This window comes from Erigeron canadensis, chromosome 2, assembly GCF_010389155.1.
Source record: "Erigeron canadensis isolate Cc75 chromosome 2, C_canadensis_v1, whole genome shotgun sequence".
Classification (NCBI taxonomy): domain Eukaryota; kingdom Viridiplantae; phylum Streptophyta; class Magnoliopsida; order Asterales; family Asteraceae; genus Erigeron; species Erigeron canadensis.
The window spans coordinates 44440727-44498417 of NC_057762.1; the positions used below are offsets into that span (position 1 = coordinate 44440727).

General features: G+C 32.2%; 5 protein-coding genes, 1 long non-coding RNA gene and 4 other non-coding genes across 11 annotated transcripts; 4 read left to right on the forward strand and 6 right to left on the reverse strand.

Annotated features, from left to right (window-relative positions):
- Positions 1-2170: 2170 nt before the first annotated feature.
- Positions 2171-2334, reverse strand: LOC122590346. The gene has a single exon (XR_006322483.1). It is a non-coding gene; the product is annotated as a U1 spliceosomal RNA (small nuclear RNA).
- A 602-nt stretch (positions 2335-2936) lies between these two features.
- Positions 2937-3133, reverse strand: LOC122590326. The gene has a single exon (XR_006322466.1). It is a non-coding gene; the product is annotated as a U2 spliceosomal RNA (small nuclear RNA).
- Positions 3134-8459: 5326 nt separating this feature from the next.
- Positions 8460-12317, forward strand: LOC122586917 (COBW domain-containing protein 1). Its single transcript, XM_043758944.1, has 10 exons — positions 8460-8905; positions 9029-9094; positions 9610-9790; positions 9893-10089; positions 10770-10820; positions 10915-11006; positions 11271-11401; positions 11490-11566; positions 11684-11788; positions 12054-12317. The coding sequence occupies exons 1-10, from the start codon at positions 8591-8593 to the stop codon at positions 12189-12191; spliced, it is 1353 nt and encodes a 450-aa protein (XP_043614879.1). The 5' UTR covers positions 8460-8590; the 3' UTR covers positions 12192-12317.
- Positions 12318-13870: 1553 nt separating this feature from the next.
- LOC122590335 lies at positions 13871-14035 on the forward strand. Its single transcript, XR_006322474.1, has one exon. It is a non-coding gene; the product is annotated as a U1 spliceosomal RNA (small nuclear RNA).
- A 1053-nt stretch (positions 14036-15088) lies between these two features.
- LOC122586538 lies at positions 15089-15601 on the forward strand. The gene is made up of 2 exons (XR_006322025.1): positions 15089-15205; positions 15305-15601. It is a non-coding gene; the product is annotated as an uncharacterized LOC122586538 (long non-coding RNA).
- A 2314-nt stretch (positions 15602-17915) lies between these two features.
- LOC122590328 lies at positions 17916-18112 on the reverse strand. Its single transcript, XR_006322468.1, has one exon. It is a non-coding gene; the product is annotated as a U2 spliceosomal RNA (small nuclear RNA).
- A 1033-nt stretch (positions 18113-19145) lies between these two features.
- On the reverse strand, positions 19146-20811 carry LOC122588869 (calcineurin subunit B-like). Its single transcript, XM_043761085.1, has 6 exons — positions 20428-20811; positions 20193-20317; positions 20006-20102; positions 19640-19749; positions 19479-19553; positions 19146-19391 (listed from the first exon to the last, which is right to left on the reverse strand). The coding sequence occupies exons 1-6, from the start codon at positions 20495-20497 to the stop codon at positions 19341-19343; spliced, it is 528 nt and encodes a 175-aa protein (XP_043617020.1). The 5' UTR covers positions 20498-20811; the 3' UTR covers positions 19146-19340.
- A 3438-nt stretch (positions 20812-24249) lies between these two features.
- Positions 24250-28672, reverse strand: LOC122587009 (pyrophosphate-energized vacuolar membrane proton pump 1). The gene is made up of 8 exons (XM_043759066.1): positions 28375-28672; positions 26872-27446; positions 26349-26728; positions 26152-26238; positions 25739-26069; positions 25242-25652; positions 25101-25160; positions 24250-24670 (listed from the first exon to the last, which is right to left on the reverse strand). The coding sequence occupies exons 1-8, from the start codon at positions 28619-28621 to the stop codon at positions 24464-24466; spliced, it is 2298 nt and encodes a 765-aa protein (XP_043615001.1). The 5' UTR covers positions 28622-28672; the 3' UTR covers positions 24250-24463.
- Positions 28673-31844: 3172 nt separating this feature from the next.
- On the forward strand, positions 31845-32416 carry LOC122586370 (VQ motif-containing protein 11-like). Its single transcript, XM_043758364.1, has one exon. It carries the CDS (start codon positions 31881-31883, stop codon positions 32376-32378), a length of 498 nt encoding a protein of 165 aa, XP_043614299.1. The 5' UTR covers positions 31845-31880; the 3' UTR covers positions 32379-32416.
- Positions 32417-33324: 908 nt separating this feature from the next.
- On the reverse strand, positions 33325-46839 carry LOC122587297 (protein TSS). Of its 2 annotated transcripts, XM_043759424.1 has the most exons (24): positions 46800-46839; positions 46536-46676; positions 46351-46412; positions 46108-46200; positions 45096-45168; positions 40755-41066; positions 40563-40627; positions 39693-39824; positions 39514-39555; positions 38731-39252; positions 38409-38563; positions 37718-38201; positions 37566-37628; positions 37376-37477; positions 36965-37282; positions 36801-36893; positions 36577-36678; positions 36391-36495; positions 36118-36251; positions 35831-36014; positions 35528-35659; positions 35324-35436; positions 35157-35235; positions 33325-35068 (listed from the first exon to the last, which is right to left on the reverse strand). In XM_043759424.1, the coding sequence occupies exons 2-24, from the start codon at positions 46606-46608 to the stop codon at positions 33509-33511; spliced, it is 4998 nt and encodes a 1665-aa protein (XP_043615359.1). In that variant the 5' UTR covers positions 46609-46676; positions 46800-46839; the 3' UTR covers positions 33325-33508. The 2 variants fall into 2 exon arrangements, with proteins under 2 accessions (XP_043615359.1, XP_043615358.1); XM_043759423.1 differs by lacking the exon at positions 46800-46839 and having other exon boundaries at positions 46536-46719.
- Positions 46840-57691: the final 10852 nt, after the last annotated feature.

Below are 57691 nucleotides of genomic sequence, written 5' to 3' on the forward strand. Positions count from 1 at the left end.
TAACATTATTATCCTTTTATACTAACTATAAGCTGCAATCGTGAGTGCCACGCTGCAAGAATATACTTGAAAATGATATAAAGAGTATTTTAGTGTGATGCGGGATGATTATCAAAAGGTTCAAAATCTAATTATCGAATCTTTTATTAATTAGTGTTTTAGCTTTTATTTATATTGTTTCTTATTTTAGTGGTTGTAGGATCTATTTATAGGGGTTTTGTTTATTGTAAAAAAACAGTTGATTATTTTGAGTTTATAAGAAAATTGACTTTTGTCAAGAAAAACCGGCAAGGTTTATTGTCATTGATCACTTATGTGTTCTTGAGCCATTGATTGCACGCGTAACTGCATCAGTTGGTATTAGAGTTCAGGTTGATTCAAATGGCTCAACATGAAGAGAAGAACATCTTTTTTCGCAGATTCGCCGATAGAGGCAGTGACAAGAGTGTTTTCTATTCATGTGCTCGTGAAGATCGTTTCTACCGAAACCGTAGATCCGCCGACCGAGGCAATGGGATGGTGGACCGTGACCCACGGGATATCATTGAGATCAAACGACTTCGGAGACGAGTCCGAGATCTAGAAATACAACACGAGATTAGGCAGATCTGGAAAAGGATCCGAGAGATCGAGTTGCAACAGGAGACGAGGAAGAAAACCGATTCGAGGTACGTTGTCCGGGACGATGTGTATGAGGAGGATCATCATTCTGATCATCCTACTGATCATTTTCCACCTCGGTTCCATGTACCGATCTATGAAGATAAAGCTGATGTTGTGTTTTTACATAATGAAGAACCCCGATATGATGACGACGGGGTTGCTCCAGATGAAGAAGAGTGCTTATTGGTACGAGAAGCTCTTGGCGATAAACTGCCCGTGCTAGAAAACGTTGATTTACTTTGGCTTGGGTATAATAGGAATGATGCTGATGAAACTATTGGCCTTAATCAAAGGTCGTTGAACAAGGAGTCATGGAACTTTTTTAGAGATTTGAAAGCTAATCTTCAGGTTATCTTAGAGTCCGCCGTCGATGATCACCGAATAGATGCAAATTGGAAGTGGTTAACGACAATTATGGATATATCATCTTTAGAAAAAGAATCAATAGACCCAATTAGCAATGGTAACTATGTTCCGGATTCTCAGGGGATTCTCTTTGAAAATCAATCACGTCCTAAAACTTTGCCTATGAATGCATTGGAAATATTAAGGGCAGCCGAAATTATTGGGATTGTGAATAGTTCGGTGAGTTTGTTTAACAATAAAGGTGGGGTTCAATTTCAAAAAAGGAATACAAGATTCATGAATAATATTCTACATTTAAATGAAGTGGGCGAAATACCAACTTCACAAATTGGAGCTCGGTTTATCCTCGATAATATTAATGAGTGTAAAATGGTTCTATTTGATCCCGGTGGTTTATTAGGAGGCAAAACTCGAGGACGAGTTTTTTTCGAAGAGAGGGAGAATGATGCGGGATGATTATCAAAAGATTTGAATAAATCTAATTATCGAATCTTTTATTAATTAGTGTTTAGCTTTTATTTATTTTGTTTCCTATTTTAGTGGTTGTAGGATCTATTTATAGGGGTTTTGTTTATTGTAAAAAAGCAGTTGATTATTTTGAGTTTATAAGAAAATTGACTTTTGTCAAGAAAAACCGGCAAGGTTTATTGTCATTGATCACTTATGTGTTCTTGAGCAATTTGATCGCACGCGTATCTGCATCATAGTGTATGTTTACTGAGAAGAGTTCTTAATTATTATGTAACTCAATAAAATATATACAACAGATAAAGGTTCAATGGCTGAAGAGCGTCAATACGATTTTGGGACATATTATTGTTTTAGTATGTTGGCTACTTGGAAAGAGGGTCGGGATCTCTCTTCACGACAACATATCACCGGAGTAACCCTTCTCAAAATAGCATAACTATTGTGTGTTAAAATATATCCACATCATTGTTCATTGGTTTGCACTATAGGGTAGACGAGCAAAGACCAACTACTGAATGTAACATTTCAAGAAGTACCAACGAAGAAGTAAACTAATGTTCCATTGATCAAGTTTCACATGTTACTGTAATTTTAAAAGAGTACTAAAACCTCTATACGCACAGCTAATCAGTTTAGTATAAAAATGAAAAGATTTGATACTATAAAATGGGCAGGGGCTGCGCGAACGCAAGCCCCCACTGCAACAAATTATGATGTAGGTTCGACCAACTTGGGCCGACCTTAGACAGGCACCTCTCCGATATGTGCAATGGAGATCACCAATCTAGGCCATGGACCTTCTTGATCGTCCATAGACCCCATCCAGGTAAGTGATTTCCTCAACGGCTTCCCTCAACTTTTATACCATCAGCTTCCCCATACTTTCTTTTTTCCAACCAATGTGGGATCAGATTCAGAATTCAGAACTTCGCAGAAACTGAACTCTTCTATCCATTACTGAAACTATCAAGGGTACAGAATAGTAAGTGAACCTTTTTACCAAACATTGCAAGGCTCTTTATTAAATGAAACAATGTTAAGTCATTGCTAAAACCTATACAAAAAGACATGTTACGACTCTCCCATTCCTTGTAAGAATTTCTGTCCCCAAAATCCAGTTCATCAATGAAACCCTGACACATGGTTAAGTTTACTGATCTTGCATATAAAAGTGTACTTGTAAGGTGGTATACCACATTACAAGTGAATGCTTTGAAGTTTGAACCAATATCAAATCAAATATATTATTACAATTAGCAGGTGCAACCAGGTTCCTATTTAACCCACTATAACATAATCAAAATCTACCAGACCTTTTGGTAGCTTTAAAGACGAAGTTAGGCAGTGGCTAGGAAGAACACCCCGCTATCATTAATTATGACATAGTCCCATTGTTTTGGATGCACCGTTGCAGTAAACTTTTTACTAGAATATTGGAGGGGTGTGCCAGGCCTTGGTGGTAGTGTAAGACCAAGGCGACACATGAAGAACCCCACTAGCAAGCTAGCGTGATGGGCCTTCCCCCATAAAAAATAAGATTAATATCGAGTGAGCCGATGGCTCACATATCAGATATTAAACTGATAAGAACAGATACTACACTTGATCTTAGCCAAAAGGCCGAGAAAGGTATGCTTTTTCTTCCCTTGGGCCTGGGTTTTTATGGACAGTCTCCTATGTATAGATTTATTTTGTTAGGCGATGTGGGATACTTTTGACGTAAGGTTTAATTTGCCAACTCATTCCTTTCTGTGCAGACTTGATGGAAATGCTTGGCTGGGGTTTTCCTTCCGTAATCAAGATCTTCCATTAAGAGCTACACATATAAAATTTAATCTGCATAACAAATAGAGATTAAATTCATTCACATATCACATATCAGCTTTATTAAGAGACTTCAAACACAAAAACATGACGTGTTGATTTTTAATATCAAACCTTAATTTGTTTTTCAACATGTCTTATGAGTTTCAAGCGGAACTCTATCAGCTCCCATTTTTCCTTAAAGTAGAGTAGAATTGTAGAAAGTAACCACTAGAAGATTGTAAAAGCAAGGATTTCGGTTTACTTGACCAAGATTTGTTCTAGATACCTTAATTTATATATATATATATATATGCTAGGGTGAAAAGTGAAAACTGAAAAAATGTTCAACATCTTAACCTTTGGCCACTTTGAATCCATAAAATGTGTTCCATATACATGAGGTGAGGTTCTATTAGAGCTAGTTTGAGTAATGGATACGAAGCATAATAAGTCCCAAATACTCGTGTGGTGTAGTCGGATACTAACTTATCTCAAACACCCTCACAATTTCACATATTTGTGGCACGAAGTTGTACGTTTCCCTAGTCTTTATTATCTTGATGAAACAGAGTATTAATTACAATGAATATGGCCTAAACTGCGTATCCATATATTTGTACTGTAGTCCGATATTAATTTGCTTCTAGGAATGTTACATACTTACATTTGTGGCATGAAGTAGTACACCTCCTTTGTTGTATTATCTTAAGTCTTAACAGAGGTGGCTCAACAGTAGTACGAGACTAGGCGATCGCTTTAGGCCCTCAAATTTTCAAGGCCTCAATATTCTGTATATTAGACTTAATGTTTGGATTTAGGACTAAGTATCATTATACAATTTACATTGCAGTAACGTCTTTTTAGTTTTTAAATAACAACTAATTTTTATTACTAGTTGTTGAATAACAAAAGTCGAGCTAATTTTTTTTATTACTTTAATTTATATCGTAATGGATTAGGCCTCCAAAATTGATTTTGTTTGAGGCCTCTACAAACTTTGAGCCGCCACTGAGTCTTAACAATAAATAAAACAAGTATTACAATGATAAAAGGTCTAAAGTGTGTATACAACTCTCCATGAAATTGTAAAGTGTAAACGTTTGTTAGACTACTAATTCATATAAAAGGTTCCTCGGTTTGGCTTTATAAGAGTTCAGGGCAATGAAGATGGTTTCTAGTAGAATGAAACTACTTGGCCAACCATAATGTCCATCACAACATATGGTTTTATTTTAAATCCAATAATCCAACTGGTGATTAAGACAGTAACTTGTTAGTTTATATGTTCAAAATACTTTCCTAAGTCCCAAACAAATCAATTGGTGATTAAGAGAGTAACTTGTTTAGATTATAGGTTGAAAATAATTTCCAAGTCCCTCATAACCTAGAGCCCCACTTTGTAAGGCCCCCAAGTTTATATGTTAGGTTTGTTATATGGGCTTATGGTTAAAATAGCATAAGGAAGCCAATAAAATTAGTGATTTCATGCACCCCCCAACCCCCAATCCCAAAGAAATAGAGCGGTCCCCTTGATGTCATGTTATATACACGGTCCCCTTCATGTCATGTTATATACGAGTAGTACAAAGAGAAAATAAAAAGGTTATGACAAGATAGTGACCGGTCCCTACTTTGATGTCATGTTATAAAGTATAAAATGAAAATAAAGAGGCTAAGGCAAAATACTGACAAGATAAAATGGACAACATAAATATGACATATGGAAAACAAGATAAACTGAACCACTTAAGAAAGTTGTTTCTGTCATGTTTATAAAATTAAATGAGGACAAAACTTAAGGATAGTGACATATACATCTCTATTTCTATTGTTACATTAATGAAACAATCTTTTAAAACATTACTTATAACTTTGTCAGATCATTAATTCTAAAACATTACTTCAAAGTTAATGAAAATGACAAGAAGAATACAGGGAAAATTAAAAAATAAAATAAATAAGAAAAACGTTGCCATTTGCAAAACAAAATCCGTATAAAACAAAAAAACAATGAATCAGTAGGTGGTCCAATATCTATATATCATTTGTAAGAGGGGTGCGACTAATAGCCGCCTAAAATTATACTGGAAGACAGTCTGGAAGTCTGGAACACAACAAGAGCGGCTTTAATTGATTCAATGTTATCTTTCTTTATCTATATTTATACGAGTAGGGTGACTATTAAATGAGAATAAAATAAAATGATAACAAATGAGAATACTTAAAAACTATATTTTAATGCATTAAAAGTCCATAAAAGTGACATATCGCATAACTAATTATCATTATTTAAGTGTTTAACAACACATTGACCCGTCAAAATCGACAAAATCACGTTTTTTGTTGGATGCATCATTTTGATGAATATGCATCCAAGATGGATGCACATAAAAAAAACGTGATATTTTCGATTTTGACGAATCAATGTGTTGTTAAACACTTATAATGATAATTAGTTACGCACTATGTTAGTTTTATGGACTTTTAATGCATCAAACTGATGTTTTTAAGTGTTTTCACCGTTCTTATTTTAAAACTTAAAACTCGCAGAATACGGCACTGAGCAGTTTCTTTCTTTTCTTAATTTAATTAATCTCTTTATTTTTAATGTGGATCGTTTACGGCTAATGTGGTTAAGTCTTTGAATATCAATTAATTTTTTACTTATATGTCATATTTATTTTCTCATTTTAATATTTTATGATATATTATTTAAAGTAACCATTTAGTTAAATTTATTATTTAAAGTTTATACAATGAATAAAAACTTTGAGTTCTTACATTTAGTCTTGTACTTATCTAAGTTATTATCTAAAATAACAATTACATATCGATTCTATCGAACTATTTTCGCATTGAATTAGATAATAATACATTGAATTTTTTTTTCCCTTTCACCCTTTTTTTTAAAAAAGATTTTATTTTACCTTTTAGTTACTAAATAAAAGTTTAATCTTTTACTCATGTTTAGTAAATTATTTATTTCTTGAAATTTAACCCTTTCAGTTTATGTTTTATTCATTGAATTAATTATTATTTATGAAATATATTTTATATATTATATTCCTTGATTTCATTTGTTGTTACATGCTATATAATTTATAAATTATTAGAAACACAACTCCATTGATTACTATTAAAATATATTCATTTATAAAATAAATGGCTTTAATAAGTAAATTTATATTTGAATAGTTGCTACAATATTGTAGTCTTATAAATTAAATTTAGAAGATGCATTATTTATTTTAATAGACTTTTACGACAATAATTTCACCATACAATGCATGAGTTTAATCTAGTAAACTTATAATCAATTAAAAGTTATTTAAGTGGTCAAGTTTTAATGTATATAGTTTTATTTTAGACACCTACAAAAAGTTATACCAATTTAATTATAAAAAAATTACCACCCAACTTTTTAGGTAAGAAAGAAAACTACTAATCAAAACATAATCAAAACATAACAAGTGTTCATGATGGATCCTACAACTATTACTTATATACTTAATATATATTATAATATACTATTAAATACTTAAGCTTTTTTTTATAATTTATATGGGTTTCTTCTTAAAGATATTAAGTATATGATTGTGTTGCAGTCATTGTTTATAAAAGAAGGCATTGCGATAAGTGATCCGAATTGTATTTTAAAAAGAAAAAGTATATACTGGATGAATTTATGGGTTAAGTGCGTCGGAATGCAGTTAACTAATCCCAAAAAGTTATTGTGTGCACGACCTATATGTTTGTTTTATTGTATTCATAAAACTTGTTCAAGAGTCCCATAGTAAACAAAAGTTACCGGATAAGAATTTAGTCGGTCACCACTTTCACGTTGACCCGTTGGCTACTTACGTGACATGCACACAATAACTTTTTGGGATTAGTATAAACTAATCCCAAAAAGTTATAGTTATGCACACAATAAAAATAATGATTTACATACAATGTTTGTGTATATGAAAAAACTGTACCGACAAACAGATTCAACCACAAATTACAAACAGATTCAACCTTCCCATCGGAAAACCCGTCGGGTTTTTTTGTATTTATTTATTTAAATAAAGGCATATTCACTACATACAATGGTATACATATACATTTATCCCGTATACAGCATATTCAACCTTCCCGTATCGATTAAGTGAGTTTTGGTTGTGTTTCGTTTTTTCTGGCCAAGGATTCCGACGAGATTTGTTCCAACCACTTGCAAATCCAATCATCTTCGGCGTTGCTTTTTATCATCTTCAACAAAAACCAATACGTACGGGGATCATAAATCATACTGGTTTATCTAACAACATCTCAAAATTAGTTATTTGGATTTGATGATCGAGAAATAGCAATAGCAGCAGATGGCGGTGGTAGTTGGATATTGATTTATGATGATCGAGAGTAGTTGGTTCCTAGTTTATCGCAATAGCAGCAGATGGCGGTGCTAATTGATTGTCCCTGTTATCGCTCCTCCGCCGCCGCCACCTCTCATCACCACCACCACTTCCAGCCCCCCTATCCTTAGATGAACAACATCATCAATTTATCATCATCGTCCATGTCTAGACTTTAGACCCACCATCGTCTTGATCATTTTTATTTGGTAAATATACATCAAAACACATACCCACTAATCATAAGCAGGAAACCGGTTCCATGTTTACTATAACCATCTTTTCAAGTTTCTTGAATATAATAAAACAAACTTAGAATTCGTGCACACAATAATTTTATGGGATTAGTTAACTGCATTCTGGCGCACTTAACCCTAAATTTATTTACAAAATTAGTACGTACCTATGAGTTATTAATATAAACTTTTTGTTAGTAATAGATTTTTTTTTTTCCAATTTATATGGGTTTCCTCCTAAAGATGTTAGACATATATGATCGCGTTGTTGACACTAATTATAAAAGGTGGCGTTGCGGTTAGTTATAAGCTTTTGTAATATACGTTTATGTTTATATGTATCATACGCGTCATGAATTTTTCTTATAGTAATTTTTTTGCACAACATCCAGATTAAAAACTAGTTACTTGTGATAAACTTTCCAAACAATTGGAAAACAAAATTATTTTATCAAATTACATTTTCCACAACAATAATCCATTGTGCATCCACACGACACGAGTGTTGAAGAGTACACACAACAAACAAACAAACAAACAAACCGGATAAGCTCCGGTTTTGCCCTATCAATCAATCCATCTCCCCCAAAACCCCTCCCCACTTTCATAAACCCCCCAAAATTCATCTTCAATCCAACTTTCATCCCGGCGACCATGACATCAGCATCAATTAACCTAACTACTACTTTTATCGGATTCACTACTAAGCTTCATAAAACCTCACTTTCCGGCAATCATTTCCGTCGTCTCTATACAAACATCACTTTCCGTCATCTAAATCTCACAACAAATTCACCTTTCTCCCGTCCGCCCCTCACCGCCGTTAGTGACCGCTTCTCACGCAACTTCTCTGCTTCCGAAACCGCTACGCCACCTCAGCAGGACGAAGATTCCGATATCCTGACGAAGATTCCGCCGGACGATCGTATTCCGGCGACGATCATTACTGGTTTCTTAGGTTCCGGCAAGGTTATATCATTTCTGATTGTATTTATAGATTATTTTGAATTTTGAGTGAAGTTAGGGCCAAGGAAATTGAATAGAATAGTTTTAGCTAATCATGATTTTTAATCGTGATTTGTATTTGAACAGACTACATTGTTGAACCATATACTGACAGCTGATCACGGTAAACGGATCGCAGTTATCGAAAATGAGGTAATTTTATCATACTTCACTGTTTCATAATACAGTAAACTTGCTTTTGTATGTATTGAACTTTCACATGTATCCGCCTTTTATAGCATGTAAATTGGTGATATGTTGCTGGTTTTGTTGAAGTCACAACTTGTATGCCTGCTACTTTATCAACATAACTTTCTAATCTTATTGTTCGATGTAACTAACCTTTTATAGATTCTAAAACAGTACTGTTTTGGTATTGTCACAACTTATATGGCTATCATTACAAGCAGTATTTCAACAAATATCGAAATTTATTGGTTACCTTATGAAAAAAGCTCTCCAGATATATAAATAAAAATATACTTAAAAGCTTGGTAACACACATAACAAGGTTTGTAAGTATGATATAAACAATATAGCAAACGGTGGTAGTTTGGTGTACTTAGCATTTGGATTATTGTTTGGAAGTTTATGATGTATGCGGTCATGTTGATAGCTTAAATGCATTTGCGTTGGGATGTGGTTTATTTTTTGTGTTATATTTTCAGTATGGAGAGGTAGATATTGATGGATCCTTAGTTGCTGCAAAAGCTGCTGGAGTGGAGGACATTATCATGCTTAACAATGGTTGTTTGTGCTGTACAGTCAGGGGTGATCTAGTTAGAATGATAGGAGAGTTGGTGAGTAAAAAGAAAGGGAAATTTGACCATATTGTCATAGAGACTACAGGTAGGAAACTGTGGTTGCTGTAAACTTGATTTATATGTTTAAATTCTAGCACGATATCTGATAGGCTTGAACTATGTACTTATTATTCTGTGAAATTTGCAGGGCTAGCAAATCCAGCACCAATTATTCAGACATTTTATGCTGAAGATCAGATTTTTAATGATGTTAAGCTGGATGGTGTAGTCACCTTGGTAGATGCAAAGCATGCGAATATTCATTTGAATGATGTTAAGCCGAAAGGAGTTGTCAACGAGGCAGTAGAGCAAATTGCTTATGCTGACCGTATAATAGTCAACAAGGTATCTGCAACTATCACCTTTTATTTTTTTCCATTGTTGTGTGGTTGACGTGCATTTAATACAAGACCTTGTCTTATATTTGAAGTTTTCAATTTATACAATTTTTTTGGCAGAATAATGCCTTTTTAATAGTTATCTTGTATGTCACTTGTTTTGTTTTCTGATGAGTTTCAAAGTTTATACTGCCATACGATGATGATGATATGAATATGAACTTATAAATGCTGCTAGTGTATGAAACGTGGAGTTGAGTCTCTATAGGTGTCATGTTGTTTCTTTCCTTTCTGTTTGTCCACCAAGCGCCTTTTTAATCAATATAGTTTGGGCCATAGAAAATTAAAGCTTTTTGGTACCTAAGTGTCTTTCTCTTGACCAGTAAACATCTTAACGTGAGTATTCCTTATTTATAATATTGTTAATCACTAGGGTGGTTGTCCATTGTCAAAAAAATGTACCTTTCGATGTAGAGGTCATAAGTTCTATCCTTGGCATAAACCCCCTAGTGACCATGGAGGTTCACACGCTATGACTCCGGGCTTGCGAGTTACCTTGGGGGATTAGTGTGCTCACAAAGCGAGTGGGATCACCCAAGCTCGTAAGAGGCCAAAAAAAAAAATAAAAATTAGTTGGCATCTATTATTGGATAGTAGAATTGATGGCTTTTAATTTTGCTTGTTTAGACTGATCTTGTTGGAAATGGGGAAGTGGCTGCTTTGGTTCAGCGGATAAAGGTACATGGTCACTTATCTAGTTGGTAAAATCTGTTCTTTTGTATTGATTTTTTATTGCTTGTTAATCAATTAACTTAATGACACTGGAATACAGGGCATTAATCGCATGGCCGAATTAAAGCGTACTGAGTTCGGAAAAGTGGATTTGGATTACGTTCTTGGGATTGGAGGTTTTGATTTAGAAAGGTTATTCTCTCTTCATGTCTTCAGCTTGGAAATATCTGCTTTTACAGATAGAAGTGTTTATGCACTTCTCATTTGGATCTGCAAGAATTTCATCAATGAGATGATTGATGGTGTTGATATGAACATATCTTTCTGCATTTTCCTTGAATGCTGGCCAAATAATATATTGTATAAGAATTGTTGTAGTTGATGTCCCATGCTACATGATTGTATCATGATTAACTCACGGGCTTGTACTTAGCAAAATTTTTATTGCTTTGCTAGAATTGATGCTGCTATTGAGGAGGAAGCAAAGGTTGATGAGCACCATCATGACCACGAGCATGAACATGATCATGACCATGATAATTGTCATGATCATGATCATCACCATCATGACCATGACCATAAACATGGTAATTTGAACTTAATTTATGCTATTCCCTAATGTGCTGCCCATATACTTGTTTCCGGTCTGATCCCTTTTTTTTTGGCATTTTTCAGAACATCACGATCACACTCATGACCCTGGTGTCTCTTCGGTCAGCATAGTTTGTGAAGGGACCTTAGATCTTGAAAAGGTTGGCTGTGTGAGGCTTTCACATAAATTTTGCTACTGCTATCGTGTAACAGTGTCCATTTTTCTGTCAGTAACTAGTTCTATGCATGGATTGACTGACAAGTGCTATGTTATGCAGGCTAACTTCTGGCTTGGCACATTATTAATGGATAGAAGTGAGGATATATATCGCATGAAGGGACTTCTATCTATCGATGGGATGGATGAGAGATTTGTCTTCCAGGTAATTATTTATAAACTATATATTTTTCTTTGGGAGGCCGCTGCAACTCTTGGCCAAACACAAGTGCAAGTGTGTAAAGTACTGCACACAGGGTGTTCCATATAGTCGTGTATGGCAAAAGAGTTGTGTACATAGCATCTTCCTTTTTGTCTAGCTCACGTCTGTGTTCTAGAATGATTAATTATATCTGCTAGCTTACACTTTAAAGCATTAAGTTCAAAGCATGCATTTCCATTGGATTAAAATTTTTTGCCATGTTGAACAGGGAGTACATGACATATTTCAAGGATCACCAGATCGGCCGTGGAACCCGGATGAGCAAAGGGTAAACAAGATTGTGTTCATAGGGAAGAATTTAGATGCCCAGGAGTTGGAGAAGGGCTTTAAGACATGTTTAATGTGAGCTAATAACTAAATGGTATATTATGATTTGAGAGGAAATCTTTGAACTTGATATGGATAGCCTTACCATGTTGGTGATTTTTGTTGTATGATAAACAAGAGTTAATGAACAGTGCATACTTCCTTACTCCCACTTGATATAATATAGATGGAGGCTTGTGATCCTATTCTAATGGCTCAAATTAATTATTTATCAGTTTTTTGTACCATATAGTTAGATCATTAGTTTTTACTTGTTCTCAAAATAGTAATTTATCATGTTCCATGTCCCTCGGATTTTTCTCTGTTTGGTAGATGCTTATTATTCTTGTTTTGTGACCTTTCTTTGTTGATGACTTGCTCAAGTTCCGGCGGTGAAAAAAAAAAAAGAAAAAAGAAAAAAAAGGTTTTATGTAACCTTGGTTTTTATTTTTATAGCATGGTTGGGTTACTTGTTAAATACCCTGTAGCATTTTAGCATGGGCCGAGTTTGTTTGGTTATGCAAGGACTTGTCGTTAGAGTTGTTAAACGAAACAATACAGTTCGCGAGCTACCTGAATTCGACTCGTAAATTAATCGAAATCGACGCGGTTTTAGTCGAGTCGAGCTACTCGAGTAGACTTTAGAGTCGAGCTCGAGCCTCAATATAGCCTACTCGAAAAGCACGCGACCTTAACCGAGCTTGTACTTATTTACAATATAACCCTTGAATATTATATATTTTTACACAATTTATATTCTACCAGCTTAATCGAGTCGAGCTTGTGAATTGTCGAGCTTATAAGACTCATTTGATTTAAAACTTATTTTTAATTCTTAATCGAGTCAAGCCGAGCTCGAAAGTGTCGATTCATAAAACGAGCTCGGGCCTGATATTGAAAATCTAAGCTCTCATGATGAAATATCATTTAGTTGAGTTATGAACACAAACAGTAATATGGTTACCTCAAGAGGTAGCTAATGAACTTACGATATGCTTTTGCTTTATGAATATTGTCATTCTCATCTTTTAGTCCTAAAGCAAACATATATGCCTCAAAAGCTTGAACTTAAGTATGTATCACACCTTACTTTAATCAAAGTCACATCTTTGTGTTGGATTTGTGGAACTCAGCATTTGAGTCAATATTGCCTTGAGATGTGTACACATCCCTATGTGCTGCTCAGATGTGTGTTTCCGTGTTTCGTCTTTATGCTCAAAATTTAATCTTTGGACCCGCCTCTTCTGGAGGAATGCACACAAAGTTTGCTTCAATTTCTGCTGCCCTTTTGAGTCATCAAGTCTTGATATTGTCTTAGGGTTTGATATGAATGACGTCGCCTATTCAGTTTCCCATTTATGTAAGCATGTAGTCGAAACAAACAAAAGTGGATCTTGCTAACTTCTAAGGCACCTTTTTAACTTTCTGTTATAAGAAACCATCTGTCAATTATGAAATTATGATCTTACAAACAGCCACAAGGGTCGTAACATATGTCTTTTTGTATTGGTTTTTGCAATGACTTACAATGTTTCATTTATTAAAGGACCTTGCAATGTTGGTAAAAAGGTCCAGTTACACCCTTTATAGTTTCAGTAATGGATAAAAGAGTTCCGTTTCTGCCATGTTCTAAATTGTGAATCAAATCCCACATTGGTTGGAAAAAGAAAAGTATGGAGAAGCTGATAGTATAAAAGCTGAGGGAAGCCATTGATCAAAGCACTTACCTGGACGGGGTCTATGGACGATCAAGAAGGTCCATGGCCTAGATTGGTGATCTCCATTGCACATATTGGAGAGGTGCCTGTCTAAGGTCGGCCCAAGTTGGTCGAACCTACGTCATAATTTGTTGCAGTGGGGGCTTTGCGTTCGCGCAGCCCCTCCCCATTTTATAGTTTTAAATCTCTTTTCTTTTTTTTTGTTTTTATATAATCATTGATGATGATTAGCTTTTATTAATAGTTTTACAGTTAAAAGGTGGATGCATTATGATCACATTTTCGTTGGTACTTTGCTCTTGAAGTATTACATTTAGTCAATTAATAATGTAAATATTTAACTAAAAACAAAAACAGTTAGCATGGTTGTACTTTAACGGAACTTTATATAATTACTATAAAAAATCTAAGCTCTCAAGATGAAATATAATTGACTGATACGTTTTTATGGTGTTGTGATGTGTTAAGAACACAAACAATAATATGGTAGCTAATGAACTTAAGATACGTTTTTATGATATGCTTTTGCTTTATGAATTATGTCAATCTCATCTTTTAGTCCTAAAACAAACATATATGCGATATGCCTCAAAAGATTGAACTTAAGTATGTATCACACTTTACTTTCGTCAAAGTAAGATCTTTATGTTGGATTTGTGGAACTCGGCATTTGAGTCAATATTGTGTTGTGATGTGTACACATCCCTATGTGCTGCTCAGATGTGTGTTTACGTGTTTCGTCTTTATGCTCAAAGTTTAACCTTTGGATCCACCACTTCTGGGAGAATTGAGACAAAGTTTGCTTCAATTTCTGCTGCCTTTTGGAGTTATCAAGTCTTAACTTTGTCTTAGTGTTTGAAATGAATGACGGCGCCTATTGCTTCTGCCAATCCATGTGAATGAGAATGAACTCCCCTGACAACTTCCTCATCACTGCTCTTTTTGTTTCTACCTGGCCCATATATGTAAGCATGTAGTAGAAGCAAACAAAAGTGGATTTTGCTAACTTCTATGGCAACTTTTCAAGTTTCTGATATAAGAAACCATCTATCAATTAATGAAATTATGATTTTACAAACAGCCACAACAGGGGACGTATAGAGTGAAGACATCTTAAGTCGAAGGAAGCAAGTTCCCAGATCAAAAAGCAATGATCAGTACCAAAGAGTTAAAACGACAACTTAAGAAGAGGCTAAAATATCTCGAAGAAGAAAAAAAAAGGATGAAGTTAGAAATATTACAAAACACTGCAGAAAGAAAGACCTTGCTGAAGGACTTGCATCGGCAATTGAAACTCATACAACTCTCTCTTCACCCAGAAAACAATTTATGTAAGGTACAGTTATTTACGTACGTAGAATTTATGGACTACAAATTGTGTAAGCTTTTCTGTTTAAGGTTCATCCTTTGATGCTTTCTTTAAACTTCTTGGCAGAAACCGAGAGGGTGGTCAGATGGATTGTCTCAAGTTTTATATGAAGATTTGAATCCCTCTGTTGTCACCAGAGGTGGTTCAGGGACTAATTTAGTAGCAGCCCAAGGTCCTGCTGATAAGTCAAGCGTCTTATGCATAGAGGACAAAAACTGAAAGCACCATCATTGAAATTTCGCAACATTTTTATCACTTAATGTGTAGCAGAACGCATTCATTGGTCTCTTATGTATGGTTGTGACTTTGTTTTAGATTTTTACTAAAATGTTAGTTAAGTTTATTACATGGTTTTTGTTGTCATTTCACTTTGTACCATTGTAAGTGATTCGCGGCTGCGCCCGACAAGTTTATGAACATAATAACCTACACTATCAGCCCCAATATGATTAAACAGAAAGGAAAAAAAAGTGAATAATGTTCAACATTACAAATTATCATAAAGCCCTACAATAAATATAAAAACAACATAATTTACGACTTAACGTTAGAGAGGGGTTACGCAAACCCCAGTACCATTTATTACATAGGTTCAACCAACTTTGGGCCGACTTTAAACAGGCACCACTCCAGAAACTGAGCTCTCGTTTATCCTTCACCAGTTGTAATTTGGTGTGCCTCTTCCTCAGAGCTCATTGTCTTTACAGTTTTTGGTGATGGAAAATAAAATAAAATATTACTATTATGTGAGACTTCCCAGTTTCAAGCAATATAATAGATATACAATTAGAGGCACTCTTAGGAAAACTGGAAGTACTCATAGATATAGTAAGCCTTTTTTATTGATATTACAGTGTACGTTTTCACTGCAAGTACTTGATAATTTTAGAAGGTATTATCTTGAAACATTTAGGTCATTTAAAGGCCGCTAATAAAAGGCAATATCAAAGTGAAATTAGTGTAGGCCTGTATGGTGGACATTATATTATAATATATATTAAAAATAAAGTCTCGTAACCCGTGTAAAAAAAATAACTTTTTTATTTCTTTTTTATTTTCATCACATAAGTTTCAATCTTTACATTTTTAATATTAAACTATAATACTTTTTAGTAAACTTTTTATTTTATTTATTTTCACCACAAAACTTTCAATCTTTACACTTTTAGCACTAAACTATAATATTTTTTAGTAATAGTATACTTTTATTCTTTTTACTTTCATCTCAGAAGTTTCAATCTTTACACTTTTAACACTAAACTATAATACTTTTATTAAACTTTTTAGCGTGTAAAGAATAGTATATTTTTTATTTTTTTTATTTTCACCACATAAGTTTCCATCTTTACATTTTTAGCACTAAACTATAATACTTTTTAGTAAACTTTTTGTTCAATTTATTTTAACCACAAAACTTTCAATCTTTACACTTTTAGTACTAAACTATAATATTATTTAGTAATAGTATACTTTTTATTCTTTTTACTTTCACCACAGAAGTTTCAATCAATACACTTTTAGCACTAAATTATAATACTTTTTAACGTATAAAGAATAGTATATTTTTTATTTCTTTTATTTTCACCACATAAGTTTCAATCTTTACATTTTTAACACTAAACTATAATTTTTAGTAAAATTTTTGTTCTATTTATTTTCACCACAAAACTTTCAATCTTTACACTTTTAGCACTAAACTATAATATTTTTTAATAACAGTATACTTTTTATTCTTTTTACTTTCACCACAGAAGTTTCAATCTTTACACTTTTAGCACTAAAATATAATACTTTTTAGTAAACTTTGTATTCTTTTTATTTTCACTACAATATTTTAACTCTTTACACTTTTAGCATTAAACTTTCATAGTTTTTAATTTTCTTTTATTTTAAGGTACGGGAAAACGTGTATAGAATAATATACTTTTTATTTTATTTTTTATTTTCATCACAATAGTTTCACTCTTTACACTTTTAGAATAAAACTTTGATAATTCTTAGTAAACTTTTTAATCTTTTTATTTTTACCATAATATCTTAACCCCTTACACTTTTAACACTAAATTTTTCTACTTTTTGATAATTTTTTATTTTAACTACAACATTTTAACCTCTTACACTTTACCAACAAACTTTTTAACATATATTAAAAAGAAATGTACGGAAAAACTTGTAAAGAATAATAAACTTTCTATTCATTTTATTTTCACCACAACATTTTAACCCCTTATACTTTTAGCACCAAATTTTTATACTTTTTGATTTTCTTTTATTTTCACCACAACATTTACGTCTATTACACTTTTAGCACTAAACTTTTATGTGAACGACTTTCACTTTCACACAAAACTTTTACATTTCATTTTTTAATTGACAAATGTCAGTTTTTAATAATTTGAATAATACGTGTTTTTTTCAAAAAGTTTATGGCACATTATCTCTTGAATAATATTTTTTTATTAAATCGTTAACGAATGTAATGTCTCCCGGGACAACGCCCGAGTGACATATCTCGTTAAAGAATAAAGAGTGAAGTTGTGTAAGTTATTAAGTAATTATTACTTACCTCTTATCATCACCAAGTTCTTGTAGAGCAACAAAGTTATTTCTTTTCCTTTTTTATCAAGTTATATACTTATTGTTATTACTAAGTTGTTAAGGAATTAAACTATGATTAGAGGGGTGTGCCAGGCCTTGGTGGTAGTGTAAGACCAAGGCGACACACGAAGAACCCCACTAGCAAGCTAGCGTGATGGGCCTTCCCCCATAAAAAATAAGATTAATATCGAGTGAGCCGATGGCTCACATATCAGATATTAAACTGATAAGAACAGATACTACACTTGATCTTAGCCAAAAGGCCGAGAAAGGTATGCTTTTTCTTCCCTCGGGCCTTGATTTTTATAGCCAAACAGTAGTTTTCTGTTTCTTTCTTTCAAGCGATGTGGGAGGCATCTGAATGAAAAACTTATGCTTTATGCTTATCACTTACCATTAACTTAATACTACAGCTATACTTACGTATTACTTGCAACTATCTATGAACATAAAAACATATTTCAATTTTCCTGTGTTTCTTATCCTGATTACGTAGTCTTTCCATGGAATTGATGCTTTGGTTTAACTAAATTGGTGGCTAGATCTTTAATGAAGTATATACAACATGTCAGATTATTTGTTACCATTGGTTAAGAAAAATAAAACTTTGGGTACTTCACTTGGGTTAGGAATTCTTGTTTTGTTAATTCAAGGGTGAAAAGGAAAGAAGAAGAGAGGAAAAAATTATAAAATGCATTCTTAAAATCTTTTTTTAAGTGTCAAAAAGGAAGGAGTGGAGAGGATTAAAGGGGGAAGTACTGTTGTTTTTTGTTTAAAAAGTTTTCCCCTCATTTTTGAGGTGATTCGGAAGGAAAACTTCTCTTCCCTCTCCTCTCCTTTCCACCCTTAAGTTAATCTAAACAATACAATGTAGATGTGGAAGACACATAGATTATGTATCATCTATTCAAAATCCGATATAAAAGATGTTTCTGCACTCACGCACACTTCTAACTTTAATTCAGTTTCTGACGAGAAATGGTTTCTTTGTATAAGTGATTTTTCCAACCTGACTACACTATTATAAGTTTTAATTAGGGCAACTGAGTTTAATTAGAAACTGTGCTTCTATATTAGATCGATATAGAAGAGTATACAAGAAATTTAATGACATATGTTTTTCATCTAGATTGCTTAAGATGCTTTAATGCCTTCGAAATGCAAGAACATGGTGATATTCTTGCCAGTTTGTAATACTAAAACAAGCATGCATCAGCTGGAATTAGAAACAATTTGGTTATGGTCTTAGTTTTTGGATACATTCAGATGAAACAGAGAAACTCGCATCAATATAGGGAACATGAGAATGTAGACAAACCATAAAACTTCCGATTTCATTATCACCAATTTACATATAAACTGGAGTTTTATGCACATTCTGATCTTATTTATGCACATAGCTTTTCCTTATTGACAACTGTAGCTGCTTCAGGGGTGCTGAATATAGTTGTGGAGGTGCGTATACAATGGTGAAATGGTCAGTTTTTATGCTTTTAAATTCGGCTTAGTCAACTGGGATCTCAACATCCATCTTCAATCCAGGATGGTCAAGAATCTGAAACAAATTCAAACAAATGATCCATCACTTGCTTACCAAATTCCTTGTAATATCAGAAAACAAAAAATGTAGTAAATAGAACACCTTAACAAAGTCACCCAACAACAGAGAAGAATCTTTATTGTAGCCAGCTTCCTGCATAACTTTGATCAATACTTCCTGCAAACTTAAAAACAGAATTTATCAGAACAAGTTGCAGAACACAACCCCAAATTGTCCCAAGGAAAATTGTTAATAAACCATGCCTCTCGTTGCTTGTCTGACATGAATGAGCCACTTAAATCCCGCAACACCTCCATTATGTCATTGAAAGTCACCTTCCCGTTATAATCCGAATCATATACTTTGAAGATAACTGACATTATACATCTACAAGCGTTTTAGTCTTTACTCAATAGGTACCAGAAAAAATGATCAAATTATAGTCTTTTTTTAACAAGATACGTTTTCTTAGTTGCGTTCAACTTACAAAAAATCGACAAAATGAACTAACTATGTAATCTTCCATTTAGAAGCATCTACTATTTCAACAATCAGATACCACTATATATGCTAACATAAACACCAAAACAAAACCAAAAAAACAAAAGCTAATACGGTTTAAAACTTACGTTCAATCTTCTGAGGCATAGTTGCTTTAGGATTAAAAGCAGACAAAAAAATCACAAAATCTTTAAAGTTCAAACCATCCACCATCTTCAGCAATCTCTATAAACACGAAATAAAACCAAACCTATCATCAAAAACATTTTCTACGCATCCCATCAACAATTAAAAAAACATCAAAAGTAATAATACCTGGGACAATGGATTCATCGAAAACTCGGGTACGGATAGGAACTCATCCGCAGATATAAAACCTTTAGCAGTACGATCAAGTTGGCAAAATCTTTGATACAAAGAAACTATCTCTTGTTGGGAAACTGTATATATAAACACACACAAACTTATATATCTATATAACTTAAATGAAATTGAAACAGAGACTACTTAAAATAAAGGGTTTGTGAGAAATAAAAAGATTAGTACTTACAAAGATAATTACAGTGTTGTTGAACATCTTCAATGTCATATTGAGTTAGAGTAGATGAAGCACTGCCCATTATGTGAAACCTATCAAGATTGAATCTTTTTGGTGAAATAAAGAAAACCCAATAATAAAGTCAACAGATTGATTGACAAACAGGAAGATATATATATATATTTATAATTGATGGAATGATATGGGGGAAAGATAGATAGATGTGGATTAAACGATGGGGAATGGCATTGTCATTATCGAGATTTAAAATATTTTGTTGGGTTTGAGAATTGAGATGACGGGGATATTGATGTGTTAGATTATCCTCATCCCATCTCTACTGCCTACTTCTCCTTCATTACCCATTTTTGGTTGGCCTTTTGCTGCTTTTTTTTTCTTTTCTATTGCATTGTGATTATTATATTATTATGAGAAATGAAAAATACTTCTAAAAAAAATCTACATATGTAGAAATCAAAAGATAAAATTAATAAATAAAATAAATAAAATTCACATGTCGTCGATTTTATAAGAATTTGTAGGCTTATCTTTGAAAAGTATATCATTTCTCCTTTTTTTTTATTGCGCTATTACTACAAAGAACTAGATCAATACCCGGTCATTGATCGGGTTAAAAACAATAAATATATACTTAAGAGTATTGAAATATGTTTAAATATATGTTTAACCAGATTTATCTGAACGGATCCGAGTTGAGTCATTAGGTTATTCAGTTAATCCGCCAATCTGAATAAGTTCTTTAACATATCTTTAACTATGATTAATATTGACCCATTTAACCTCAAACTAACCCATTTGGCCTAACAACTCGCCAACACATATTACCAAAAAACAACTCGACTCATTTGACACGAAACTATCTTATTAGACCGCCAATCCACTTAACCCTAAACAATTCAGATGACCAAAACTAACCCATTTGAACCCCCCCCCCCCCCCCCCGCCCCACACACACACACTTTAACCTTAAAACAACCCATACAAATTAGATCTCTTGTCATCTAATATGTCTATAAAATTACCCATTATATTAATTTTTTAATTTTAGTAAACATATATTTTTCTTAAAAATATTTGTTGAATAAAAGTTTATCAAGTTTTAGAAGCATTCAATTTCTATAAAACAATAAAAATATGAGTGATTATTATATAAATTAAACTGCAATGAAAGTAAATTAATATATACTCATAATTTTTAAGAGTGACATTTAGAATCATATATTTATAATAATAACTTAGATTCATGCATTTATAAAATTTGTTAGATTAATTAGACATGACATATTTATATGCAATTCGTATGAGTTCATATAAATGTTTAGGCTTACCATTTTAACTTGGTGTCATGCAAATATATTTTTTTTTACCATTTATCTTTAACTGAAGGTTTAATAATTTAAATATTAATTATATGTGTTCTTGCAATTGTAAAATAAAAAGAACAAAAAAACATTAAAACGCAACAAATTAAGATCTTTATAACAAAAAAATATCCGTCTTTATTTAAAAGTGATTATTACTAAAGAAACAGATTCAAATTCAGATTCATTTGTTAGGTCTTCATCTATTAGACGAAACAAATTCTTCCTCTTGAACTCGTTTTCTACGTTTGATTAATAGGATGTCATTATCATCTAAAAGCGAATTCCATCAAAATCATCTTACTAAAGAAAGTTAAATGATAGATAGATAGATAAACGTATTAATAAGTAAAATTTTACCAATATTAGATGTATAAAATGTTTTTAAATACATATTTGATTTTTGATATGTGAATGTCATTTTCTAAGCTTAATATTATCTAAAAACTTATCATAATCAACCTTAATTTACTAAAGAAAATGAGAGAAAAGAAGAGTTACAAATTATTCTTTTTACTAAGATATTAATTAAAACAACGTTATCTTTTCATCACACGAAATCTTTAACATCAATAACCTCATGCAATTTAATTCCTTCCCAGTTTGCCTCACGCCTTTCATGTCAATGAACCATCATTTTCTTTGAGAAGGTGTTGTCCTCGTTCAAGTCGATGTGTTCATTTAAGACAAATGCATCTTTATTTTTCTTGTCATTTTTGAAGTGTCGATATCTTCAAAATTCAATATAAAATATGAATAACATCTTTACTATTATATATAATATAATAAAATCATATGTTAAAATATGAATGTAAAGACACATTACATTCTTCATCTTGTTGGTTGAAAAATATGATTCATTAAAATAAAGAAAAAAAAATGTTGGTGTTTTTTATAATTAAATAAAAAAATTCTTCTACATTTATAAAAATATTAATTACCATTAATTACATATTTTTTACAATGACTAATGAAAATTTATATTGTTTTCAATCATGTATAAATAGATTTAGAATGTATGGGTCTAAGACAACAACCAAACTTGCCATGTTTACATAAAACGCGTTTGACTTTTTTTTTTTTCGTGTTATATTAATTTCTATTTTGTATTGCTAAAGTTATAAATATTTTTTAACATCATTGACAACTTACCTTGTTTATAAAAGTTTTAGATTGACTTGTTAATTATGGTTTGAAATGTTTTCTTATTTATTTTCAATGTGTTTAAAACTAAAAGGTTTTTTTTTTTTTTAACTCTTGCGATAATATGAAGAAAACATTGAGAGATATGAATGAAAAAACAAATTACTTTTTTCCTCTTCTTTGTGATGTACTAAATTGAAAAGAAAATATTCAAGAAATATATAATAGTGGAGTAAAATCTTTCTTAACATTTACATGGATTTATTATTAATTATGAGATAGGTACAAAACAATACTTCAGACTATATGGTGTATTATTTCTCGTATATACCACAAGTAATTAAATGTGAAATAGTTTATTGTCATCAAATCTAAATTATTTATTTACCACATAACGACGATGCTAATTGACTATATATATATGTAAACTTTAGCTAGCTATAATCAATTTTGGAACTGTCATTAAAAGTTTGACCTTTTAAGTTGAATATGTTGACTTTGATTTTAGATGGTCAAAATTAGTTTGGGTTTGATTTTGAATGGTCCCGATCATTTTGTAAACTTGATTTTTTTATCTCAGCTCTACCGGCAATATATATATATATATATATAATATCAAGTTTGGAAAAACTGGTTAAAAATGGTGATATTGTGTAACAAAAATATGGTAATTCTAATGCGTATGAAAACAAACTTGTTAGAAGTCAGAAAAAATTTGTACAAATATTAAGAGTCAAAAAGGACAAAGTGACAAATAAATATGAAATCAAGCGACCTTAACTAAATATTAGGTCAAAAAATCATAATTTAAGGGTCACTTTTTTATTATAAAAAGCAAAATGTGAACTTAATAAAGTTAGATAACCATGAAAGAAAACAAAAGTTAAAGGCTAACAAAGATATTCAAAGTTTAAAGGTCAAGTTTTTCTAAATAACAAAGCAAAGTGTAAATATGATAGAGTAAAAGATAAAAAAGAAAAAGAAAATACTTCAAAAGTTTAATGTTAATATAAAAACTAAGTTCAGAAATATGATTTGCTATTTTTTCTCTTAGACATATGAGTTAAAAAATAGCAGGTTAGCTACTTGGTGTTGTACCTTCATAGTGGTATATCATTAGATACAATTTACATATTGACCCCAGTGAGACCAAAACACAGTCTCTCTGAAATTTGAGTTATTATCAACACCTGTGTGCAATATCATCATCATATTCTTCCCATATTTAGTTATTCCACAAGAAAACTTAAGCAGCAAACAATGTCCATGACTTGTTAACTCATGCAAGGAAAAGATTTAAAGACGCAGATTAAGAAAGATAGCATACTTCTCCCAACCAGCTGATATTAAACGGTATCAAGAAAACTAACAAAATATTCTTGATTCTAAATCTCCTCTAATACGAATAATAATCTCGATATTCATCAAAAATACTATCCGACTAAACCTAAACCAGAGCAGCTAAATATAAAAGCTGCAGGAAATCTAAGACATACTACTACAAAAGAGGTCCATCATTGCCCTTAGAAAAGCTTGAAAAGCAAACCGCCATGAGTAGCAAAGAAGGGAGCAAACACAAGCGACTCCACCGCCATGAGCTTGATGAGAATGTTGAGAGATGGACCAGAGGTATCCTTCAATGGGTCTCCAATGGTGTCACCTATCACCGCAGCCTTGTGTGGTTCAGATCCCTTTGGTCCTAGGGTTCTTGCATGTTCAGACGCACCAGCCTGATTCAAATCATATAGAAGCTTAGCTTTTGTTACCAGCAGAATATATCAACATCTAAGGAGGTATATTTGGATTTGAGTTGTAAAACTGTAAAACTTAACCAGCCATTTCTGTAAAAAAACAGAAATGATTATCAAGACATACAAACATTTTACCAACTTAACCCATCTTCCAACCACCCCTTTTTTGGATGTCCATTTTCATCATTTCTTAAATAATTAGATAGTCAAACTCAACAAATGACTGATAAGACTACTAATACAAGTTCAGAAATCAAAACCACATCCAAAACAACACCGCTATACCCTATATCCTAAAAATGACGAACTGGCTTAAATTGCGTAATTACTTTCAAAACGTGCATCCAAACAGTCATGAAGATATGATATGGAGTAATAGCTATGGCACATTTAAAGTGAAAAAAATCACCTCAATGTACTTTTTGGCATTGTCCCATGCACCACCAGTGTTTGATGCAGAAATTGCTACCTGAACCATGAACCATAAAGTTTAATCTACAAAAACCAAAAATCAATAAAATCAATTAGGGGGAAAAATTGAAAAAGTTACCTGGACACCCGAAACTAGAGAGCCAGCAAGAACACCTGAAAGAGTCTCGACTCCAAATAAGGTCCCAACAATGAGTGGAGTTAGCATGACGAGTGCACCAGGTGGAATCATCTCCTTGATAGATGCATCAGTTGAGATTTTGACACAAGTGGCATAATCTGGTTTGGTAAGGCCTTCCATTAGACCTGGGATGGTATTGAATTGCCTACGAACCTCCTCCACCATTTTCAAAGCTGCACTGCCTACACTTTTCATGGTCATGGCTGAAAACCAGTATGGAAGCATGGCACCGACAATTAGACCAATGAACACTTTTGGTGTCAACACATCAACCACTTCAATTCCTGCACGGCTCACAAATGCGCCAAACAATGCCAGTGAAACCAGAGCAGCCGAGCCAATAGCAAATCCCTGTAAACGCACACCATATGTAACTAAGTAAGTACCAAAATACAAGTTCTTGCTATATTAATACCATGAATTAAAAAACGAATCACCTTTCCAATGGCAGCTGTGGTGTTTCCAGCTGCATCAAGTGCGTCAGTTCGCTCCCGGATTCTGTGGCTCATACCAGCCATCTCAGCTATGCCGCCAGCATTATCACTAATGGGACCATAAGCATCTATGGCTAGTCCAGTGGCGATTGTGCTCAGCATTCCAAGGGCAGCAACTGCAATACCATACATGGCTGCAAAGCTGAAGCTCACAAATATGCTGATTGCTATTGCAAAAATAGGAATAATGACAGATTTGTATCCCAGAGCAAGCCCGAAGATGACATTTGTTGCAGCTCCCGTCCTGCACGAGTCTGCAACATCTTGCACGGGACTGCAGAAATAAACAATAAGAAAAAAATTAGCTGATTACGGACAGATCTGGATCCTGGCACATCAAATATAATATCACATACCTGTATGCATTGCTGGTGTAGTACTCTGTTACAAAACCAATGATAAGACCAGCCCAAAGACCAACACACACGCACAAGAAAAGTTGCCTGCAAACAGGTATTTAACATCATATATAAAGAAAGGTTGTAATTTGCAACAAACCCTTTATAAATATTTGAACAAACTTATCAAGACAAAACAGTTTTGTAATTAGTACCAGTTATGCACAACTTTCTGAGCACCAAAGTTAAAGATAGTGAAGGATGTAGGCAGTGCAATAAAACTAACAATGGCAACTCCAACGGTCATCAGAACAGTAGATATAATAAGTTGATTCTTTAGTGCTGGCTCAATATCTTTGACAGACTTGATTTCGAAAAAATCCGTAGCAAAAAGTGTGGTGATTAAGCAAACAACAATTCCAATTGAGCTAACTAGCAATGGATAGCACATTGCAGTGAACTCGTGGTTGATTCCAAAAGAAGAAATGGAAGCAACAACAAGTGCAGCGCAAGATGATTCGGCATATGAACCAAAAAGATCAGATCCCATTCCCGCAATGTCACCAACATTATCCCCAACATTATCAGCAATCACCTGAAAAAAAAACCACATAATGATTAAAAAACAATCTTTTTTTTTGGAACGGCAGAATATTCCAAAACAAAAACAATCTTTAAGATACAAAATGCAGCAAACACGGCTAAAGGGTGACAAAATGGCAATGACTAATGACTTACAGCAGGATTTCTAGGATCATCTTCAGGAATGTTCCTTTCGACCTTCCCAACAAGGTCAGCCCCCACATCAGCAGCCTTAGTATATATACCTCCACCAACTCTTCCAAACAGAGCCATTGAAGATCCACCAAGTCCATAACCAGTTATAGCCTCGAAAAGGCCTTCCCAGTCATCGCCGTAATACAACTTAAAGACATTAATAGTAATATACAAAACCAAAAGACCATTTGCGGCAAGGAGAAAACCCATAACTGCACCAGATCTAAAAGCAACAATAAAAGCTTTCCCGACACCTTTTCGTGCTTCGAGTGTTGTTCTTGCATTCGCATAAGTAGCTATTTTCATACCAAGGAAACCAGAGAGTACAGAGGTAATCGCACCAAGCACAAACGATGCAGTACTAAACAAAGCAGTAGCAAGTGCAGGCTTGCACATCATATGGACATTATAGGTGCATTGTTGACTCTTTGTGCTGAATCCCTCAACAGAACCCAAAAACAGAAAGATCAAGATTGCAAAAACAACCATGAAAATACCCACATACTGATACTCGGTAAATAAAAAGGATGTCGCTCCTGTTATGTTATGTAACAAACCAAACAAACAAAAATTAGCCTCAAAAGACCAACATAAATCAACTTAAAGATGATAACAATGCAACCAATTTTTCTTTTTTCTAACCAAACAACAAAACATAAAAGTAACTCACACTTACATTAACAAATTGAGACGTAAATATAACAATAGCCTCAAAGCAGTAACTTTAAGTAACTCAGGTTTACATTAATAAACGGAAATGTTAATGTAATATATCCTCAAAGCAGTAACTTTGCCCATCTTTAACATAAACCCAAATTTCTTTTTCCTAACCAAAGAGCAAAATTAACTAACATTTACTCTAACAAGCTGAAATGTGAACATAAATCAGCCTTAAAGCAGTGACTTTAGTTAAATAAATGATAAAAACCCATACTTCTCTTTTACCAACCAAATAACAAAGCTCAAAAGTAACTCATACTTTTCCCCTTAAGGGGAAGTTTGGCTTAGCTTATTTTTGGCTTATTTGGGTTCAGCTAATCTTTAAAAAAACCCTGTATTTGTGGCTTACTTTCCAGGTTACAAAATTATCAACTATCATGACTTCAGTTGAAATTAAACTCATAAACCAAAATATCCAGATAAGCCAAAATAAGCTACAGCCAAAACACCTAACAAAGTGAAATGTAAAATAACAAGCAGTAACTTCAAGGACAACCCAATAGAATCCGCATTTCTTTTTTTAACCACACAGTAAAAATAACTCAAATTTACACTAACAAGTTACCACGGTAACATGTAAACATAAATTAACCTCAAAGCTGTAACTTTAATCAATTAAAACATAAACCCAGTAAAACCCAAATTTCCTTATACTCGCCACACAATAAAAAGTAAGAAATTTTCTTTTTTTATTTACCATCATCAACTTTCAAGATTTATAGATATATATATATATATTTATACCTTCAGAAATGGCACTTTGAATCTCAGCGCATTTAAGGACAACGTTATGTTCGTTAACACCTTCTTCTTCTTCAATCAAAGAATCGTTAAATCCATTTTTGGTATTTGACGGCGGGCCGTTACGTTCAGGAGTGAGCTTAACTCTTGAAACCAATGCCCATTGGACCAATGAAAATATGATACCGATAACAGCACATACCGGAATAATAATTTCCGTCGCTAGATCTGTCAGTAACGCCGGCGCCATATTTATTTATTTATTATTATTATTATTGTGAACAGCCGCAGTTTTTAGAGATAGAAGTGGGGAAAAAGTGGCCAGTAGGGAAAGTGTGTGTATTTATAGTAGGTGGGATATAAACGGTAACAAATACGGATTTGGTAGTATTTTAGGGTTTTCAAGATTTATTATTTGGGCATGGATGTGTGTTTTGTTTTGGTAAGTGGATAAGGGTAATTATTATGTGTTCAGTAGTTGGTTTATTTGGAAGGGAAGTGATATTCGTATCATTTATTTTGTTTGATGGATGTATCATAACTGTGTATTGTTGGCTTGTACAGTCAGCTATATAATTTATACATTGTGGTACATTCATCAAAAATGATGATACGAATATCATTTCCCTATTTGGAATCGTAGTGATCATCAAAGAGAAATGTTATATCTATTAGCTTTTAAAATTAAAAAAAAAAATCATATAATAAGAAAGCTATTAACATGATTTATCATTTTTCATGATTAAATATTAGATTTCGTTAAACAGGAGATTAATTAAGGTATTTTTCTAAGAAGTGATCCTTATAAAAAAAATCTTTTTGTCGTACATAAAATATACATATATTTTTGTATAATGGCTAAAGTATTACGAGTATATGTAAAGGTCATTATCCATTCTTTTTTGGGTATTTAATATTGTCTTAGTAGAATTTTAGTTTAAAGATTTACTTCAGTGTAGATGTGCAAGAAGCGGTTAACCGATTTCGGTTAATAATTTTAATAACCGGTTTCGGTTGTTTTTTAAAACAATAATAACCGATTACGGTTAACTTGTACCGGTTAATAACCGGTTTTTAGATTTTAAAACTGGAGCCTATCTAACCGATTTCGATTAATAATAACCGGTTAACCTATTCGGTTTTTTTAAACATATTCCAAAGCCTAAGCGACAAACTCATATTGCAAAAAAATCTGTATTCCAAATAAACATCATTTTCTAAACACAACAAACTTCATCATCCCAAATCTCAAAAACAACAAAAAATTGAAGTTGGATCGGATGAACTAATAATTAATCTATATTTAGTATAGATATATTGAAAGCTTACGAAATCATCTGATGGTGTGATCTTTCCGGTTATATATCAGTGTATGTATATAATATGACTGATATTGATATATATATATATATATATATATATATATATATAATATGTGATTAACCGGTTATTATTTGGAAAATTAACCGGTTATAGGTTAACCGGTTAATAATCGGTTTTGGTTTTGAAAAGAGTAATCGGTTAGTAACCTTCGGTTTCTGGTAACCTATAATCGATTTTTACTATTTCGGTTACTAACCGATTTCGGTTACCGGTTACAAATCGGTTCGGTTAATCGGTTTTTTCTTGCACCTCTACTTCAGTGTAGCATCCATGATAAATTTGTTTGAGATTAGTTTCCTGGAATTTATCTATCTTTGACCGAATATCTATAGTAGTAAAAAAACTAAAGTTTTGTGTATTGTATGTAAACAACTCGAAAACATATTTATTATATATAAGAAAACATACGTGACAACCATATACAGGTACTAATTTTCAGATTTTAATTGGTTGAAACGAAATTCTTACATACAATAAACATTATTTCGAGTTGTTTACATACAATACACACAACTTTAGTTATTTCCTACTATAGACATTCGTTCAAAGTTTCTTACATTCCAGGAAACTAATCACAATTTATTTTTACTATTATTGAAAAGTTAAGAAAAATTATTAGAAGGCTTACGTGGAGTGGGAAAAATATTATTAGATGATCTATTTCCAACTTATTAGTTATTACTTTCTAAGTTCAAAAGCTTAAAATTATTAATTTAATAAAAAAAATGATTTTCAAAGTTTTTTAGGTTTTAGTGAATAACTTTTTGTAGATTATAGTTATTGGATTGGTAAACATGATAGACTTTTTGCATTGTGAATACTTTAAGATAATACTGATCTAAATTTTTACTTACCAAATGTGATTTGAAAAGGTATTTTGTGATACAGGTTTGTCAATTATAATTTTATAATTGTTAATTATCAAGCTATAAGTCTGTAACTACAAATTGATATAATGCCCAAAGATTTATTACGTGTTAACTATGACTTTAAGGACTATGATTAACATAATAATCCATTACAAAATCCAAACTTCAAACAAATTGGTGATTAACACGATCGATACATATTTCGTTAGGTCTTTTAACCTTTTACTTGTAATCTAATTAGTATAACATGAACATTTGATACATTTATATCAAACTTAGGTTTTTATAGATGAAAAATTAATTAACCAAACAAATATTGATTCAACTGGTAAAAGTGTGAAACCGACCGATTGAAATCAACTTAAAAAAAAAATTGGTTATAATCAATAGAAGACAAGAACAAGATAGTGTTTATCTTTTGCGATGTTGTGTTTTGTTGGAGGCGAAATATCTATGCGTGCATTATGGCATTTTATAATTCAAGGCAGTGACGCCCAATCGTAAATAAATAGTGGGCTTCGGCCCAGTAATATATTAGCACATCACAATCTATTGGTCGATCAATTCTAAATTTCAAATGAATATGAAAGCAATTAATAGTCTATCTTTATCAGAATGAAATCTATAGAAGAAAAAGAAAATGGTAAAATGAAACTCAATTATGTTGTCATTCTTGTTGAATATTGTTGTTTGCTTATGTGGTTATTACACGTTTCCTTTTTCTTTTCCTATCTCCTTTTACATCATTTAATTGGTATCAAATGTCAAGGGCGCGTATGATTGCATTTTGAAACAAAGTTTGTTAAGACGCTTAAACAACAAGACAAAGAAGCTCCCGTGGCGCTGAAGTAACAAATTAAGTGTTTCAAAACAAGCAAACGCAACAAACTTAATATACTTCCATAAACCATCTAAAACAGAACTCATTACATATATAACTAGCCATAGGTCCTATGGGCGATAGCCAACCCTTAGTAGCGATATGTATGCACCTTAGCTCGGGTTTTAACATAACCCGAGGGTATATGGTTATAATATTACTCCCTCTGTCCCAAAATTATAAGTTACGTGTAAGAAGAAATGAGTCGGTCCCATGAAAGTCCAACCGGCCCGTTTCTTTCATGATTGAGTTTGTTATGTTTGTAGCTTCATATATATTGCCACACCATTGTTTGATGATATAGTAGTCTATTTCTTTGAGCACTACATTCTCTTACTTATTCTTTCAATTTTCTACCTAGCTAGGTTTTTTTTTAAATGGCTTCTTGCTTCAATAACCACAATGAAGGGCCAGACCCAAACGCCAAACTATCCACCACCTTTGTCCAAGCCGACCCATCTAACTTCCGGTCTGTCGTCCAAAAACTCACTGGCAGTACCTTCCAACAACAATTCACTTCAACTCACAAACTACCCATCTCCAACCCTTCCGGCCGCCAAGCCAAGAAACCAGCCCTTTGTGAAGTCGGGCACCACCATATATCAGTTCACAAGCTTCATGAACGTAGGAAAGACGGTAGGAAGCTGGAGATCACCCTAAAGAGCGTTGCAAGGGATGATGGTGATGAGATGGTTATGTCATCACCAGTTTCCACCTTGGATGGAAGAGGGAGCCTCGGGACTCCGGTGGAGGAAGAAGAGAAAGCGATTGCAGAGAAGGGATATTACTTGCACCCGAGTCGTCCTATTAGTATTAGAGGATCTGAACCTCAACTCTTAGCTTTGTTTCCTCTTAACTCACCTAAATATGATTGATATGATCTAGCTTAATTAGTAGCTTGTTCATCACTTCATCTAATTAGAAACCACTCTAGTAATCTTAATTATGTGATGCCTATTGATCATATGCATATTCATGTGATTATATTTTACTACTCTAGTGCTAGTTAGTATGATTTTTTGATACAAATAAATCAAGGAATAAAACTTAATTGGACGTTAATATCATCATCTATCTAGAAACTTAATTTGATTGTTATTCGATTGTGCGTGTGTGTGTAAAAAAATAATAATAATAATAAAACATGAGGATGTATTCTACATACTATACGTCCACTGGAACAATGTTAATCTTGTTGAAAGTAGTCCGGTTTTGTGATTTCAAATTGTCCAAAATGTAGAACGAGAATAACTTTTTGACTTGATCACCAGCCGGGATAGGAGCATCAACATACTGTCCGTAATGAATTGAAAAATAATGGATGGTGATGAGAGTTTCCACCAACAGATCGAATGCATCGATGATCATGCTGCAATTAATTAATTTCCAGGCAACTAATTCACATTCTACAAAATAGTGCGCAGCTCGATCGGTTTTAAATCCATTATCACAAACACCAGGCAACTAACGAAGTCACTCAAGATAGATCATGAATCTTATGTTCCTGAAGTCGAGATGGAATTTGAGTCTAACGGGAATTAATTGTCAAACACCATATGGCTGGTTGTAGTGGGTTAATTAGGTCGAAATAGCAAAATTTCATAAAGCTTTGTAATTAGCAGTCTTCTTCTGTACAATCATATTTGTGATTTTAAAAGTATATTTATATACACTTTTGTTGAACCATTTCGAAATAATTTAAACGATTTATGTTTGTCATTAAAATGTTTCTTTATGCATAATGATATCATACCATATGATCAATGTTACTACTAATGATGTTAATTAATCATACAACATTATTCTTTTGCATCTCTAACATAATTAACTAATAGCCATTTATTAGAGCCAAAAACCTCTGCAATATGAAGTATATCATGTAACGTACATTTATTATGTTACTATTTTATTACTCGAACAAAATGAATCAGAACAACAACAGCCTATCTGCATCTGTTATCAAAAATCACGAATTGCTTTGCTCCTCGTTTCAACCAAATTCTCTTCAACGTACTGAAGCAGATACAGATTGTTGTGAAGCATGGTTATATAACCCACTTACCCCACTTGCAAACTGCTGCTTGTTTCGTCTGCGTTTTGTCACCATCACAAACCCTTCACCATCTCCGTTTTTGTTGGTCTTCTGCTCGTTTGTCTCTTGTCCTTCATTCCCGTAAAGAATCTTTATAATTGCACTGTCTTTTGCAATTGCTTCATTAGAACTATCGTTGTACTCTGGCCTTTTCTCATTAGCCAAAACGGGCTCGGGTCTGGACTCGGAGTTATCGTGGACCGACTTCACAATGAAACTGAGAAGAATCTGTCTTGCAAGTTCTGCCTTCTCGGCCTCTGAGCTGGTCTTTCTTGACCTCTCGTCACTTTTTGCACTAGTTGCACACTCTGAACCTCCCCCGGCTTCTGAACCTTGCCAGGCTCGTTTCGGCACAAACTCAGGTGCATGTGGGTTCATGATTCTTGGGCTATTACCTAAACCACTACCAGGTATCTGATACTTCAAGAACCCATTTTTCATGCGAAATGAATGGCTCATCCGGTAGTATAAAGGTGATCTGGGCCCACATGGAACACGGGCAGCAATTGGTGGAAACCCAACTGGCTCAGCTAACATGCCTTGGCTGGCTATAACATCGTACATATTTGTTGCAATAGGATGGGTCATAGGTACAGAAGCTGGACTGAATGGTTGGGCTGAAGCTGAGAGTTTGCTACCGTTTGTTTCTGTGGCACTCTCAGATTTATTACCTCCTGATTTTGAATCTTCCATTTCTCCTGGTAATTTTTCCAATTTTGATACAGTCTCATGAACTATGTCGACTTCTTTAATAACTTCATCATCTGGTATTGTGTCGTCTAAACCAACTTCTTCATTCTTGGCTTCTGATGCGTCACCCGAACCACTGGAGGTCAGGATCTCATCATTTTTTACCATCTCTTGCTCCTCGACTTCTTCTACTTTCTCAAGTAATGGCTTCAGAATCGTACCTGGTGGGGCTACGGCAACTTCTTTGTATGACACAGACTTTGAAGCCATGGCACTAAGAGTTGCTGTAGTTGGGGAAATCCTAGGAGAGCTTCTGGGAACTGAAGTCCGCATCAGTGGCTTGGCCATGTCCTCACCACCGGTCAAGCTCACCTTTGACTGCTTTGACTGAGTTAACTCTGTTGAAGTCGGTCTTGGTGTTACTTTCTGTCCCCTATTAGAGTGTTCTCTGGATACAGTTTTTTCAACACTGTTGATGTGTAGTTTAGTTAGTTCAGGTCTTCTTCGGCTGAACTTTTTTGGACCACCATTTCCTGACCGCACTTTCGGGTTTGCTTCTTGCCATCCCTCATCAGAGATTAATTTTTGAACATCTTCTGCAACTATTGTATCATGTTTAGTAGTATTATCCATATCCGTCACTTCTTGGATAACCACCTCTTGTATATCCTCCCGGATAGTAGGTTCTGCTTTTGTTGTGGTTTCAACAGTATCATGAATACCCGAGTCATCATTTTGTGCATCAATCTGTAGTCCTGGAGCCTTCTCACCCACTGGTGATGCCTAATAGTTAATACATACAATATAAGATACTTGATCAAAATGCCAACTTCTTGTTTCAGTTTGTAGGCCAGGTTAAGTATTTAACTACCTTGGCACGTCGTTTCCTCTGTGCATCTGCCCCCTTCGAGTCCTGATCTGGACTAATAAAATCAAGTAGATCTGATACACTGCAAAAATGAGGTCAAATATATTGGTCCATAGATTGATATTATTGGACAGTTCACATTGAGTAAATTGGATATACCATATTAATACCTAAGGTGACCCTTGCTGGCAATAGATGCATCCGGTTTTGGAGTTCCATTTCTTGCTGCTTCTTGCTGTTCTAAAGCTTTTGACTCAAAATATTCTAGCCACGCAGCAGCATCCTGTTTACAATGGGGATCCGAGTCACAATTATGAGGATGTTATAGTAACATGAATCAGGTATTGTAAGGTATTTCAGAAGGTCGTCCTCACCTGAGTACGAAGATCTTCTGCTCCCAATTTTGCTTGAAGTATCTGTAATGTAGTTTGCTCATGTTGCACACTCAGGGAATAAGCTTCCATCAGAGAAAGAGCTATAGCTATTGCATGATAGCTAGCAGCTGTCTGTAATTGAAAGACAAAGATTTTTAGTCAGTCAAACGGCGTTGCTAGAATAACGCATACATGTCTCTTTGCAGTGATTCCTTGCAGCATGTTTTGTTGTGTGTGTGTGCATGAGAGTGTGTGTGTGTGTGTGAGAGAGAGAAAGAGAAGGGGGGGGGGGGGGGCAGAGACCTGTATATGATCGACTCCTAATAATCTTTGGTTGCATTTTAAGGCTTCATGGAGGTATCTGAGGGCAACATGGACATTGCCCATACCCTCTTCCATCATAGCTACATTTATATAAGTTGCAGCAGTGTTGGGGTGTGAGAGTCCACATGTGAAATACAAAAGGAACAGTGCACGGTTCACATATCTGTAAAATTCAACGTGCTATTTATCACCACGGGTAGAAGAAAGTTCTTGAGAGAAAAAGTAATACTTCATTTATAACAAGAAGATATCCAATATGTACTTACTTGAGTGCCAATTCAATATGTTGGAGACGGTAGTAGAAAACTGAAAGATCCCCATAACTTTTCATCGTGTCAGGATGGTCAAGACCAAGTTCTCTCTCATTGATATCCAAAGCCCTTTGTTGATAAATGGTTGCCTAAAAACAAGAAAAAATATTTTCCATGAGATCACTATCATTTACATGGGTAATAAGATCTTACTTTCCTACCCATCACTTTAAGTTAAACAAATACAATATAACCACACTATCAAAGAAAGAAACAAGAATATGTCACCTGATTAAAGTCACCGGTGTGATAAAGAACGACTGCCAGGAGACTGTAAGCACTCGCAGTGGTTCGGTGATAAGGACCACATACAGCTATCATCTTTGCAAGTGCCTAATTGAATGTGAAAATGTTAACTTTTTATATGCATAGATAATTAGATTTTCTGATTTCTTTTTCAGGACATAATGATACCTTGGTTCCACAGTTAACTGCATCTTCTAGCTTTCCTTTATCCAGTGCAATCTTAGATGACTCCAGTAGTGTCCTCCCATCAGCAGAAGAACATAGAACATGCTATAACATATATATCAAAATTAGTTTGTATGAAAAGCAAAGACTTGCACTAATAACCACATATTAGTTAGACCAATTGTTTCCAACAAGACTATAAATTTATGCATGTGAGAAACAGATACCTTGCATACTGGAACCATGCTGATAATATCAGAACTCTTAAATGGATTTGGACTATCCATATCATAGTCTCTTGAAGCCAACTCCAATCCAATCTGGATGTTGGTAAAGCTATTAGCATTTAATATTTAAATACACATATATATAATGGATGCCAAATCGATACCTTGTGACACAGCCCTCGGAGAACAGAAAACTTCCTCAAGTGTTGGTGTTCATCTTTTATCTTCCAATCATATCGTTTAGCTAGAAAAGATTGTAACCATTGTAACTTAAGACTTTGATCATCAAGAAACTCTTGATTATTATTGTCTTCTCCCGACATCCCAAACAAGAAATTTAAAGTTGAGACTATAGCTGCCGACACCTCTGAAAAGTTTTCAGCTGAAGCAATAACAGCTTTAAGTATATGCTTAAAGGCACGTGTGACCATCTCATGAACACAAAGTGATCGTATATGTGGAAGCTTCTCAGCAAGCTCAACCTAATCATCAAAATTTACCAGGTCAAAAATCAGGGAGTAAAGAGTGTGTGTGTGTGTGTGTGTGTGAGAGAGAGAGAGAGAGAGCTTTCTCACCACACGTCCCAATGAACGCATCTGCAACCCTCTTAAATGCATGAAATCAGTAAGTGTGCGCCCATCAACGGGAGAAAGTTCAAGTGATCCAAAGTCTGTTACCTAAAACAAGGACCAAATTTCTTATGGTGCCATCAAAGCATGGTAATATCCCTTATGATTCAAATTCAATTTGTAAACAGAATCGTACCAGCTTAGGCAATGCCACTTCATCATAATACTTGTGTGCCATTTCAATAAGCTCATCTCCTGACTGTAACAGACTAACAGTAAGTATAAAGCACTAAGCCTTTGCAAACATATCTAGCACATACACTTCACACCCGAAGGAAGTGAACTAACCTTCAAGTGAAGACCAGTTCTGCTTTCTCTCAACCGTAAGAAGGCTTCTTCTGAAATCAGTTTCTTAAGGTCAGAGTCAACGTTTAACTCTTGACTGTCTGGCTCTAACGCAGTGCTTTCTTGACCTAAACTGCTTGCTTCTGTATTATCTGAGCAATTAGTATCATTCTGCTTCTTTTCCCGCTTCTTTAGCAATTTAAATTGTTTTCCTAAGCCTACAACTGTTTCAGCTTTATCTTCATTGGGTCTCTCTGGATCATCTCCTGTTGGTGCTTCCTGTTTTTGCAAATGTTGTAACCAACAAGAGCCCAACTCCCATCTAATAGGCTTCCCGGAATCAGCTGACTTCTCCAAGTTGATCAAACTTTCTTTTATTACTCGTCTAACCAAACACCTTGAAGATTCAAAACTGCCCTGTTCAGGTTGAGGTGACTTGGATCCTGATGATTCCCCATCTCTTGAATTGGGAAGCAGAGACCTTAAACTGTAAAATATTTTTAAACAAAAAAAGTCTATTAGACGGTCTTATTTGGCTTATATGATATAAGTTCTACACAGGAAGAATAACAAGTTTTAAATCTTTGGTGACTTCACGGAATAAATTTTATTGTGATATAATGCTCAAAAAAGTATAAATGAATATATTTATTTGCTAAGCCTAATGTATCAATAAGGATCAAAAAATGCATACCTGTTAATGTTAAGGGCGTTGGCTCCACCTTCAGGCTGATCATCAATCACAATATCTTGTGACATGAACTTTGCCTTTTTGATGTCACCAACAATCTTTACCGTTGCTGTGTATCCACAATGTCTTAGAAATACTGTACCCATCGAGGTAGTGTCCTGTAAAAATTGAGTGCATTGATTAATTTTTCCAAGCCTATTAATGAGCTTCAGATGAAATGCTTCCAACATCCAAAAACAAAAATGCAATAAATATTTTCTTCTTTATATTCCTGCAGCAGTGAAGCGAAAGAAAATTGGGTCAACTGGGGTCAAAGGACACTTACATGGACAACTGCACTCTCATCTGCCGTTACTCCTTTAAGTAAATTCCGTATAGCAACTTCTTCACAAGACATGTCAGGAGATCCAATTCCGATCACCTTCACACCTGACTTCAAGCTTGCATCAGCAGTATCTCGTCTCACTGTAATAGACAAGTCCCCCACACGATCCTCACTTATGATCGATCCAGGAGGACAGTTCTCTGCTGCAACAGAATCTATAACTTTGCGTATGGTTGAAACAGCTTTAAAGATGGAGACATCGACAAATAAACTATGTAGCAAGAACGCCTTTCGGTCACGAACCACCCTTTCTTCCTCAGTTTTGCAAGGAAGGCTGGCCAAAATTGCAAACTCAGTAGCCCATGCTCTACGGTCATGTTGACCATTTTGCCCTTGGCCACCACCATTCCCACCCCAGGTCTCATCTTCTGATGGAAGTGGCTGGAAGTTTGATCCTGAATCCAAAATGGATGGTGGAACTAGCCAGGAATTCGCCCGGAAACCATATGGAAGATTACCAAACTGAAAATCAAACCTTGAAAGTTTGTGAAGGAAATGCGAACAATTTGTTCACTGTTCAGAAACATGTAAAACCTGGCCCGTTTTATATTTTTTAGAAAACATATCGAATATATAAAGCATGTTATATGACACAAAAACCAGAAAAACACGACAAACCAGACGACTACATTTATGACGGCTGCCAATTAAAGTTACTCGTCACACTCATACAAATATTATATATATCACGCGCACGTGCACACACACACAAAAGAATATTACCTTATTATGTTCTGCATAGGCTTTCATCAACGATTCATATGCCTGCAAAATTCCGACTTAAAAATAAGTATTTCTCATATAAGAATTCCTATTGATTTCAATGAGTGAGGAGAATTTTATAAACAAAAATAAAGAATACTAATATACGAATTCCTTTTAATAATATACTGACTACTTACATTAGCAAAAGCTTGGCTAAGCTGTTGAAGAAGATCCACCAGGGAATGGCTTTGCAAAAATTGCTTTCCCAAGGCGTAAAAACCCTTTGTGGATGCAACAACTTGAAATACCTTGCTATTGCATATTTTAATCTGCAAATATATTATAAAAAAAAAAACACATCATCATCTGTACGACTGTACCAATTAGTCACTGGTTGGGGATTATACTTTGAAAATTCAATTTCATTAGAAATTATGCAAAGTACACCAAAATGTATCCAACTATCCTCATTTTGCTAATGTATGTAGCTATGTAATGACCTTTCAATTTTACCTTTTTATGTATCAAACTTCTAATTCAGAACCATTATATGTATCCTACCTCTTATAACCGGTGACATGGCCCCTACAATTTTACCTTTACCATGTGGTCACCGGATGCGTACGATAACATTGTCTTAAAAGTTTATATTAAGCTAATAGTACAGCAGCAAATTGCGCAAGCCTCCAGTAATTTAAGCTAATTTCAAGCTCGGCAAGATAGCTAAAGAAGCCTTTATGATTTCGGCTCAGTAATCAATATCCCACAGGCCATAAGCATGGCTCAAAAAGGCATGATATTATGTGAAAAAATCATTTTCAATTACTAAATTTATTTCAATTACATACATAGTCACAGAGATTATTAAAAAACAAAAATCATATAAGATATATATAATTTTAACAAACCTGATCACAAGTAAAAAAAATCTAACGCTCCGTATTAAAGTGTAATAACAATTATAGCAGATGTAGTTATTTGGATAAAATTTGTGTACTCCGCCAGAACTACTTAATTTACTGTATAATAATAATAATATATAATAATAAAATAAAAAAAAAATTAACCTGCATTTCGAAATGATCACCCTCACGTAGATCATGTGCATCATGACGTTCAATTCGTTTCAAATCTGATGGTAAAAGATAAGATAAGAATCATAAGATAATTCAAATAACTAAATTAATACATGCAGGTCGTCTAAATTTATATACGACGTCGTAACACTAGGGAAAAAATATAAAAAGAGAAAGGCTTACGTAAAATAGGCGGAGAGAGATTTGAGAAATTGAAAAACTCGTAAAAATCGGAAAGTTTCGGAACCGGATGAATCGCTGCCATGTCGAGATTCTCGGAACTACCATTTTCAACGGTTTCTGTTCCATCGGACGGTGGAGATAAAGGTCGGCCCGCCTGCACGTTCTGTGATCGTGATTTCTTCGATCTGGCTTCTCCACCGGCGCCGGCGGTGGTTTTTCCGGCTTTGGGCTTCGTGAAACGCGTTGTGCTTGCTACTATGTCCAGCAACCGTCGCACGTGCTCCACCGCATGTGACTCATTAGTGTAGTCCTCTTCAAAATAGATCAGTGGCAACTTTGTAAATATTCAATTACGGACTTTACAGTATTATTTACATTTACCCAAGTATAGTAATTAATAAGTAGCACAAATACACAATGAAAGTATAATAAAAGTACAGGTTTACAAATGTATTTTGTTAAAAAATTATTAAAAAACTACGTATATTTTATAAAATAAAAAAAGTGCATTAATATTTATTAATTCAATATAATAATTTTTATTTCTATTATAAGATTGTAAATGCTTATTTTTATATTTTAGAAAAATCTTAGTTCATCAAATAATGTATGTATGGTTATCGAATATACATATAGAGAGAGAGGAGGGGTTATTTGAGAACTCTTAAAAAAATAAACCCAGGAACTCCTCCACACCCTTGGATCAAAGAAGAAAATGGACGGACAAGATTAAAAATAAAAAATACCTCTCAACATTAGAGGGGTATTTTCGTTAGCTCCTTTTTTTCTCTCTCTTACTTTAATAGAATTCTATATAATTCACTAAAAACATTTATCTCACAAACCATAAATCGTTAGACGAAAAGAAAAGCGTAGGTAGTCTTAGAATTTCGTCCTCTTTCATTAGAGATGCGATTCGATATACTTTTGACGACTTTTTAAATTTAGATTTTTTTTTATCACGTTCATCTTACACATGCGTAAGTTGTACTTACCCATGGGCAAGTTATACTTACCCCTAATACATCCCCCTCTAGGGTTTAGGGTTTTATAGGTTAACCCTACAACTTCAAACCCTAAACCCTGGAGTGGGAACCCTCATCCTTTTTAAGTTTTTAGGGTTTAGCATTTAGGGTTTAGATTTTCCTGGGTTTTTAGAATGTAACATCCCCCTCGGATTAGCAATTAAGCTTTGGGGTTTAGGGTTTGAAGTTGTAGGGTTAACCTATAAAACCCTAAAGCGTACCGTGTACCCGCTCTAGGGTTTAGGGTTTGAAGGTCGAGGCTGAGCCGATAGGCTAACACTCGGGCTTCAAACCCTAAACCCTAAAGTGGGAACCCTCATCCGTTTTAGGTTTTTAGGGTTTAGATTTTCCTGGGTTTTTAAAAAGTAGATAGCCTCCCCTTCAGATTAAAAATTAAGCTTTAGGGTTTAGTATTTAGGGTTTTACAATGCGTCCTCATCATTTTTGAACTTTATAAGTAACTTACCCATGTGTAGTTTGTACTTATCCATGGGCAGGTTATACAACTCACCAGTTTCAGGTCTTTCATACACATGTGTTGGTTGTACTTACACATGTGTAGGATGAACGTGATGGAAAAAAAACGAAATTTAAAAAGTCGTCAAAAGTATATCGAATCGCATCTCTAATGAAAGAGGGCGAAATTTCAAGATTACCCATGTGTTTTTTTCCGTCTAACGATGTACGGTTTGTGAGATAAACGTTTTTTAATGATTTAGATATTTTTTGATTTAATAAGAGGAGAGAGAAAGAGAGTGTTGGACAATTTTTTTAATAATAACAAACATGCCCTTCTTGATCTTAATGAATGGAGGGCTGAGATTGGTTCTCGCGTTCTTTTTTTTAGTGGTTCTCAAAATAACTCACCCATATATATATATATACATATATAATAAAACAAGATTGTTTCCTATAGGTATTTTTAGAAAATTTTGATGTGGCAAATCCATATTTCACTTTAAAATGTTTTTATTTTTATTATGATGTCATATATATAAAATAGAAATAATCCTTTACATGTTTAATAATTATATTAATCATTTATTTAAAGAAAAAAAAATTCCATCTTATATAATATTACAAATAAAATGTATTTTCTTATTTGTTTAATGCGGTAGTCATTTTTATTTTATAATTTATTATTGTATTAGTTGATTTATTAACTATATAATTATTGTGTTAGTTGAATTATTAAATTTATATTAAGTTATAATGTTTTAATAACAAACATTATATATATATATATATATAATCTTTTTAATATATTTTATAATTTTAGAATTTTAATTAACATGTCCGGGTTGAATCCGGGTTGATTAACTAGTATTATTATGTAATACTATTTCTTTATCTGTTTTTATTCGCAGAATAGGTGGTTTAAAATTATTTAATGTAGTTTAAAAGTAAACTTAATTAAATTGGTGTTATTAACATCTCTCAAAAATTTAAATCATAACGTGAATTTTTTTTCATGAAAAATATTGGTGACACAGTTTTTCATTTATTAATCATATATATGTTTTATTGGATACCCTAAAAATTATAATATGTAATGTATCAATTTTGTGGTATAAATATCATTTTTTTTTATGCAATATTGTATTAACGGTTCGTAAGCCTATAATGAAAACTCGTACAAATATTTAACGAAAAAAGGTCTTTTTTATATATATAAAACTAAATTAAAAATGCAGCGTTGGCCCTGTTTTGACCAAAGAGTATAAATAATTGAATTTAGTACTTGACAAAATCGTGCAGAGCTAAAAGGGATCTTATTACTGATCCACTTACACAAAAAGACAAGTACACTTTTTTGGAAAAATTTCCGTAGGTAAAGACCAGAGTACCCCTTCGTAAATATAAATGAGTAGTAAATATGACGGAGTAAAATAATATATAGTGTCCACTAATTAAGTTTTACTTTCCTAATCCCAAATCTATATTCGTATAATTTACTTCAATTATTATGTTATGGAAACCACACATCGTTATTTATCATCATCCCAAGCTTTGTATTTTGATTTCCAAGATTCATCTAAATTAATTTAATTGGCAAAGTATTTAAATAATAACTCATGTCATCGTAAGAAGATGACATCGTGTACGACATTGGCGTACATAAAATAATATTGTCATCTATCACTATGGACTTTTGTTAGAATATACCCTCAATAAATAGTAGACTCATAAACTTTAGAATGATTTTTAATTTAATAAAAGGCTTACAAAAATCAAATATTAAGATAAATAACATAAAACAAAACTATATAATATAGTTTGTAACAAGTGTGTGTTTATATCTTTCATACAATTTACTTAACAGAAGTACATGCATTTTTCTTCTAAGAAAGAAAAGAGTATATATGATAACCATTCAACTATTAGATTGTTAAAAAGGCTTAAGTACTCTCCAGTATTCAAACAAAAAAAAATATGCCGTTATCGATGTTTGGAAATTAGAATGAAGACGATTTATCCTTGATTTCTTGGTTTGACAACTCGAAAATATACTTCCAGTAAAATATTAATTAACTATTCAAATTTCTTCTTTAAAAAGAATGCTTTGTGTAATATGATCCTCAACTGATTATTATTGTTTATTTACAGCTATAATAAACATCATCGACAACTACGTTTAAACTGATTTTTCATCGAATAAATTTTTTTTTTACCAAAATCCAATCTTTGTAACTAATCTAAATAAAACAGATAAACTGATAAAATTTTCTATTCAGTTATTCGCGGATGACAAGTCATTTTGTGACTCAAATGCAACATTATAACAGGGTTTTTTTTTTCATCGTTACAGCCTTACAGGATCCAATCATTTCTTAGCTATATCTCTAAGCTATATGCCTAATTAAAGCACTACTTCCACATAAAACCTTTTTTGAGAAAAGCAAGATTACTTGCCACTAGAACACTTATTTACCAATAAATCCGTAATGCTATTGAAGACATCATTAACGGTTGAAAAAGTTTTCAATTAACTTCACTTGTCTTGTAGCTTGTCCATATATCAAACTGGACAAACAAATTTCATAGGGATTGTTCCGAAAAAAAAGTAATGATTTAAGCACACAAAATTTCATTCAATGTCCTATTCTCGTACTAGTAAATAGTAATGCCAACTCGTATGAACAACTATTGCTTAGCTAGTCATTAGTATGTCTTTTTTATAAAATTATTAGCTGTTAAAAAAAACTGAAATATGAGTGATTATATATACTGTTGAATATATTTATAATGCGGATCGATGAAATGGATGACTTATGGTTTGCAGTTTTGTGAAATATTGGTGAAGAAAACAACCTACCTTCAACCATCTTTATCAAACATGGTCTGAGAGTAACCAAATCCAACCTATCATTCAATTTTGCTCCTTTAACCTGTTCAGAATTATATACAATTAAGTCACACCAATAATTAGCTACACTGTTATCAATGCTCAATAAGTACAAACATATATACCACATATATCCTTGGTTTTTCAGAGCCCAATTTTTCAAATGGTTTGCTAAATACAGCCCTAAATGTTTACGGTGTATAAATTGTTTGTACATTTATCATGAAAATCAGGAAACGGGCTTTTAATATGGAAGGTACAAGTTTTTTATGCACGAGCCTTTAGAGCTGTATTTAGCATTTCCCTATTCATTAAGTCATTATTATGTCTTACAAATAAAGCCTGATAATTAGTAGTAATATATATTGATTTTGTTTCCTTTTGAATGGCAATTAGTAGTAATGGCTGGATACTAATTACAATTTCATATTTCATTTCATATCAGTAATAAAGCAGGGCCTTTAGTGAGGGTGTGCGATATATGGGACCGCACATGTCTTCAAATTTTAAGGGCCTTCAAAATCTATTACGAAGTACTATATAATAATAATAATAATAATAATAATAATAATAATAATAATAATAATAATAATAATAATAATAATAATTTAGTCGGATTGGTTTTGCTATAGCTAGAGGAGTGGGGGCCAGATAGTATCGCATCTCCTCACTAATTTCTTGTAAATTTTTGAAATTTCAATAAAAGTTATTATTATAATAATAACAATAATTATAATAATAATAATAAATAAATAAATAAATAATAATACAGTAATAATAATAATAATGATAAATATAAATATGAAAATATTAAGAAAGATTTTTGAGTTATATAGTAGTCGGGTAACAAGTTAGGCCCATATAACCTATTATTGAGTGTGAATTGTCCTCTAAAATTTCCACGTATTATGGCATTTGGTAAAAACAAATAATTTACTATCTATCGTGAATTTCGATGAGAATAAAGTATAGTAAATTTAACCTCGTGTGACAGCGAGTAGTTTGTAAGATGGCAAGTATCGATATTAACAGCTAGTAACTTCTTCACGTCGATGATTTTGTCTGTGGATATGCCCTGCATTATATAGAAAATTTCGTTAAAACTTATGTTTAAAAAACTCATAATATTATGTTCTGTTTTTGAAACAACATCAATACCCAATCCGTCAAAATATAATTCCCTGTTAACAGAACACAGTTCCAAAACTGAAATATTGTATAGTACCTTAAGTATAGCTTGTGTTTCATAAGGAGTAATAACTGTTATGTCCAGAACACTAGGAACAACTGAAACGACAACATAAAACAGGGTCATGTCTCTCTTTATATATGGATTATATATATGAATAAGATTCTGCTGAAGATTAATATATATGTAAACATGATTATTATATAACTAATTAGGCAGACCTTTTTCTTCTTTCTTCTTCTTGTTATCAGACTTGGTTTTGTTTCCTTTTCCTTTGCTTGACCTTGGTGCCATGATAGAGAATTGAATATGATGGAATGGAGCTGACTAAGTTGTTGATGTAGTGGTTATTTAATGGCAAACTGAAAAGGCCATTTGAGTTGAGAAAGGAATTAGAAATGTGAAAGATAGATATATATATATATATATATAATAAAGATGAATGAAGGATAGGATGGAGGGATAAGAGTGTGTTGGGAGCTTACCCTTACCCTATATGTGGATTTCTGAAATTTTTCTGGCCTCTCCTTTGCTTACTTTGATTTCTCTCTCTCTCTACAAGAGATACATGTGATAGTCCCTTTTAAAGAGCCTCATAGTGAGAGATTATTATTAATATTGCATCTATTAATCTATATATATTATATGGGAAGTGATATTTGTATCATTTTTTTTTTATAAATTTACCATACCTGTGCAGTACTGATTTGTGCAGTCAGTTATAAAAGTTATATATTGTGGTACATCAATCAAAAAATGTGATACGAATATCACCTCCCATATTCTATACATCAACTTGGTAAATAAATTGCATTTTTATGTGTTTTTATATTCGCTTATACGAGAGAGGTACTCGTATAATGCGGCGGTGGCGATGGGTGGTGGCGGTCACGGTAACGTTATGATTATTAATGTAAAGTAATTGATGTAAAAGGTAGTGTAGTTATTTTATGGGTTAAAAGATTTATGTTGTAAGTAATTTCATTAAAAGTATTATTATAGGTATATTAGATTAAAATATTTAAATTAGTGAATAAATGAGAAATATGATTTTGATAGATATAGTTGAGAAAATATTTTAGAGATATTTTAAGTAGATTTAGTGTGTGAGTTAAGAATGTGTTAAAAATTAGTGATATTTTGGATTTTTTAAAAATAAAATGTTGAAAAGGAGATGAGTAATTTGTTTTATAAAAAATGAGATGGTACCTGCGCAATGCGTCGGCAGTGGCGGCAACGGGTGGTGCTAGTGACGGTGGTGTTAAAGATGTGGTTATTAATTTAAAAGTAATTGACGTATCTGGTAGTGTATTTATTTTATGGTTAAGGGATTTATCTTTTGTAAATAACTTTATTAAGTATATTATAAAGATATTCGATGGAAAAATTTAGATTAATTAATAAATGATATAGATAGTTTTGATAAATATGGGTGTAAAATATTTTATGGATATATTGGGTAGATTTGATGTATGAGTTAAGAATGTGTTGAAAATTAAGGGCATTTTGGTATTTTAAAGATATAAAGTTGAAAAGGGGATATTAATTTGTTTATTAATATAGTATAGATAAGATTAGGGTTATTAATTAGCTTAATCAAATAGTTTTCACAAACTAGTACTTATTAGCTAGCTTTTTGAAAAGCAAAAAGTGATTTTTTATGGGTGGAGATCCCTCAAGTTACTTTTAATTTGAGGGGTCAAGTTGGAGAAATTTTAGCCCTTAGATGAAAATCGCGGGTCAAGATTAAAAGACCATTTTTAAATCTTGGCATTTGATTTTCATCTAAGGGTCAAGATCTTCCCAACTTGACTCAAGTTGAGGTATCAACTTGAGCAAATCTTCACCTTTTTTATTAGCCTTCTGACATGGAGTAAACAATGTTTTATGAACACGTTTTAATGACATCTTTTTACGTACATTTTTATGGTCGCTTGAAAATATTAATCCACGAATATTCAATCCTGAGATTTCTCAATAAAATATATCATTCGACTACTATGTCATTTTGGTGTTGGTTAAGAGGCTTTTGTTGAGAATAATAAAGAAGGATGTATCTAATTATTTATAATTTATAATAGCTTGTCAAAGTTTGTAACTTCTTTGGTTTTTGCTATTGTATTATCTCTTTTTGTTTCTTACGAATAGAATAATCAATAGAAACAATATCATTTGAACGGCGAAGGAGGTGCACAACGGTATTATATATTTTAATTAGTAAAAAGAAAATGATTTTTATCTTCTGATTTATTTCAAAAAGAGTAATTTATTTCAAAGAGAGTAGTTGAAGAGAACTTTGATACTCTATTTTTGTAAACTTAGATACATAAGTTGGTTGGAGTAACAATCTTGACCCTTTATTTAAAATCAAAAGTTAAAATTAAAAAATATATATATTTTTTTAACAGCAGTGATGATTGGACTCAGTGGCATGCCTTTTCATCGTCCGGTAGAGATCGACCACGTCACCAGCACAGTCAATCCGAGGGCATGACAGGCGGTGAAAATCTCACTACCGTTCTGAAGGAAACTAGCTAATGTTAGAGAAAACCCCCATGCTCTACCTCATTGGCAAAGACTTCCCAATATGTCTTTCAAAGTTTTTGAACCCGTGACCAATATTTGACTGAAAGACATAAGGGGCATTAAATGTACAGTTGGACTAAATCCCAATGACAACAGATGATCTTTTATAATGTATATTCTGGTTCATCTTTTTTTAATGACGTAGCAAGTCCACGTAGTATATAACGTGGCAAGTCCACGTAGTTAATGTTTATCGAATGTGGCACTTATATGACGCTGACATGGATTAGTTCTCAAAAAGACGAGTTTTACCATAGTGTACACCCTAAGTCTCTCTCTAAGTGGTTTTCCCAATAATACTGAACTTATGCTATATAGTTATGTAGGTTACTCTTCACTGAACTTATGTTATATAGTTATATAGGTTTTAGGTAAATTAAAATAAGTATTAAGGTAAAAAAAGTAAAACAATATGTTACTCTTCACTGAAAACCACCGTGCATCATGAAAATCATCATACATCAGTTGCTTCGTGAATCTTCGTGCATCAATCTAACTATGATCTAAGGGTCAAGATCTTGTCTTACTTGTTTTACTTTAATACTTATTTTACAATATCCAACCCCTAGTCTCTCTATATGATTAAGAAAGGATAAGTTTTTCCCTATGTGACACTTCTGTTTTTGTGCCAACTAGGTTTTTTGCTTAAGTGATATTTTCTGATAATTTTAATTTTTTTAGATATATTGACATTTAAATTTATATTTTTTTAATATTCATGTGACACTTTATTTGCCACGTCATTATTTGCCTACGTGGACATTTATTATTATTTTTTACCAATTTTAAATGGCAAATAAAAAAACCAAATACAAGATTATAACTCATATAACTAAGAGATGATAGGTTTTCTCTATGTGACACTTCCCTTTTCGTGCCAACAAGACATTTTGCTTTGGTGGCATTATCTGATAATTATAATTTTTTTTTAGATATATTGACATTTAAGTTTATATTTTTTAGCGCTCATGTAGTACTTCATTTGCCACGTCATTATCCGCCTACGTGGACATTTATTATTTTCTTTTTTTTTTATCAATTTTAAATAGCAAATAAAAAAGTCAAATACATTATTAGAACGCATGACCTCTAACTTTTAATATTATGCACAAACCGTTTGATCTAACTTAATATTTGTTTATTTTTTTGCCAATTACGGTAAATATCATTGAATATTAAAACTATTTAAAAGACATTGATAATATATTGTCGATCTTTGTAAGTTATCTCCTTTTGTTTTCCTTTGCATTTAATTATCTTTGTACGTGGAATATAATTTACTTTAATATAATATAAAACTATATTATATTGATAATTATATCCAGTATTTTACTAACCGATTATATTATCAATGCTAAATTAGATATTTATTTTTATCAATTTCACAAACATATTTTTGATATTTAAATCTATATTTGTAACTTATTTCTATATAATTAAAAGTCCGTATTTTGATAATATATGAGCACAAAGATGTTTATATGCTTTAGACCGCGTCACTATTAATTCAGTGATTATTATCATTGTTTCGTTTAATTAGTCATGTTTTTACATATTTGATATATATTATATATTTATAAATTATAATATTATTATTTGAATCATTTTTAAATTGACTATTTATTCATGTTATCATAAACTATGAATAATAATATAATTTTCAATTAATTTTAGTTTATGTTCTTAGTCAGCCAAGCACAACGTACATGTTTAATCTAGTTATATATATAGAAAATATGAAGTTTATTAAGTCTAGCTTGTATATTATATTATATGAGAGATAGTGCTCGCGCATTGCGGCGGTGAGATGGTAGGGGTGATAGGTCAAGTATGATAGCCAAATGCCTTAACCGTATGGGCTCTGCCCTCAGATTTAAAAATTCGGCGAAAGTATATCGAATGACATCTCTAATGAAAGAGCATGAAATATTAAGAACACCCATACAATTTTTATAATTTATTGATATACGGTTTTGAGATAAAAGAGTTTGAATAAATTAGAGAAATAAAATGATTTATGGAGGAGAGAGCAAAAAATGAGTGGTTGAGATTTGAGGAGAGAGAGAAAAATGAATGGTTGAGATTTAAGGGTATTATAGGTATATTAAGTAGAGATGTTTAAATTAGTGAATAAAGAATAAGGGTAATTTAGGTAGTTCAATTACTTAATTGATATTTGAAAAAAAAATGTTTTATAAGATAGTATTAGATTATATCGCTTTATATACGAAAAAATCTTACTCGAATGATATATAACTAGATTATAACCCACGTGAAATACGTGGGAACCATATGAAAAAAACATTTATACATATAAAAATAATGATATAATGGAAAAAACATTAAAGGTATAAAATGTTGGAAGCATAAAAAATAAAATAAATACAATTACACAAATTAACAATGAAAACATAAATACCTTTCTAAATCTTCATTTCCTTTGAAAGAACTACAAATCGGACATTTTATTTTTTCTTTGATTACTTTCAAGTATATATAACATAGTTATAAACTTTTTTGTAAATATCTTGTATTTTAGTATTAGAAAGTAAATATATATTAGCCAATCATCAGAGCAAATTACACCAATTAACATATGTACGAAAATTGTATATGGCACGAGATCACGATTCTAGTAACAACTTCCAAATCATCATACACAAAAATATATTATTTTAGAATATCAATATACTAATTATAAAAAATTCTCATATGTGAATATATTTTTTTATGATACGAGCTCATGATTAAAAAGGCCTAAGAAAAAGAACAATCTATCGAATTGTTAGAAATACAAAAGATGGATATTATTATTCTAAAAAAGTTTGATAAATAAAAAGATAGATAGATAAATATGTGTAATTAATATTGTTTTTAGTTTAAGAAAATTATCTAAAGTTGAAGGACTAATATCATCTTTCTTTAAAAGTTTAGTTAAAGATGATGTATGCAACTTGATCTAATGGTGGAGATTAAAGATGGAAATTTAATGGAGGGTAGAGATTACTTCATATTACTATTTAAAGTTTCTTTTTTAATATATATTAAAGATTAAAAATAAATAAATGAATAATTAAAAAATATAGTGAATCAAGATATATGGTTTCTTATCTTACCTGATTAATGTGTTTCTCATAAATATCAATGGCATAAGAATCTAATATGGTAAACTTTATATTATTATACTTAAAAAAAAACACTGTTAAACAATATATATTAATCTCATAAAATATTGTGACTTAGAAAAAAATATATCACATTGTTCTGTCAGCTTAGATTAAAAATCAAACAAGGTAAGGGTAAGTCAATGGGCTTATTTGTCTACAAGTCATATTTGGTTTATATCAATTGCAACATTATTAATGACATCATATAGCTTGCACTAATTTAATCATAAAAGAATCAGTCTGTAATAATAATTACCTTTCTTGAGCGGCTACTTCGCGTTAACTGGAATCTCTTTTGACCGTGGCGACAATTTCTTTAGAATCTATCATTTGTTTTTACCTCATTATTAAATGTGTTGGCCGATGTTGTGGCATTTGCAAACAATTTGACATGTTATATGTAAATGTAAGTTTGTTTTAACATGATTACATGACCGCATATTTTGTGTTTCAAATAATAAATCTATGTTGTATGAGTTGATATCCATGTATATAAGACGGTTTCCAACGGGCGACATGCTACCTTTGGGCCTTTGGCATGAACCCATTGTAAAAGCCCTGGACACTAATGGGAATGTGTTGGTTTGGGTAGCTTCTTATTCTAATTAAAAAGTACGATTATAAAATTGCTAGGTTTGGAGTAAAAATGTTTGTTGTAAAATAGACTATGATAGTCCATATAATACACTAAAACATGAAATAAAAACCATCGACTTAAATGGTACCACGAAACCATCACCTCAACTACACCGAGAAAGGCAACATGGTAAGAGGAAAACGACAACATTTATTCAACCGTCACTATCGATAGTGTTAGATTTTATTTTATTTTGCTAGTTATCAAATTTTAAACCTCGGACGATCATGAAACGTTAGAAGTTTAGAATTAACAAAACCATCTACGAACTTTCAAAAATAATGTGCCTGGTACTTGCCAACGAAATATCAACTATATCGGAGATTAATATTATAACATTTTATTCATGCATGTGGATTTTTATGTTAAGTTTATTTCAAAAACAAGTCAGAATAATGATATGTGCTTTAGATTTAAATTACTTATAAAAACAAGTACACAAAATAGAAACTGATCTAAGGACCTACCGGCCAAATCGAGTATAATCAACTCATGGGCTATTCAAGTTACCCTTTTTATTTTCTTGGTATAAAATCGACAACATTAAAGTTAAACTTGTGTATTATAATGCCTAAATCTTGGAGTTCAATTGAAATAAGAAAAGAATACTGAGATAATAACTTGCAACTACTCAACTTTTGATCTTTGCTCATTATTTAATTCTGATTCTAATATAAGTAGACATGTGACAACATGACTATCAAAATATATGTGTAAATCCAAACATTTCTGATCCACATTTCAGTTTTTCCAGCTTCAAAAGGATATATCATATATCTTCGATAGATCTAGAGATACATAAAAGACTTTAACAAGTTAATGCACGTTTTGGTCAAGTCCAATAAAACTTATTAGGAAAATGATTTATCCTCTTAAAAAATAGCTTAAAAATTCTCCTAATAACTTTAGCTGGTGACATGTGGATACCACTAATTCCCTTTATTAATTTTACCCTCTGATTTTTCCACATGTCCTTATCTAAAAGTTAGAAGGATTAATTATTTTCCAACTTATTATGGTATCTTTTCGAAGTATTTTGGTGGGATATTGTTAAAGAGGTGTATGGTCTGGTTTAGATGATTATAACTTGTAAAATGGTCAAATCAATTGAAACAATCTATCGTTTTTGACTTTTTTACAAACTAAATCTTCCACATTAATTATTGGGGTTAACAAGTATGTTTCTAGCAGCATGCTTCTACCATGATTTTCAGGGGAGAGATTTTATATTCAAACATGTGATTTTCATGGAGTAGTTTGTGGAGTTTGTGAGGAAGAAACATGATTTTACCATGCTTCTAGCAGCATTTTGGTTTTTCTCTTAATTATTATGTCAATTGTCAAACCAAAACCTAATTCGACAAATAAAAACCTCTATCATACTAACGCTTAGTGATATCATACACTTCATATGTCATAACTATTACTCATAAATTCTTAATACTAGAGTAGAAAAAAAATAAGTATCATGAGACAAATATAAATATAAATTAGTGATTAACATATTAAATTTTGTTAATCATTGTTTTTTTCTAAACCCATAATTCAAACCATAAATACCGTTTACCAAAGATGAAAAAAACAAGCCGACAATCCAAATTCATCTCTAAAACCACTGGTATAATATAGTTTGTGATATACTAGATTTAAGAAATAAAGATATCTTTAAGCTCACATATATAACATCTATTATGGTAAAATTGATGCACGAAGATTAATAAAGCACGAAGATATACATTAATACACAATGATTTTCATGATGCACGGATATTCTCAGTCAGAAAAAAAATATTACTTTATTTGTTTTATTTTAATATCTGTTTTATTTTAACCACTTGAATTAACCTAACCCCAAACCTTACACTTTAATAAAATTAACATATTAACAAATCATGTTATGTTTCGTACTGTTAATTTACGACTATGTTTGGCACAAACTTTTCAAGAGCTTTTTAGGAGCTTTAGTTTTTTGTTTTAAACTAAAACCTCCTAAAGTGTTAAAAGTTTTGTTTGAATGCAATTAGATTTAACTTTTATTTGAAATAAAAAAAAAATTTCTAAATGAAACGCCACTTGAAGTAGCCTTTCATAAACTTTAGTTTTTCGATAAACCTTTTAATCTTTAAAAGGTACACAAATAACTCTTGAAGTTGCAGCTACAATTACCATACCTAACACTTTTTAAAAATAAAAGTTATAGCTAACAATTTTATTTAAAAACTACAGCTACAGCTCAAATTAAAAGTTACTGCTATCAGCTATAGCTATTAACTACCAGCTACAACTACTTTTGCCAAACATATATATATATATGTAACAAATATCATCTAAATGGTTTAACCCTATCTATGGAAATACTCTCGTTGTATTATGCGAACACTATACTAGTAAATAATAATAATAATTGAGGAATTTATAAGCTTGCGTCGAATTTAGAATAAACTATATTGCAAAAAGCTGCTTAATGTCTTATATCAGCTCAATTTGATACCTTCCATTAATCCGTCAATAAAAAGACACGCTAGGCTTTAATGTTGGCATGTCAAGCAAGACTCACTTGTTAAAGTGAACATTTTGTACGAAAAAAGTATAAACGATTCTGATATATAAATTGAAGTTGATTATTCTATTATAGTTCTTAGATTTATATTATCTTTTTTAAAATTATTCTTTTGATTTTCTTTTTGTTTATAACATTTGTTTTATATCATACGTTATTATCAAAAAAATATGACTTTATATAAGGTTTTTTCTATCATACAACGTAACCATGCTTCAACATTTTTTATTGATGTTTGTTAAATTGCGATATTATAATTACACGAACTTAATTATATGTTTATCCGCGTATTACGTAATATAATACTTTATTTATTATGATAACACAATATAATAATGAAGTTAACCAATTATCTATACTATATTATAAAACAAATTCACCATGTCAAAAGTTTAAGTTTTAACATTTATTTTTTTAAAATGTCCCATATTCATTCTATATTTACCTAAAATAACTATAATACTCTTTCCCTCTCCCTAAATCTCAACCAATCATTTTTTTTTCTCTTATCCATAAATTATTTATTCATCTAATTTATTCAAAAATTTTTGTCTCAAAAACCATACACCGATAAATTATAAAAATTATATGGGTGTTTTTAAAATTTCATGCTCTTTCATTACAGATGTCGTTCGATATACTTTCGACAAATTTTTAAGTCCGGGGTCGTAACCCGTACGGTTAAGGCATTTGGCTATCACACTCTATGACCTATCACCCCACCATCTCACCGCCGCAACGCGCGAGTACTTACTCCCGTGTATATTAAATTAAATTAAGTTTACTTATCTTTATATTAAATAAAAGATGATTGTTGTGACATTATCATTCCATAAATATTGCTTATGTGTCACATCCAAATTATTTCTTAATATTAAGTTTGTTTTTTTTAATTTACTTATGATGTCATAAACACTCTTATTCTTAAAATTTATTGCATTTTTGTTTTTGTTATTTTATAAAAAAAAAAATTAGAGATATATATATTTTTTAATTTTTTTAGAAAAAAATTCTAATAAATTATACATTGTCTTATAAGTTTCATCGTTTAAATAATTTTATCATAACATATTTTTAATTATTCACATATTATGCGAGTTAATATACTATTTTGAGGAGACTATCGCAATATGTGACGAAAATGTGATTTTATAAAACTTTGATTGATATATCCGGGTTAAACCCGGGTTAATTAGCTAATTTATTTATATACTATAATTGGATGAAATAATTCAATTCAATAATGAGCATTAGCTAATGAATTCTAGAGTTGTATGCAGCACTCACCATGGACCAAATGATCACGCATTTTATTACTGATACACCAATACATTCTACTCCGTATTGGATTACTCATTAATGATTACTGATGGGCTAGGCGAATAGCTTAGCTCCATTTCGATATTTTATGTATACTTTTTATTATTGCTGCTAGTTTAATTGTATAATAGTTATTATTGCTCCAACCACTAATTAAATCAAACAATTGTGAGTTTGTAAGTTGTAAATTAATGACTACGGGTTGGACACTGTGCAGTTTTCAGATAAGTTGATTGTATTGAATTTTTTTAATAAATCATAGTACAAAATAAGAAACGTGTTCTACATGTTACAATTTATTTATAGATCAAGAATCTCACAAAATATTTGGCACAGTACCTTTGATAGAACCATCAATTTTAGTAGCTTAATCGAGACTTGGGGGTAGCGCAACAAATAAGAAATAGAAACTAAGAAATAGAAACTTTAGCACAACTGGCCAACTACAGTCGATGATGGCTTACTTGTGTTTTTGTTGCAATAAAAATATTTATTGTTTTAAAGTATCTCCAATACAACCGTTTCTTTTATTGAATTTATACAAGTCTTAACACTTCGAAGCATTGAAATTATTCAATAATGGGTTGGCAAAAGTTTTTTATATCAAGGACTTAATTCCAATAAAGTAGATGGTATGGTGAGAAAGGCTATTTAAGATCCGCTTAGTGCAGGACCCTTTCGTTGTGCGATTAGCAGACACCATACGTGTCTGAGGTAAAATTTACTTGTCAAAAAAAAAAAAGTCTTTGATCAAAAGCTAAAGCAAATATATATGTGAAAAAACTTGTGTATCAGAATAATAAAATATAGTCAACTTTAAGAAGCTTGATTTTTCATGAATGCTTTTGAAACATAATAGATGGTATAAAAATAACAATTTATCTTTAGACATTTCTAATAGGTAAGTGATGGGGTTCGGTGAAATGGCTACTACTTTGGAGACTCGGAGGTACGGTTACAGGTCACTACTTATTGCTTGGTGGTAAGTGAAGGAGTGAGTGAGTCAGTATCTTCTTTTAATACATACGAGTAAATATTTGTTCGGGTTATCGGGTATCATAAAATACAATGAGGTATTAAAAATATAAAATTAAATATATAGGTGAT

Bases quoted from the DNA above. Each gene is read 5' to 3' on its own strand.
- LOC122586917 (XM_043758944.1), top strand. From the start codon at position 8,591: ATGACATCAGCATCAATTAACCTAACTACTACTTTTATCGGATTCACT. The intron at 8,906-9,028 runs GTTATATCATTT...GTATTTGAACAG, and splicing joins GTTTCTTAGGTTCCGGCAAG to ACTACATTGTTGAACCATAT. The intron at 9,791-9,892 runs GTAGGAAACTGT...TGAAATTTGCAG, and splicing joins TATTGTCATAGAGACTACAG to GGCTAGCAAATCCAGCACCA.
- LOC122588869 (XM_043761085.1), bottom strand. From the start codon at position 20,497: ATGGGCAGTGCTTCATCTACTCTAACTCAATATGACATTGAAGATGTT. The intron at 20,318-20,427 runs GTAAGTACTAAT...TTATATATACAG, and splicing joins ACAACACTGTAATTATCTTT to TTTCCCAACAAGAGATAGTT. The intron at 19,750-20,005 runs GTAAGTTTTAAA...GTATAATGTCAG, and splicing joins TATGCCTCAGAAGATTGAAC to TTATCTTCAAAGTATATGAT.
- LOC122587009 (XM_043759066.1), bottom strand. From the start codon at position 28,621: ATGGCGCCGGCGTTACTGACAGATCTAGCGACGGAAATTATTATTCCG. The intron at 26,239-26,348 runs GTACTAATTACA...ACCTGTTTGCAG, and splicing joins CAGAAAGTTGTGCATAACTG to GCAACTTTTCTTGTGCGTGT. The intron at 24,671-25,100 runs GTGATTTTTTTC...GATTTGAATCAG, and splicing joins ATGCCAAAAAGTACATTGAG to GCTGGTGCGTCTGAACATGC.
- LOC122586370 (XM_043758364.1), top strand. From the start codon at position 31,881: ATGGCTTCTTGCTTCAATAACCACAATGAAGGGCCAGACCCAAACGCC.
- LOC122587297 (XM_043759424.1), bottom strand. From the start codon at position 46,608: ATGGCACCAAGGTCAAGCAAAGGAAAAGGAAACAAAACCAAGTCTGAT. The intron at 37,478-37,565 runs GTACGATTCTGT...TCCTTGTTTTAG, and splicing joins AAGTGGCATTGCCTAAGCTG to GTAACAGACTTTGGATCACT. The intron at 37,283-37,375 runs GTGAGAAAGCTC...TTTGATGATTAG, and splicing joins TGCGTTCATTGGGACGTGTG to GTTGAGCTTGCTGAGAAGCT.